We start from the raw sequence: 72089 nt of genomic DNA on the forward strand, positions 1-72089 counted from the left end.
TGTTCTACCCCAGCCTCTGGGACCCCGCGATCGCCCGGGCTCTGAGGGAGCTGGTTGTTGGGGGACCTCGCAGGGTTCTCTCACAGCCCAGTTCCGGTGCCCTTCCCCACTCTCCTCGCGCTGCTCGGGAGCGTCCGGGAGGAGGCCGGCCCGGCAAGCCCAGCCTAGCCGCCGCGGGGCGTTTCTCGGCCGCGCCAGGCTGCAGCCTGGCCGCTGGGCTCCGGGCTGGCTCGGCGGAGGCCTGGCCCGCGTCGTGGCCGCGCTCGGGCCGGGCGCGCCGCGGGGAGGCTCGAGGAGTGGCTCCTGCGCGGGAGGCCGGGCCGCAGAGCCCCAGCGGAAGGAGGGAGGCCTTGCTTCGTTCAGCTCCGCCGGCTCCCAGGCCCGAGCTCCGCCGGAGGGCAGAGTGGGGAGCCGGCCCCGAGGCCACGGGGCGAGGCCGGGTGCGCGGCGAGGCGCTTCCGCACTGCGCTGGCGCGCCCTCCCATCCTGGGCCCCGCGCGCTCACCGCCCTGCTGCCCGCGCGTCCTCGTCCCCGTGGCCTCAGGGTTGTCTCACCGATGTTGCCCCCAGTCCCCACGCTGCCGGTCTCTTCTGGACCTGAGGTCCGGAAGATGCTCCTGGAAGCTGGAGAAACTTCGGGCTAAACTTTCGGGATAAAGGAGGCCGGGGCCTTGCCCTCGGCCCAGCGCGGCACGCCGTGGCCTGTCGGGGGCAGGCCCCTCGTTTCGGGGACCCAAGCACACCAGGGGGAAGGAATGATCCTCCAGCGGACCCCCTTCTCGGGTCTGGACCACTGCCTAACTTGAGGGACTAGCACCTGAGCCGTGCGTGTGCTCCTGTGCTCCGTCCTTGACGCCGGGGGTCGTCTCCAGCGAAGCACCTTCCAGCATTGTCTCTTGTGCTTTGTACAGTAATTAATAATAATAATAATAATAGGAATTTTTAAGCACGGGAGCGCAAACCCCCACATGATTTCTAAGAAAAGCTCAACAATATAATTTGTGAGACTTAGGGGTTCTGGAGATGGTGGTGGATAATCTTAAATGCAAAGTGCTCAGAGTTATCTTTGTAGTCATGCTGGCTTTGGAGCAACTTTTAATTAAGAAGGCTTGTGTAAGTAAGATGCATACATGCACATACGACGCAGCAATAATTTGTGTTTGCTCTGCATGTTACAGCATGAAACATATTACACTGTTTGACTCCTACTTTTAAAACCTGGATTTTTAGTAATCACCGCTATTTTGGGGTAGGGTGGGGGAAATGAAGTCATTGCCCTGATCATAGCTTTTTTGGGGGAGTCTGCATCCCCTGAGACACTTCCAAAGAAGCCATGTCTAGGTGTATCTAGGTCTGTGGGATAGTCACTGTCATCTTGACACTGCTGGCCTGAAAAGCCACAGAGCCTTAGGACATAGGAGGCCGACTGTAAAAGAAGTGAGAAGCAGAAGGCAAACACAAGTAAGACACAACCACCACACTTACATAGAAATGTCAGTCTTCCGATTCATGGGGAGGTATCCCTGGCTCTTTTGCTCTGCTGGCAAATTTGCTGGTACAACTGGGCTGTTAGCTCAGACCCCAATGCAGGATCCTGATGCTTATGCTTCAAACAAGGGTTGTACCTTAACTGTAGTCTGTTTGCTTTCTTCATGATAAATAACATCTGAGCCCACCGATTTGGCGCTGGAAAATACAGCACTTCTATCTTAAAGTGTGGAAATATAAAGCTACTTCAGTGATTTTTAAACTGGATGTTGGCAAAAAGGATTGTTGAAATCTCACAAGTTGACAAATGACATCCAATTACTAATTGAATACCTTTGAAAACTATTAACATATTTGAATTGAAAAGATTTTATATCTATATAGACCAGATAATATTCTGCTATCAAGTTTAATAACCTGTTAACAAGAAGTTTTTCCTTATCTAAATGTTCCAGATAGTTTGCCATTCCCTCAAACCCTCTCATCTTTGCTCTCAAAACACAGTATTTGGAGTGACTTTACACCTGAAATCAGTGATAGGCATACACTGTTGGATTGATAGAGATTGCATTATATGAAGAATGAATTAATTTCTCTTACTAGACTTTATGCCCTGACAGACAGGCACATTCTCTTAAGAGCAGAGTGCCTAACACACATAGTGATATTGTATGTGTTAGGCTTAAGAGAGGAACAGCTGGACACTCCAGGGACCTCAACAGGTTTCTAAAAAGGTGGAAGTTAGTGTATGATTAGTATAGAGAGGACTTTACCTTTTCAAATTCAGCTAGGAACTGGAAAGCAGCCGTGTTAAAATTAACAAAGTTGTATGCTTGAGTAGCATACAGTCCCACAACAGTGAGTTTTGTAGATTCTCAGAGGAGATTTGTAAAGAGAAACGGAACAAGGTTTTAAAACTGGTTTTAAGTCTCATTTTTATAAATAACTAAATAATGATTTTGAAATTGTATAATTAGCTTTTTCCAAAAGGAGGCAAAAGCTTCCAAACTTCATTGAAACAGTTTTCAAGTTACTATTTCATTCCCAGTCAAACGCATAGTTTTATTTGACAAGAACATGATATACCTGTAAATGCAGCTGGTGCTTTAATAATAAGAACCTTAGTTTGTAACATTTTGAGTAGTTCTTCACTTTACCAATAGTCTAAAGGGTTATATGTGATCATGGGACATTCCTTTAACTATGTAAATCAGAGAAGCATTTTGTTTTAAAGTTAATAACTTAAAAATGGGTCAGAAAAATATAGAGTGGCTTTCTTTTTAATTGCAGTAATCTCTTCATTATATTTGATATTTAAATTACCAACAATTTCACTTGTGGGTATATTAGATCATTATGTTACATTACTTCACTGAACTTTAATGACATTAGGGAAAAATACTAGATAAAAAAGATGAAACTTCATCAATACATCTAACTTCAGATATGAAATAGGCATCCTATACTGTGTTTCATTAGGACAATAAATTCTATTCATGGGCATTGTTCATGATATACACAAGCCTCCTAGTTTAAAGCACCCTTTCTGCTTAACTTTTCAAACTGTGTAGCATCCCATGAGTAGGTTACTGAGCTCTTAACCATGTTAAGGTAGAAATACATAGCAAAGCACCTACTAAAAGTGGAAGGCGAGGCAATTTAGGAGTTTGAATTGTTTAAAGACTGAAGCCTTTTAGTTTTAAGGGATTTTTTTTATTCTTCAAAATGCAACAGGGAACTGAAAAAATGAAACTAGGACATTTCACTAGCAATTTGAATTATTCACTCAGGGTTTCCTCTATATCTCCACGTGGGAACAGACACTTCTACTTTAAAGGCCCTTTGGGAAGAATGTAGACCACTGCGAGACTTAGGCTTTAGAGTTAAGGGGAAGGACGGTGTGGCTGCCTTCTGAACTGGAAGAAGCAAAGGCTTGTACCTGCCCTGGACTGTGAAGCTGAAGACTCCACACACTTCTTTCTTTCGCAGGTAGGTAGTCCATTTCCCAGCCCGCTGGGAATTCCACAGGAGACTCCTTCAGAGGAGATTTTAAAAGTGACTGTGGAAGATTCTAAATGCGAAAGCCAGAGATGTGTGTGCTTCCTCCTGGTGAGGAGGAGACATCAAGGATTTCCGGCCTGCTACCTTTTGGCAGCAGCTGTGGCTCGCTGCTGCCCACTTGACACCTGGTGAAATGGTAGTTTCGGAGAGAGAGAAATATTTAAAGTGACACCTGTCATTGAAACATTTGGGGCAGAATTCTCAAGGAGTAGCTAGAACTAATGATGGTAAAAATAAAGGCCAAGGAACTCAGTTATGTAAGGTAGTCTTTCCAGGTAAAGATTCTTTTGGAAATGTCACTCAGCTGCGAAATGACGCCATAATTGAAAAGAAATTCTTTTTAAAAATTATACTGAAATAAGGAGACAGCAAACTTGGTAGTAATTAGAAAACCTGCAGGATAGGTTATTTATCATTTCCCCCTTCTCTGTTTTCCATAAACTCTCTAGGTGTCCTTATTGCTGTTAATATATTGTAATTTAGTGTATGCACACAGTTGCTGTGACCCTCCAGGAATTCGGGAATCAGAAGAGTCAGGTAGGTAAGAAAGCCAGGAGGAGGGACCAGAGTAACTTGAGGTTGTGCAGCCACTGTTGGATTGATCCCATGACTCGTATCTATCGGAACCGACATCGGGCCTGGAGAGGTCATTCCCCAGGTCCCGGAGCGGGGTGCAGTAGGGGACCCTGCGGCTCTCGGTGCGTCGGTGCCGACGGCGTCCTCTAGGCGGACGCCTGCGCCCCGTACCCAGTCAGCAGGGAAGTGACACCAGATAGAACGCGAGTGAGTCCCCGGGTACCAGGGCTTCCCTCTGCCTTCCTTCTATCACGGTTGTGACGTCACGCCCAGGCCCTACCGTTGCCAAGGGACGTCTGCGTTCCGGTTCCGGTCGGTTACCCCGGAGCTTGGGTACACAGAAGCAGTCCGCCGGAGGCCAAAGGGTCGCGGAGTGTGAACCCCACGCGGGGCGCCATGAGCCAGCGTCAGGTGCTGCAAGGTAGGGAGCTGTGGGCGGGTGCCCCGACGGGATGGCGCCGGGGGGCCGGTTGCTCCACCTTGCCTCTCTCCCCAGTGTTCGAGCAGTACCAGAATGCCCGGACCCGGTTCGTACAGATGGTGGCAGAGCAGGCGACCAGACCTCAGAACGTCGAGACACTGCAGAATGCGGGTGAGCCTGAACCACGCCGGGCACCCTGGCCCCACACCTCATCCTGCATCCATCCTCGTCCTCCCACCACCCAGTGCCAGCCTCACCTGGTCCACGGTCGCCTTCTCGCTCCGCTGTCAGCCTCACTTCCTCGTCCCCTTACCAGCTCAACTTTTGGGAGGCTTGGGAATGGGCTTATGTGAGGCGACGTTCCTCCGGACCCTCTCCTCTCTGAGGGAACTTGTGGGTGAAGCAGAGGATGGAGGAGGCCTGGGATCATTTCCATCTTTGTTACAATCGGCCAGCCATGTGAACTGCCTGGAATTCATTTTCCCGGATAGGAATCTACCCTAACCAGACCCATTTATCCCGACGCCCTTTCTTGTCACTCTTTGATCACATTCCCTTCCTAGAAGCGGAGAAATTTCAGGCTGCTTTTGTAGCTCTCCTCTTGACATTAGTGGAAGAGGAGCAGTGTAGTATGCTTGAATCTTTCCCAAGAGAGTCGAAGTCGGTAAGGACCTGGCTTTGTGAACTCTACGAAGCAACCCTTTTCACCTCTTAGTCTGAAGTCTGAATGAGAGGAGGGGGAGAGAGGAGAGCTCATTTTTGGCGAAACTAGTCCTCTGCTCTCGCTCTCTCTGTGTGTGTTTTTTCTGAAGAGACAGTTATTCCCCCCCCATGGGGCAACAAGGACAGACCACAGAAAGAATTCCATCCTAGATGAACTTGAAGAACCAGTGAGTTTTTACTAAGCTTTATTAAGTGCAACCAGCTCACCAGCAGCTACACCGCTGAAAATCCGATTCTTCCTCAAGCGACCTTAACTACTTAGAGGGTTTGGACTTCATAAACGCCTCCTTCTGCACTCTTTATCTTTACCCACCTTGTGTGTGTGTGTGTGTGTCTGTGTGTGTGTGTGTGTGTGTGTGTGTGAGAGAGAGAGAGAGAGAGAGAGAGAGAGAGAGAGAGGTGTTGAGAGAGTTCCTGCTGGTAACCACACAGCTGCTGAGAGTTCTAGAGGGCACCAGCCTTGCTCAGAGGACAACTTTCTACAGGACCCACTGACTGAACTGTAATCTAGATTTTGCTCACTTGGTCTCAAGAAATCCCTAGTTTATAAGATGAGATCTTTAACACTAGTTTAAATGAACACATCATTAAAAATAAATTAAGAACATGGCCACAGCATTTAGACAGTCTTTGCTCTGCGTTTCTTTGAGGAAACACCTATTTATCAGATACTTTCTCTCCTCACTGGAGTTTGCTGTTTGTGGTTGAGACAGGGAGTCATTTATAATGAAGAAACTATGTTTTTAAAAAGTCTTTGAACATCTGTGATGTAGGTGCAGTTGCAGGGAATAATGCAGTCCTCCTATCTAGCGCCCTTCTGGGACATTTTTTCAGAACTTCAGCACATGTATGCTGACACAGAAATTCCTTGATCCCAATTCACATCTTCCCAGTTTGTTTCTCTTGTTTTACTTTATAAACTTTTGCTTCAAGACCCTCTGTGATAGTCAGGATACTTTGACTATTACAAACTAGAGGAATTAGTGTGTGCAAATGCCATGGCGCCTGGTGGTAGTCAGAGGACAGCTTGGGAGGCCAGGGCTCTCCTTCCACCTCATGGCTCACCTCATGGGTCCTGGGGATTGATCCCAGGTTGTCAGACTTGTCAAGGACCTTCACCCACTGAGCCATTATGCCAGCCCTCGAATTGCTCTTACAATCGTGACCACTTCCTGCTGTCCCCAACCCCTGGGCAACCACGGAACTAATATTTGTTTCAAAAATGTTGCCATTGTAGAACTCATTTTGTTCTATAATTGTGTCATGTAGATTTATTTTCTTTATTCTGTGTACAAACATTACATTTATTAGGACGTTTTACATTTTAAAAGCAGTTTATTTTTTCTCAGTCCTACTCACTGTACTCTGTGAATGAATGCTTATACTGTTTACAAGGATTTACTGCTTGGGCAATATGTACACAAGCAAAAAAATACTTTTTAAATAAGAAAACATTTAGAAAAAAATTAATTTTGAAATATTTAAATGTATATAATAATGAAATATAGAGTGTCTTTTGGGATTTTAAAGGCAGGTTCCCTCTTCCCTAAGAATACAAGGTAGAATACATTGTGTTTTGTTTTTTTCTTTTAAGACAAGCTTTCAGCTTTGGTGTCTAGGTTGGTCTTGAACTCCCTGTCTCAAGTGATCCTCCTGCTTTCTTCTACCAAGTAACCAGGGTTATGCTCCAAATGTATGAGGAATTTAATTTAAACTAGCTAACTAAGTGATTACCAATCTACAAGAGGCACATGACTTGGACCTAACATTCTACACTTGCTTTTGGCTTGTGAAGAAATAAATACAAAAAAGATTATGGTAGTCTTTCAAAATGAAATACTTTTGATTATCATCTTAATGTCATATTAAGGGTTTTTTTTGGGGGGGAACATTTTAAACATACTTAAGTTTACTAAATCTGATAATTCTTTTTAGTAATTTAAAATCATGATTATCCCTGCATGTATATCCCTTTAGTTAAAAATAACCTACAAATTTTATTATGGAGCCTTTTATTCCTTACAAGTCAGTAAGATTAATACATATTTTCAAGAATATATGTTCTTGAAAAAAAATCAACATCGATTTAAACATGCTTTTGAGTGTGGTTGAATCTCATATTACAGGCAAGCTCTCATCAGGCAAGTGCCTTCCCTTTGATATGTGTGGTATGGATGCATTTTACTTTTGACTTTGACACATGGACTATGTATCTGGCATATGTACATTTTATTCCCCATCTCCAACATATTCTTTAATTAGACATACAATATAGATCCAGGACTAAAGGAGAAACATTTTCCATATAGGCACAATGAGAAAAGCATAATTCTCTTGTTACGAATTTTAAATCATTGTATGTGAAAGGAATATTACAGATGAAGATTATTATGAACTTTGATGTAAACTGTTTAAAGAAGTTCTCAGTTCCCATCTTTAGGTACTAGTGGCCATTACATAAGTGTGAAGCTTGTCAGCTTGTGAGATCTCCCTGGGAACCACCAGGGGAATTTGAAGGAAGCTAGCCCTGTCAAATCTTAACAGATAAATCCCTGGAGGTGTGAGGGATAGGGCTGATAGTAATTTAAGCCGGTCTCCTAGGGAGCTTTAGGCTTCTCTTGTTCTAAAAAGTCTTATCAAACTAGAGCTCTGTAAAAGTATACAGAGAAAAGTCTAGAGTCCCCTAGATACTGAGAACCAAGGTAGCAGTTCAAAGAATTGGACTGATAATCTGCCTGGATCAGGGCAGTTCCACAGAGCATTGTGATTTACTGACTGAGAAGCAGAAGGGAACAAGAGGTGTATTTGCTATCTGTTGATTGATTTTAAGTCTATGATGAACACTTTATCCTTTCATTTTGGCTTAGGTCATACTTCGTATGAAGTTCTTTTTCAGTGGAGCAAAAACTGAGATATCTGCTGAACAGTTGTGTTGGTCCTAGGAGAAACCTGTGCTATATTCTGGAAAGAATGTTGGCTTTGCCTAAGAGCCAATGGGATGGCCTGTGAAAATACAAGCTAGGATACTCTAGTTTACAAAGAGGAGTGCTGGCTTTGCCATCTGCCTTATGCTTCCTGCCGTGATGGTCATTCAATGTTAATTTTTGAAGATTTATCTAATTTTGTGTATGAGTGTTTTGCCTGCATTTATGTATGTATGTGCACCATGTGTGGAACTGGTACTCATGAGGATCATCTGGAACTGGAATCGTGGATGCATGTAAGCAACAGGAGCTCCTAACCACCGAGTCATCTCTCCAACCCTCAGTGTTAAATTCCCGGCTTGTTTGCGTTCTTTCTAGAGTATTGGTATTGTAAGTGTGAGCATCTCTAGAGAGAATAATCTCTGTCCACTCTTCTAAACGTTCTGTTTTATGCCTGTCAAGACAGTTATTGCCAAAGAATGTGTGGACTACATTGTTTTTCCATAGAAATGTTTTTATAGCAATAGGCATCTTGTTAAAGTTATTCAGGCTGGCCTTGAACTCACTATGTATCGTAGGCTGCTCTGGAACTCATAATCCTCCTGCCCCAGCTCTGAGTGCTGGGATACCATCACTCAGGCATATAACATGAAAATGTTTTTTTTTAGAATACTAAAGTCTAATTTTAAAATGAAATAGATATCTGTCAATGAAGACATTGGCCATCTTGTTGAATTTATCAAAAGATGTAGTTATTTATCCTACAATTACTTGTTATTTATTATGTCAAGTTAGCTACTCTATGTGATATTTCTGGTAAAAATTGTTCCTCTTTATTTTGTCAAATATTCTCCCTCTTCTCTTGCTGACCAAAAACTATTTAGTCCTCAACCGCAATACTAGCCTGCATTTCTGATTTCAGTTATCAATCAGCTCCCCAATACAAAGCTATTGTCATCATTTTAAACATACCATTTTATGTGAGCTATGGATTGAACCCAGGGCCTCTAACATGCTAAGTATATAGTGTACCATGTATACACATCTTTTAAAGTAAGCTTTCTCTAACATGCATACAAAGACAGTAAACTGTCTAAATAGTTTAGGGAAAGTAGGTGAAATAAAGAATTCTGTAAAGATTGTGTGTGTGTGTGTGTGTGGGTGTGTGTTTGAACTGCCTCTCAAATATCTTCTCTGCAGATATTACCCAAGAATTATGTAGTAGAAGCAAGTCCTTTTGCTATAGCTCTTTTAACTTAACATTCTGCCTTCTCCCTAATATTTTAATCATCCAAAATTAAATAATCTTATATATTTCATAAGAAACAATACATTAGTAAAAGAAGACAAGATAAAAGCAATTTTCAGCTGTCCACATGACTTTCAAATTACACAGAACTGTAATCATTTGAATGATTCTTTTCAGTATGGTGTGATTTTTAAGGGGTGGAACAGTTTAAATGGCCAATAAGTGTTCCTTTAAGTTTTAAGAATATATAATTACATTATTGCTACACCTAACATTGTATGCCTAATATGAAAATAACTACCAGCAAAATATTTTTTTTAATTTTGCTTTTAACTAAAGTTTATCTGAAAGAAGAGAAAGTTGTACACTAATTTGCACAGTGGATTCTTTTGCTATTAGTGAACATTTATTGCATGTACAGGTATCAGATGGACACTGAACATGCACGCTGATCATGAAAACATTAAAAGGATCAATTTTTGCTCTTCTGTGGCTTATTTGCCAATGGATATAGATTATAATATGTGATATATATTATAGTTATATATTACTATGTATATCACATAATAGATAATAACTACATATTACTATTTTTATATATCTATATATTACTATTTATTTGAAGGACACCTAAATCAAGATTTGGGTATGAGGGGTTCTGTATTATGGGATGCATCTTGGTGTAGGTATTACCTCTGTTGAATTTTTGAAAGTTAGTCAAATGCAACTGCTTTTATGCAGAGGGAACATTATGTGTAAAGACAAGAAGGCACAGGAAAAAGTGGTGCCGAGCAGAAAAGGCCAGTGTTGAGGTATGGCTGGAGCTTGGGTGCAGGGGCCAGGGCTGGAGTCAGTTGAAGCTGGAGAGGAAGAAGGCCTACGTGCAGAGCTGGGGTTTCTCCCGAAATAAAGGCAAAGCCATCTCAAGGCTTTCGGTGGGGGAATGTTTGTCTCAGTGCTGTTCTTGGGAATGTGGTTTTAGGTTAGTGTGAAGAATAGTTCAGCAGGGGTTGATAGCACCAGGAAGAAGAGCCTGTTCATGCTGCAGCGATTGGGTTGGCTAAGAGCTCTGGAAGGGGGAAGTGCACAGGATGCATTGAGTCAGAGTGGAGGGCAGGGCAGGTGAGGACAAAGATGGGCTGAAAGATTACTCCCAGAAGTCCTCTTGCCTGAATACACCTGGCACCGGATAGAAATTGAGGGCACACAAAAGCAGAAGGGTTGTCTCCTCCTTCGCTAACTGTGGAGGACTGAGTATCTGATGTGGTGAGCTGCTTAGAGACAGAGCAGAGCTTAGGAAGGTGAGCTGAGCTGGAAAGAGGTTTAAACACATGAAACTTACACATTTATTTGAAAACTATAGGAAAGCCCATTTAATGTTTCCTCATGTAGTTATAAACATGTTCTAATCACTTTCTCTCCTGTATAATACAGTTTAATTGAAAGTAGCTTTTTGTTTGTTTTTTTGAAACAGGGTTTTGTTTGTTTGTTTGGTTTTTTTTTTTTTTTTTGTATAACAGCCCTGGCTATCCTGAAATTCCCTCTGTAGACCTGGCTGGCCTTGAACTCCAAAGATTCACCTGCCTCTTTCTCCTGAGTGCTGGGATTAAAGGCATGGCTGGAAATAATTTTTTAATGTGGTGTTAGGGATTGAGTTCAGGGCCTTGCACATGCCATCACTGAGCGACGCATTCTACCCTGAAATCACTTGTGTGTTCTCTTTTGAAATCTCATGGACAGATGGTAGTTGATCAAGAGTGAGATAGATACACTAGAAAAATTAGGGGAGCTTTCATTTGATATAGTGATCATAGACGATAATTATAGCAATGCTAATGCAGAATAATATGAATGAAACAGACTGAGCCCTTTGGTGTCCTCTGTAGACCTAACACTTGAGCCCCTTTTCATTGGCTAGTAGACTGTGACTGATGATAGGGGAAACAGAGACATAGGCCAGTGTTGTAACCGGTATCTGCCTCAAGTTTGAAATGAGGATTTAGTGGGTTGCTTGTTTCTTAGGGAGACACTTGACACATGATAAGACTGAGTTTGTTAAATAAGAAATACATTTGTAATATCTTCTGCTGAAAAAGAACGCTTAAAAGAAATCCCACACTAGCTCAGAATTGAGAATAATAGACACTGGATTATGGAATACGCACGAGTGCATGTGCGTGCGTGCACACACACACACACACACACACACATGGTTATTTATTTAGGGGTAGACTCACAAATCAGAATCCTCTGCTGAAATGGAGAACAGAAACTGAATCCCACAGCTGGAAAAGAGGCTTTACACATGCTTTACATCGGCATAAATAGTATAAGAGGCCACACCCCAGTGGGTGGGTAACTACTGGTTGTAGGATTTTTTACAGCACCTCCCCCTTTTGTTTAAATAAGAGAGCTCTAAGCCTAATGCAAAATTATATACAATAAGAACAAATATATCCGATAATTATCCTATCCTAACTAGTTTAAGTCTTGTATAATAAATAACTTGGCCAAGTCATGAGAGGAAAGTCACTACAACTATCTAGTCTTCAACCCCATTGAAGATCCGAGAAGAGCTTCCTTCTCAGAAGAGTCAGTAGATGTTCAGTGAGTATCTGTGACTCTGTCCCACCTTCCCAAGTCTCTCACTTCGGCAGTGACACCAGGTGTGCCAGTCCTCCACTCAGTGCTGATTCACGATGAAGCACCAAGATCTCAGAATGTCTTACAGCCAGTGAGAATAAATATAACAGGTAAAAATGGTCAAGTTTGCTCCTGACAGTTTCGTGAACCATTCACCATCACAAATACTCCATGTGCTAACTGTGCGTTTTGGAACTTGTTCTGACTTAAATGACAAGACATCCTGTGTTGTAGGGGCCATAACAGCTTAAATCACAATAAGCTTTGTAACTAGAACAGCACAACTAGTACTAAATTATGTATATACTAAAACTATGGCAAATTTACTAAAGTTTATGAATAATCAAATGCACTTTTAGTGGTCGGAGGTAATAATCATAAAGGTCAGAAGAAATTGAATGAGGTCCTGAAGGTCACAATTTTTAAAATGCAAGACAGACTTAAAAACAAACTGTGTGTGGCCTTTGCTGCTACCGGAGACCATGTTGGTGTCCATGGCCCTTGTTACCCCGGAAGGCCATGTAGATGTCCATGGTCCATGCTGGCCTGTGCTACAGCCAAGGGCTGTGCTGACGTCCTGCTCTGTCCTGCTTATTGAAGTCTGTGGTCCATGCTGCATCCAGAGGCAATGTGATGGCCATGGTCTGCTCCTGCAGGAGGCCGTGTGGATGTCTGTGGTCCATGCTCTCACCAGAAGCCAAGTGGAAGTCCATGATCCATGTTGCCGCTGCCTGTAAAGGGGAAGGCAGCAGCTTCTTTTGCAGTGGTACTGATGGCTGCAGACCCATAGCTGAGAATGAGAGACGTGAGGCTTGTGTTGTGGGATATTTGTACATATTGTGAAGCTTGGGAATGTGGGTGTGTGTTATCTAGACTGCTTCTGTAGGGAACCCTGAGAAAACTGGGAAATGGTCATGTCCTGGAAGAATTAGCTGTATTATTTTTGTTCAGTCTCTGTGTAATGGGAGAACATGAGGGCTTATCAGAAGTCCTGGCTAGAGTGTGTGATCCTGGACTATCTCAGCCTTGAAGTTGTTTTGGACGTAGAATTTTGAGGAAACGGCAGCAGACGCATCCTGAGAAGCTGGATCACCTGGGCTACTTGGCCTCATTGGTGTTTTTTCCTTTCTTCTTTCTGAACGCACACAGACTTATATGTATCAGCATTAACACAAGTATGGAATGTGTGGTGTGCACCTATGAGTACGTGAAAGGCATCTGTCAACTTTATAAGTCTGTATGGACTGTATCACCAAGCTGTAATATAGATCTCCATCTATGTTACATGAAAGGATGGCATACAAGTCATGCGAACTTTGTACCCAACAAGATTGATTTCAGAGCTGTTCCTGTGTTGAGGGATCAGAATATGTGTCACCTGCCCTGTAGCCTTTCTTGGCTTTCCCCCTCATGTCTGCAGTCAAGATCCTCAGGAGGTCTCTCCAATCAAAGCTGATCTTTATTAATTTACAAGAGAACTATAACTTTTTGTTTTCTGTGGAAACAAATGCATAAGCTCTCTCACAATATACTTTCTGACTTCCATTTTGCAGTTAAGATGTTCTTAAAGTATATAGGTTTAGCTGGTGCACGCCTTTAATCCCAGCACTCAGGAGGCAGAGGCAGGTGGATCTCTGTGAGTTCAAGGCCAGCCTGGTCAAAGAGTGAGTTTCAGGATAGGCTGCAAAGCTACACAGAGAAACCCTGTCTTGAAAATCCAAGTATATATATGTGCGTGTTCCATAATCCAATGTCTCTCAGCAGCTATTGTTTTTGTGTACATTAGAATTAAAAAATTCAGAGTCAACAAAGCATCATACAGGATGTTATACACCCTGTTATTTTCCATCTTTATGTGGCTTATTTTTATACTAATTTGCTATCTCTTTAAAGACTTTATTATTTTTAAACTATTTATTTATTTTTGTTTTTTTAAACAGGGTTTCTCTGTAGTTTTGAAGCCTATCCTGGGACTTGCTCTGTAGACCAGGCTGGCCTCAGACTCACAGAAATCCACCTGTCTGCCTCCTGAGTGCTGGGATTAAAGGTCTGTGCCATCACTGCCTGGCAACTATTTATTTTTCCTATGACTGTCTATACCCATTTTTTTCTTTCTTCAGCATCTAAGCATATCTTTAAACATATTTTACCTTTTTTGAGGTTTTCTGTGTTTGTAGCTGGCTTCTCTAAGTGCCTGTGGCATTCTCTGACTGTGTGAGACAAATCTTAAGCTGCATGTCAGCTGCCACGAGGCTCAACCTAGCACATGGACCTGGTGCATGGTGAAGTCAATGGCTGGAACCGCAGCTCTGTATCTGCTGAGCACTGGCTCGCCTGAGAGACTGCAGGACTAGGAATCCACATCTGGCTCCTCGTCCAGAACTTTTCTTAGCTCTCTCAGGCCCTATGTTTGGATAGCTGAGCCTCCATATTAGATGCCATATATAGTCAGATTTTTCTTTGGGCAGTCAGCTCACAAATAATGACATGAGACTTCTTATTAATTATGAAAGCTCTCCCTATAACTTATGTTTGTTCCTAACTAGCTCCTCTAACTTAAATCAACCCTTTCTAGTAATCTATGTTCTACCATGTGGCATTACCTCTCTTCCATCTTGTACCTCCTGTTTCCTCTCTGTGCCTTCTGGCTTCTCTTGCATGCTTAGATTCCTTCTCTTACTTTCTCCCTCCTGCCTGTACCTCCTGCCTGGCTATTGGTCATTCAGCTTTTTATTACACAATATTATCACAGAAATACACCATCAACGGTGTACAAACATCTCACAACATTTCCCCCTTTTTGTCTAAATAGAAAGGAACGGCTTTAACTCTCACATATTAAAACTATATACAATAAGAACAATTATCAGAGAATTATAGGTACAATGTTTAGTCCATCTACATTTGGCAAATTAGGAGAAAGTACTGCATTATCTGTCCTATCTTAGTCCAAACTACTTAAGTTACTTTCTATCATAACTTGTATTACTTTCCTAAAAAAATATCTTTTAAACCTTAAAACTTCTTAACCAACTTAAGCTTTTATGCTTTTCAGCCTTAAAACTTGACAGCTATTATGTAAGTTTCTTTCCTGAATTTGGTAACAAGGAAAACTGTGACTATAACTATCCAGTCTTCAGTTCTACCAAGGACCTGAAAAGGACATAGTATTACCTGAACAAACAGGGCGTGTATAGCAAACAACTTCCAACACTACAGAAATGACAGAAATAGCTGGCTGCCTGGGCAGTCACCCAAAGTTCCTCTGCAACATTGGGGCATCCAGCCTGCAGGCCTAGAGTATCTGACAGATTTCTCTGTGAAGCAGGAATTTTGGAGGCCTGTCCTACCTTGTCTTGTCAAAGTTTAGTAGTTGCTTTCTTTTGTGTCCTGCTTGTCCAGTTTGGACAGCATACTGTCAAGGCCAGGGCATGTTTTATTTTATTTTATTTTATTTTTATTTTTCAGCTCACTTTTGCCACAAAGAAAGCAAACTCCATATGGAGTTCTTTAATGCCCATCTTCTCTGAAGTAGACTGGTGCTGCCAGGAGTAGAGCAGACATGTCACTCTATCTTGAAAAGCCCCTTTTTTACTTAAACATTTTAAATACCATATTATGTAGGTCTTTAAATGTTTAAAGACCATCTATCTATTTAAAATATATCTCTGTTCAACCTTGAAAACATACCTAACATGACTATAAGTTTGATTGTTATAGATGATTAACTACCAATCTGTCTTTAATTATCCTAAATAGCTTTCAAGGACTAAAACTTTACATTACATTTTTAAATGAGCTGCATAGCTACAATACCTTAAACAAGAGTAGTAATATATATACAGTATAACAAAAATAACCTTAAATATGTATCGATATACAAAAATCCATACCAATGTAAAATATTTTAGATCAATAGTTGTTCAAAAGTAGATTTGACAATCCACCCTTTTATTCCATCATTTTTATACTATATCTCCCCCTTTTTTTCCACTCAGAAAGAGATCCCTGGATCTAATCTCCTTTGTCTAACATGACCAATAACAACTTGTAATCAGCCTTCCAAAATGATGACAAACAATTATAACCCATCAAATAACCAAAAATCATCCTCTAGGCTATAGGCCAAGCTTTCATAATTAATAAGTCTCCGTGTCATTATTGGGAGCTATCTTATGGAACAGAAAAAGACTAATCATAATTCTGTGGCAACCTTTCCCCTGCCTCACAAAAGAAAAGAAAAGAAACAGTTTAGACAGGAAGGTATTGAAAGAAAAATCTTAAAAATTGTGATAAGGATGCTGAAGTATAGTTCTTCATAGTTGATGGCTCCTGGTGGGGTGGAAGTGGGGAAGGACTCAGTTTTCTTTAAGGACCTGGCCAAAGGGAGTTTGACCAAGCTCTAGTAAATACATGGGTAACATAAATTGGGTTCTGCTTTTATTGGGGGAGTCATCACATTGGTGACAGTGGGTGGATCTGGGAGGACTGGAAAGTGAGTGTGATTGGTTACATTATGTGAAATTCCCAAATAATCGATAAAATATGTAAACATGTAATGTACAAAGAAAAAAAACAAGTAAGCATTAAAAGGGCAAATTGTTATAAGAAAATAAAAACAGTGAAGGAAATGAGAGCCTGTTATATATTAATCACTGTTGTGAAATAGTTTCAGTAAAATATAGCCACTTAAATATAATAGCTTATAGGAATCAAAATTACAAACCTATTAGAGGAGCTAGAGAGATGGCTCAGCAGGTCTTGGGTTAGGTTCTCAGGACCTGCATGGTGGCTCAAAACCATCTGTACCTCCAGTTCCAGGGAATCTGAAGATCCCTTCTAGCCTCCTTGGGCTCGTACATGAACATGGTACACATACATATACCTAGGCACACAAATGCACATAAAGTAAAATTTGAAAATTTAGAATAAAAATTAATAACCAGTTGTATTATACTAGAATATGCTAACAACAGGAAAAAGTGGATGGGTGGCTTTTGGACCAGAGTCAAGGGTCTGAGTAAGCTGCATATTCAGAACTCTGCTGGGTAACTTGAACAGACCATGCCTACTCACATAAACAAGAGGACATAGAACATGTATGTCAGGGTGGCCGCTGTGCTTTTTTACATATCCAAGTCCCTTTCAGGGGTGCCATTTGCAGCATGATCCAAGGAAGTGGTGCCCCCAGGGCTTAAGCTTGAATAGCCATCCCCAATGGGTCGGGCATTGGTACAAATCTTCAGTGTGCTTATTTCTTTACCTCCGTAGCAGTAAGCGCTGCAAACAGAGAAATGGCTTCCCACCGCACTGCCAGTAACATTAAGGGGACATGGATTTGGCCTGCAGTGAGACTTGATCTTGCTCCAACCAGTCTTTCTAGATTTATCTCTTGCCTCATGAACCTTTTCCAGTCTTGTAATTCAGGGTAATAGGAATTTAGCAGGACTCATAAACCAGGCTTCCATCCATCTTCCTAGCCAGAAACAGCAGTGTTGCTTACCCCTGCCGCCCGCTCTGTCGTCTCCTTAGGTCTTCCAGTTTCCCCACGCTGTTTGCCTTCAATAGCTTCCTCCTTGTTTTTCCCTACTTGCCATCCTTTCTCCCCATTGTAGTCAGAGAGATTTAACATTTGATTCTGTTGCTACTTTACTGCCAGAATAAAGTTCCAAGTATTCAAAACAGTCAGTAGGAAACTTCCAGACTTCATTTCTGTTTTATCTCAGCCCCTTTCCTCCTGTCGCCTTCCTGTGCTGTCACCTTGCATTTGTGGCTGTCCTTTGACCTCTACAAGTACATGCTGTGGCATACATGTGTCCACACATGGACTACACTCAGACAGACAGATAGACAGACAGACAGACACACACACACCTGTAATAAAAAATGAACAACTAAAATTTATTTTATATTTTCCTCAGTCAAAATAAGTAAATTTAAGATAGTTAAATAAAGCTCGTAACAGATACCTGAGCAACAATGGAAGCCCCCTTTGCTTTTCTTTCTCTTCTTTTTTTAAAGGTATTGAGAGAGAGAGACAGAGAAAGAGACAGAGAGAGACAGAGAGAATGAGAGAGAGACAGAGAGAATGAGAGGGGGGGACAGAGAGAGACAGAGAGAATGAGAGAGACAGAGACAGAGAGAATGAGAGAGACAGAGAGAAAGAGAGAGAGAGAGAGAGACAGAGAGAGAGAGAGAGAGAGAGAGAGAGAGAGAGAGAGAGAGAGAGAGAGAGAGTAGTGCAGCACACACGTGAGACCAGAGGACAACTTTCAGGAGTAAGTTTTCTCTTTCCACCATGTGGGTCCTGTAGATTTAGTTAAGTCCTCAAGTAGGTACTTTTACTTGTTTAACCATCTTGCTAGCCTTTTTATTTTTATTTTTTCTTTCTTCTAGAGACAGGGTCTTGCTAAGCAGTCCAAGTTAGCTTCATCACAACTGGGGAGCAAGTTTTCAAACATTTGAGCCTGCATGGATATTACAGACCCCAGTACTTCTGCTCAGAGGCAGAAGCAGTGCTCCTAGTGTGAGCATGAGCCGCATGCTATGCCTTTATTTATTTAAAAAGACGTAACCTCCCTGTGCTGCCCAAGCTGGCTCCAAGTTCTATGCTCAAAGGAGACAATTCTTAGCCCTTGAATAGCTGGTTCTATTTGTGGGCCCCACCTTGCCTGGCTAAAAGACTTACTGTGACTGAAGTAGACCAAAGCCCTATTAGCAGACCTTTTAAGAATAACATTAACTTTTTATTATGACATAGCTTCACATGTGGCAATACTTAAACAAGAAATAAGTTGGGTGTTGAGAATACATCTTTCATTCCTGCATTCAGGAAGCCCCTGAGTTTCTCTCTGTGAGTTCAAGGCCAGCCTGGTTTACAAATCAAGTTCTAGGACAGCTAGGCTACCTAAAGAGACTCTATCTCAAAAAAGAAATAGTGGACCAGGCTGCCCCTGAACTCACAGAAATTTGCTTGCCTCTGAGATTAAAGGTGTGTGCCACCACCACCTCACTAAAAACTACAATATGTCTATTTGGCTTACACTTGTACATTGCTGTCCCTCACTGGAAGAAGCCAGGACTGGCTCTCAGGGCAGGAACCTGGACCCAGGAGCTGATGCAGAGATCATGGAGGTGTGCTGCCTATTGACTTGCTCCCTGCGGGCTGCCCAGCTTGCCCTCTTACAGAACCCAGGACCACCAGCCCAGGAAGAGCATACCCATAACTGGCTGGCCCTTCCCATCAATCACTGATTAGGAAAATGCCCTACAGCCAGATCTTATGGAGGCATTTCTTTCTATTTGGATTCCCTCCTTTCAGATAACCCTAGCTCATGTCAAGCTGACATAAAACTAGCCAGCACACTGAGTGTCCTACCATTGAGGTACATGTTCAACCCCAAACTTATAATTAGAATAGTGAAGTCTCCAAGCCTGTGTGAGATAAGAACTCCTCTTGGTAAAGAGACGTGCCTGGAGATGGTGCAGATAAAGCAGAAGCTGTGCTTTAGGAGGCAGACACTGGGGCACCATTTGAAAATTTATTTTCTTCTCTAATAAAGTTACCTTTCTCAAGGTGGTTTATTGAATACAGTTATTCAAACCAAAGTATTTCACACTGACTTTTCTATTTTCTGTAATTTTGGAGGTTTTAAAACTTGGTATTGATGCAACTGTCTAAAGTAAAGTAAAGTAATGTAGGAATATTATGATATGGCAGAAATACTGACATAGAAGGTTAACTCTGACTTGGGGCAAAGGAACAGAAGAAAAGGAATTATCAGTCATTCATTGGCTTTGCATTTTTAAAAAGATTTATTTGTGTGTGTGTATGTGTAGGTATGTATATGTGTGTATATGTGTGTGTGTGTGTGTGTTGGTATGTACACTTAAGTTCAGGTGCCTGAGGAAGCCCCAGAAAGCAGTCCCCTGGAGTTGGAGTTATGAGTGTTGTGAGCTGCCTGATATCACTGAGGACTGAATTCAGGTCCTATGGAAGAGTAGCAAATGCTCTTAACCTTTGAGCTACCTTTCCAACCCTGGCTTAATAGTTTATGAACCAGATGTATTTAAAAAATGAGAAAAACATAAAAGTAAGAAAATTTTTTGACTCTGTGGACAGGTGAAATAAAAACTAAAAATTTCCAAAATCGGGAGATTTGTAGTTGGTTAGTCATAACCCACAAGCCATTACTAATAAAGACTTAAAATTAAATTAAATATTATAACTCCAGATAATTCATTTTAAGATTTTTTTTTATTAGTTTTAAAGACAGGGTCTCACTATGTTGCCCTGACTGGATTGCAATTTGCTATGGAAACTAAGCTGGTTTAAAACTCAGAGAGATTCTCCTTCCTCTGCCTCCCTAGTGCTGAGATTAAAGACGTGCACCACCATGTCTGGCTATTTTTCACATCACTAACAATTCAGAGTTCTTGTAGTTTAATTTAAAATACAATCCAATATGAATAACAAACTATTAACTGTTTTCTCAATTACATATTTCGAAATATGTATGCCTTCACGCACATATCAAAAAGAGAAAAGAAAAAAAGAAATACCAGATCCATCTGGAAAAAGAATAACTTGAAACCACATTGTGGTTCTTAAAAACACTATTTTTTAGCAACTTTATGGTTGTGGTCTCAAGAATGCATTCAGTGTGCTTCTTCACTATTTATGTTGTTGACGTCGTTTAATAAAGTGTCACATATTATAAGTATGTCAAGTAATATTTGACAAGTCAGCCCAGTGAAGAGATGGGCCAAACACTTAAGTAAACATATTTGCAGTAAAGACAGAATGACCAATAAACACATGAGAAGGTGCTCAGTGTTCCTGGCCGGGGAAATGCACATCGGCCACAGTGAGCAGCCGAAGCCCGCGCTCTACAGTGATGGGGATGCTGTAGGTTCTGAGCCCCTTGTGGTGTAGCTGCTTTGGAGACAGTGGGTCTTAGCTGGTGATGGTCAATAGCACTGTAAGCACACAGCATCTTCATCATATACTTAAAAACGATGAAAATGGTGTCTGTCCATTCTGTTTTATCACAGCAAAACAAAACAATGAAGAAAAGAAAACAATTAAAAAAAGAAACCTTTTTTTAATATCCAGAAACTTTCCAGAAATAACCCATGTCAGCATTTGGTAATTATTTCAGTTCTTTACTCTGTGCTTTAAACTGTCTGTTGTGAGACTTCTGTCGCTGTCTCTTTAGAAAGTCTAGATAAAAGTACCAACAGCATTCATGAACATGGGGCTTGGTTAACACAGGCCCTGAACCACATGCAAGCAGGCAGCCTCTCCTGTGCAGGCAGCTGTGGTCTTAGAGAGCATGGTCCAATCTGGCCAATTTAAACAGAAATAATAACCAAACGAAACTGGAAAGCTAAGAAGACGCAGGCTGCATAATTAGATACATCTTGACAAGCATAGCTGTTTCTAGCTTGCGCAATTTGGCAGTGCTATTTTTGGCCTGATTTCATATTACTGTAGATGCTATTTTTTCCCTTTCAAATGTTTCTAAATATAAAATGAGACAAGAATATTTGCCAATATTCAAGTTTGTCTATCACCAGAATATTCTTTATTAAATTTTTTTTCTTTTTGTTTTTTTGAGACAGAGTTTCCCTGTGTAATAGCCCTAGCTGTTCTGGAACTACCTCTTGTAGACCAGGCTGGCCTCAAACTCACAGAGATCCGCCTGCCTCTGCCTCCCGAGTGCTGGGATTAAAGGCGTGTGCCACCACCGCACAGCCCATTATGTTTTTATTTGCTTGTTTGGTGTGATGTATGTGTGTGTGTATGTGTGTGTGTGTCTGTGCGCTACAGGGTACATGTGGAGGTCAAAGGGCAGCTGGGTTCTCTGCATGTGGGTCCTGGGGATGGAACTTGTATTTAGGCTTGGGGAGACATCTTTACCTGCTAAGCTGCTGAACCCCAGCAGGATTTATTTTTAAAGAATAGATGTAATGGGCTGGAGAGATGGCTCAGTGGTTAAGAGCATTGCCTGCTCTTCCAAAGGTCCTGAGTTCAATTCCCAGCAACCACATGGTGGCTCACAACCATCTGGAATGAGGTCTGGTGCCCTCTTCTGGCCTGCAGACATACACACAGACAGAATATTGTATACATAATAAATAAATAATTATTTTTTAAAAAAAGAATAGATGTAATGATATTGAGTTTAATAAATGTATATGTTAAATAACATTTAAAAAATCAAGGGGCACTTTGCCCCAGTCTGAATGCTGTCATTATTTCTTGTGACTTTAGACTTAGCAGTGTCACTGAGGAGGAAGTAGCACATGGCACTAAGAGGAAGTTGGTATAAAGGGTTGGAATGTCCTGTGAAATAGCCAGGATTTGTTTAAAGATCCAGTTGTGCCTTTGTGAGTGCGAGTGCTGGCCCCAGAACAATGGCTCTCCCGGCTCTCGAGTCTGAGACAGCCTGAAAGAATTTTCAGTCTGAAGAAAAGACCAAACGGGACAAAGGACCTGGAACGATCCTTGAGAGATAGGGTTTGCGAAGGTGGGGGGGTTGGGGGCTGGGCTTTGCCGCAGACATGCTACCTCTCTCTCATTCCTCTCTATGGCATCATAGGTGTTTACCTGTTGTGAAGAGATGTGAATTCCCATCCAGCTCCAAAGCCACAATTTCCTCTGTGTTAGTAATTTTGGCAGCTAGGATGATTTTGTGTCTTAGCCAGTTAGATGCCTCCATAAGAATCCAGTTAGTTTTCAGTGAACATTCTGTGTGTGTGTGTGTGTGTGTGTGTGTGTGTGAGAGAGAGAGAGAGAGAGAGAGAGAGAGAGAGAGAGAGAGCGAGAGAGAGAGCGAGCTTTGACCTCATGGTGCCTCTGCCTCAGCCTCAAAGCAGGGCATTACAGATATGTATTGCTATGCAGCTCTCTTCTGTTTGTTTTTTCCTGATTTGTTTTATTTTTAAACCTTCATTTTCTCACTGAATAGATGCTGAATCACATGTTTTGCTTTGCAAATTAAAATTTTGCTGAGTTCCGGTTTTCATGCTTTACCTCAGGTATAATGTCCTTGCTGAGGCCTCTTCTTCTGGACGTGGTTCCAACGATTCAACAGACTGCCGCCCTGGCCCTGGGGAGGCTGGCCAACTATAACGATGATTTAGCAGAAGCCGTCGTCAAGGGCGACATTCTTCCACAGCTTGTCTACTCATTGGCAGAGCAGAATGTAAGACTTTTGCAAAAACTTTTGTTTTTGTTTTCCTTAGATTTAAAAAATTGAGAGCTTTGGCACAGTTGTAAACTTGAAGGCATTAGTATCACTACGATGTTAATCCAACCATAGATTCCTATATGTGGGTGAGAATACCGCTAGGGAATTTTGCCTTGGAGCTGGCAGGAGGTTCTACGAAGAGGACTATGGAAAGGTTCAGGTGACTAGACCTAGGCAATGCAATGTTTCTCTAGACTTCCCAGCACGAGGATCTGCCTCAGGGCAGAGGCCAGCGCCCTGGTAAGACTGTGACTGCTTTCGGCAGCCCTACCTGCAGGTGAATGGCGAGCGAGACCCGGCCCTGAGGGAGAGATGGTGTTAAATGGGAAGTTTGATAAAGCATTTTCCCAAGAAAACAGGCAGTCTAACTCTTTAAAACACTGGAGGCTGGAGAGACAGCTCAGCCATAAACTGCTTGCCCCACTAACATCAGTACCTGTGTTCAGTCTCCAGACTCCACGTAAAAATGGCAGGCACCGTGGCACATGCTTCTAATCCCAGTCCTGGGGATGAAAGGCAGAAGCTTAAGGACCCCTGGGGTTTACTGGCCAGCCAGTCCAGCATAACTGATGACCTAGGCCGAAGAGGGACACTGACTCAAAGGAACAGAAGACTCCTAAGGATGACCCCCAAAGCTGACCTCTGGTCTACACACACACACACACACACACACACACACACACACACACACGCACACACATGAGTATTTTGGTGTTATTTGATTTTTCTCTGCCTGTTTGGTATCCGTAAGTAGAATTTCGACTACTCATTCCACTCTTAACTTATCATAATGCAGCATGCCCCTTCTTTTGATGTCCTTAAGACTAGATTCCTACTTATAGAACAAAACATAAATAAGACCTGGAGAATGGGCAAAGGGATAGATACTTCCCCCAAAGAACATCTCCAAATGGTGGGCAAACGCAAGAGAAACTTGGCAGCGTTGGTAAGAGACACAGCTAAAGGCATGCTGTGGTACCGCTGCACACTTACCAGGAGGAGCAGAACGAATATTTCCTAGAAACATTCAAAGTGTGGTGATGATGTGGAGAAGTAGGAGCCTGCAGCGGTCGCTGGGAGGAGTGTAGAACGGCGTGACTACTGTGAAGAGTAATTCAGCAGGCATGCAGTGAGTTCAGGGTTTCAGGATACGAATGAGCAGTTCTTCCAGATATGGACCTGGGAGAACTAAAAGCAAAGCTCACAACTCATATACAAGTGTTTGGAGCAGCGTGACTCGACTCAGCAGTCTGCAGGGGAAAGCAGGGCAAGTCATCAACAGATAAATGAGTAAAGAAATACCATCTGTCCCATACAATGACTGTTATTCTGTCATAACCAGGAATTGAGTACTGATAAATGTCACAACATGGGTGATTCTTAGATCAGTATTCCAGGTGAAAGATGCCAGACACAGAAGACTGCATAGTATAATTTACATGAATATACAGAATATGCAAATCCATGCAGACAGAAGCAGACTCATGGGTGCCAAGGGCTGGGGGAAGAAGGGAGAGAGGGAGTAACTGCTTTATTTTAAGGGATGCTTTTATTGGGGTGGGGGGAGCGTTGAGACAGGGATTCTCTGTGTAGCCCTGGCTGTCCTGTAGACCAGGCTGGCCTCGAACTCAGAGATCTGCCTGCCTCTGCTTCCTCTGTCTCTGCTGAGATTAAAAGTGTGCACCACCACTGCCCGGGCCTTTAAAGGATCCTTGGGTGGTAAAAATGTTCTCAGCAGCGACACGCTCACGGTACTAGGACTGCATCACAGTTACGATGGGATTTTATGACATATTTATCTTAACTGTGCAGAAATTTGTTTGATTTTATAGGTTTATTTTTTAATGCCTTTTAAAGGAATTCTAGAAATTTCACTTTTCTGTGGGTGTTCCTGCTCCATATGTGCGGTGAGAGCAGGCACTTTGGCTTTTGCCTCCCATGCATAAAGTCTTGATAGTTTTCTAAATATGACTTACTGTGTACTAGTTGTTAACAGACATCTAACATGAGACAGAGGAGTGGGGAGGTGGCTTGGCTAGAGCCAAGGGTGTGAGGCAGTGCTGTGTGGCTGTCACCTTCACGGTGGCTGCAGACCACGCCCTCTCCGACAGCCCTGTGAGCTTACATTCTGTTTTCAGTTCTTGGTACAGGAGTAAGGCTGTGAAATGTGAAACACTGGTCCGGTGCAGGAGAAGGGATCAGAAAGTGCCAGTTATAGGCACTGTACTTAGCAGGTAGCTATTGGTACGTTTACATTATAAATGTGGTAATTCTACAGGATAAAGAGTCAAATTGGTTTAAGATAAGGACAAGAAATGTGCCAACACTATTTTTCATGATTATAATAAAGTATTATTTAGAAAGCTATCCTGAAAGTCTACCTTAATTTTTGAATAATTTACTAGAGAATAGGTTTTTGACATAATTTAAGAAGCAAAAGGAAATATGTCACATTAAAACATGGGTATTAGCACAGTTCATTTTTATATTAACATATGTCACTGTTTTAGATACAACACGTTCAAATACACGTAGTGTGTTTTCTCTTATTTTTATTATTTATATTTTTAGCCTAAATGATAGAAGTCTTTCAGAGAAGGCAGTTGGCTGATCCTTCTTTAGTAGCATGGTGGTTTGAATGACAATGACCATCTTAGGCTCATATATGTCAACACTTGATTCCCCAGTTGGCAGAACTGTTTGGGAAAGATTAGGAGGTGTGGCCTTGTTGGAGGAGGTGTTTCACTGGGGCTTTGAGGATTCAGAAGCCAATGCTAGCCATTTCCAGTTAGTTTTCTCTCTGCTTCCTGGTTGTGTATCAGATGTAAGGTCTCAGCTGCTACTCCAGAGCCATGCTGGCCTGCCTCCTGCAGGATAGATCATGGACTATATAACCTTTGAGAAGCGTGAACCCTCCAATGAAATTCTTTCTTTCATAAGTTACCTTGGTCATGGCGTCTTCACAGCAATAGAAAAGTAACTAAGACAGTAACTAATATAAAGAAATCAAAGCTGATAATGTCAAGGAGATGACAGGTTTATTAATAGGGATGGAGAGCCCAGCTGAGCATGGTGATGCGCACATTTAGTCTTGGCACTCAGGATGTAGAGGCAGGTGGATGTCTGTGAACTCAAGACCAGCGTGGCCTATGTGGTAATTCAGGGTCAGCCCAGTGCACACAGTGAGACCTTACCTTAAAAAAAAATAAGCAACAAAACCAACAGAGAATTCATGAGATCATCTCTATATTATTTTAATCACATAACAACCGTGTTGTAGTCAAATATTTCCTGCACATACTTTTAGCAAATGAATAGAAACATGTTACTCCTATGTTTTGATTTCAGTTTTTATCCCCTAACCAAGTAAAATTTATATATAGGACATACTGTCCATATGAAGCAGCATTCACAATTCACACAATAGCTTACTTGTCTTTATTTTTTTTAAAAAAGCCTTTCTAGACAGAAAAACAACATGTCCTGTGATAACCAGGAGAAGCGTTAGAAATGTTGTTACCTCTCTCTGCGATTGCCATGTATCTTGGAGCATAGCTGCTGTTCAGGATGACCTGCTGAGGTCAGGCAAGCTTGCCATGCTTAGAGGCCGAGAGAAAGTGAAGGAAAAGAGGTGGTCGGTTGACAGAGGCAGTCAGCGAGCTGCTGTTCTAGAGTTCCCAGAGTCAAACAGAACCTTTCAGTATCAAGCAGATACAGAAAATCATATTATTTTATGAATCTGCAGAAAGTGCCATGTTTATATTTGATTTGATACAATTTCCAAATGCACGCTTCAAAGTAAAATATGTGTAGCGTGATTTAAAACTCACCTCTTTCCAGGTTAATTATTGAACAGAAGCAAAGGCGGCTAAGTACCAGCGTTTGTGGGCTGTTTCAGTGTTTGCATTCGGCGGCCATTGCACTTTATGTTAATGCCATTTTTGTGTTGCTTTTGAGCTATTTTAGATTCTGGGTCTGTTCTCTTTACCCTGTAGTGTGTCTACAAGAAAGCAGCTGCCTTCGTGCTGCGAGCAGTTGGTAAGCACTCTCCGCAGCTGGCACAGGCCACGGTTGACTGTGGCGCCCTGGACTCGCTGGTGATGTGCCTGGAAGATTTTGACCCTGGAGTCAAGGAGGCTGCAGCCTGGGCACTTGCATATATTGCAAGGCATAATGCAGGTACTGTGGGATGTTTGAAAAGAGGGTGACTCAAGTTTAGGTTTATTAGATAAAAACAGTTTTGTTTGGTAAATCGATGGAGTTTTAAAGTGTTGCTGGACATCATGAGAGAGCAGTCAGTCTCAAAGGAGAGCCATACTGTATGGCTCACGTATTTACAAAACACTTCTACGTTTGAGTCCAACAGAAGGGAAATTTGAAGGAGATGGCTGATATGGCCGAGTGGGATTGGTAATGGCACGTTGCCTGTAATCCCAGCGCTCAAGCAAGTTCTACCAACCTGGGTTACACAGCAAGACACTGTCTCAAGAACCAAACCAAACCAAGCCAGAGAAAACAAAACAGTTCAGCCAAACATCCAGATAATTATTTTCTTGGCAGCTGGTCAGATAATGCCGCTTTTGTGGTTTGTCATCCTCTGAGCTCACGCTCATTCACGACAGGGCATTCCAAGTCAATCAAGGAGCCAATCGCACGAATGAATGATGTGACAAGCTGGGATAAAGCTGTAGGAAATGGTTTATTCCCCTAAGCCGGCAGGAAGGAGCAGGAAGAAAATAAGGGCAACATTCTTTAAACTGAATCGTGATGAAGTCAACACGATGGGCTGGTAGCCCTGGAGAGGGCTGTGCAGACACATGATTGGGAGATGGTGTGCTGGGGAGGGACTCACCCTGTCTCTCTGTAGAACATGCTGAAGAACGAACGACAATGGCATGTGAAAACGATCAGCTTAGCTAGGAATCAACAAACGCAATATTGGAACACGATAGCCATCTGCTGATGGGGAGGAGGAACAGGGCAGGGCGGCCACATGTCTGGGTCTGAATTCCAGCCTAGTACACTTAGCTGCTGTGTGACCTTCTGAACTTCAGCACCCTTGTCTGAACATAGGGCGGCCAACCGTCATTTCTGAGGTTTGTAACGAGGGTGTTGAATCCAATCAGTGCTTGGTACCTGGTGAATACGAGATGTCTATGTTAGTGTTAAATATGGGAAAGGACATTGTGACACGGATGGCTTTGAGCCAGGGGTGCTGGCATGTGCCCGTAGACCTGACTAGTTGGCGGAGGAAGGGGTGGAAGTCTGAGGCCCACCCCACATAATATAGTAAAGCTTCAATCTTAAAAAACATAGCAAAGTTAAACAAGATGACATTGGAGGAGGAAGCATAAATTGTACAAACCAATGGAAAGCAGTGTGTCAAATCAGTGAGTCGTGGGAGAGTCCGGGCTTACCTCAGACACCTGCTTTGGAAACTGGTCCTGAAGGAAGACTATCACAGAATGAAAAAACTGTATGTGTGGAAATGCTATTATAACATTCTTCATAGTATCAAATGCTTCAAATATTTGATAGAACTTAAGTGGTTAAATAATAGTAATCCATTTAATGAGATCTCATGCAACAAAGTAAAAGGTAATTGGGTCCTTACTTGGTAACGAGGAAAAGTATTTATAAGACTAAAGAGGAGAAAGTTGTGTACTGTGGTTCCATACCGTACAATGAGCTTCCCTGTGGCTGTAGATTAGAAAAGGCATGTTGCATCACAAGCTGGTGGAGTTAAGGACTGTCCGGTATGTACAGGACAGCTGCCGTGTGGGGTCATCCTTGTGAGGCTGGCTCTGGGCCGTGCACTTCTGACCATTTTCCCACTGTGCTGCAGCTGCCCTGAGGTGCTTCTCTCCCCAGCTGATGAGAAGAGTGTGACTTAAGAGGCCTGGAATGATGCGAATGGTGGCGTCAGATCTGGGGTCTAAATTTTCCTACTCCCAAGTCCGTGTTAGCTGCTGCACATACTGGGCTGACCACTTCCTGGCCATGCTGGAGGAAACCCACAGAAGCAGGCAGAGGCTCTCACATTATATTTGCTTCATAAAATGGGGACACCACTAGCAACAGACTAGAAATAGAACAGCAGGAAACTAAGGTGAACAAGAAAACTCTTGTCATGTTTAGAAAGATTCATATTAATTTTCTTTCCATAGTAATCAGAAGCCAAAAGCTTCACAGTCGGCTTTGGTAGGTTCTGAGAAGTCAGAGGACGGGTCCACACTGTGCTGAGACTCTGAGGAGTGCCCAGAAGCTCTGCAGGACAGTCACACACTAGTGGGCATGTGCAGGGATGTCCTGCCCATCTTCCTTCGTTGCCCAGTCTGGAGATATTATTGTAGTCATAAGTAGGATCCGACTTGGGGATCTCATTGCACTTTCTTTCAGGATCCCACATGGAACCCCCAGTCTAAGTTACCATGTCATGTAGTTAGGACCTAGGGCCCAACACTCCTCAAAGATATTACTGTGTCGGTTTCTCAGAACCACAGAAGCCACCAGTCACAGCCAAATCGAAGACAATGGAATATTTACCTCCAAATTTATTTCCCAATGTCTCCTAGAAGTGGAGCTTGTTGCAATCACTTGGCCACACCCACTCCCTGCCCTCTGCTCCCTATCCGCGCTAAGGTGCTCGATGCTTTAAAGTGGTTTAGACCTTAAGTGAAATGCCAATCTTCTCCTCTCTTGCCCTTAAGTAAGGGAAGCTTGGAGATCTGAGGTCAGCCCTTTACTCAGAGTGGTCTCTGTTTCCTTCCTTCTTTGGTGTCTTTCCTGCTTTACTAGCACGTCTGTCTCCATTTTTAGGGCCTAGCCTCGCTTTTGGAGACAGAAGCGTCTGACCAGAAGCATGAGGGATGAGGTAGCAAGGGCCGTAGGATTGTAGCCCCTGGGCAGTGGGCACAGAGATGCACAGGAGCCCTAAGCCCGGCCTCCCAAGCTGAACCCCTCAGTGCCTAATTAAAAATACAAACCGAAGGAAAGGCAAAAAGTGGCTTGGTGTTTGGAGGGAAACTTCTCTACATCTGGGCTCAAAAATAAGTTTTAGGTGTTGAGAGCTTTAATTAAAAAATCAGGCTGTCTTTTGGCAGTAAGCTCTGGTTGAACTTAAGTCTAGCGAAGAGGCATACATTTGATTAGATGTTCTACAGCTTAGGCACGGCTCTGTGCCGGGGTCCAGATGAAGAAGCTGCAGAGGCGGGTTAGAGGAAGGCTATCACCAGCAGCTTCTGATGGGACACTTGGACAACCAACAGCTTCTCAGCCCCTCCCCTGTGTGAGGAAACGGGGTCCCCAGGATACCGTCCTCTTTAGTTCAAGCTCCTCATGACGTCAGACACCTCTGCTTCTAATTGCCAGGGGCTGTCTTCCACACGTGTGCCCTTCCTCCTCAGCTCAGACTGTGAGATGGAACTTCTGCAGCCTGGCTCTCAGGCCTGGCCCCTGTGGACACCCACGGATATATTGCTACATCACGGCCCACTTTTTAAATGAGTAGCATGTGGAAGGAATCTTAACTATCCTATGCAGAATAATGAAACAAGAAAGGATAAGGCTTTAAAATTTAGAATTTTTATAAATACTCATCTCCTCCAATGTGCCAATATCAGAGACATAAAGAGGGTAGAATGGCCTAGGAGGCAATAATCAATTTTCAAACCACACATTTATTTATGATGAAACTACCCCAATCTACTTAACAATTTTCAAAGGAATTAACTTTTAAAATTGCAAATTTTAATCATCAGTATTGAAGAGAAGTGATGTTATAGCGATAGTGTAAGATCAGATGAGCAGCAGGGGCAAGAGGCCACTATGCCGCGCCTGGTGAAGTCCCCACAGAGCCACTTCTGTCCCAGGTGCAGGGGAGGAGAGGTGGGAGCATCCTGGGAGTTTGAGAGCAGCCCAAGCAACAGACTGAATGCTCCCCTCTCAACAGCTGAAGCAAAGCCCCGTGGACTGGCGACAGCAACGACTATGCTGATTTCTGTAACATTTTTCATTTTATATATATGCTTGTTGTACACACAGAGGACAGTGAATCTTAGAGGATCATAATATTTTATATCATATCTATTTGATCCTGACATTTATTTTCCCACATTCCTTTCCAGTGATCCGGGTGTTAGAAAAAGGGGGAAGTGGAAAACAAGTATCTCCTGTTTGTTTTAGGGGGTAGACCCCAAATATGTTAAAATATCATTCTAGTTAGAGCCATGTTCCACCGGGCAGTGCAGGTGCGGGCGAGAGGTACACTCTGATTTTCCTGTATTTTTAAATTTTTGTGATTTTTTTGTCTTTCTTTCTTTCTTTCTTTCTTTCTTTCTTTCTTTCTTTCTTTCTTTCTTTCCTTCCTTCCTTCCTCCCTCCCTCCCTCCCTTCCTTCCCTCCTTCCTTTTGTTGTTGTTGTTGATATAAAGAACTCAGGCCTGGCAGTGGTGATGCATGCCTTTAATACTATCACTTGGGAGACAGACAGATCTCTGAGTTCGAGGCCAGCCTGATCTACCGAGTGAGTTCCAGGACAGCCAGGGCTGCACAGAGAAACTCTGTCTCGAATCCACCCCTGCCCCATTTTCTTTTACACTTTTGGTTTCAAATACATCAATACATCTTCTGCGCTATCTATCTCTTCAGACAAAATCCATGACTGAGTCAGAACTAGAGAGATGGTTTGCTTTATGTCCTCTTCATAACCCAGGTCCAGTGTCTGCATCTGTCCTTCCTCCCTACTCACAATCAGCCTGGCTTTCCCTTTTTTATGTTAGACTGTACCTACATGTATGTTTATATACAGATATTATTGCCTCTGATCCACATGTGAGATTGTGTGACCTCACTTAATATTATAAAAGTCCATTAATTTTTCTGCAGTTTTTAAAATTAATTTTCCCTTAGAGCCAAGTACTATTCCATATACATCTATCTATCTATCTATCTATCTATCTATCTATCTATCTATCTACCAAATCTTCATTACACATTAATCTGTTAATGGACAACCAGGTTGGTTTCAATTCCTTGCTATAGAGAATAAAATGGCAATTAATATAGTGGTGCAAATATCCCTATGGTGGGGTAGAAGTTCATGGGTATATGCCTAGGAATGAAATAGCCGGGTCATATGGTAGTTCCCTTTTTAATTTTTTGAGAAATTTCCAAACTGACTTCCTGAATGGCTGTATCAATTTGCACCTCCACCAACAGTAAATAGGGTTCCTTTCTCTCCCACATCCTCTCCAACATTGGTTGTCAGATTTCCTGACAATCACCGTTCTGACTGGGATACCAAGTAGTTTTAATCTGCAGTTCTCTGATGAAGAAGGATTCTGAATACTTTTAAAAATAGTTATTGACCATTGCGTTTCTTTAAAAAAATTATTAGTGCTCTTCCGGGGACGGTGCTTAGAGGCACTCAGAATGGTCCAGCATTTGACATACCGTTGTAGGCTCTCCTACAACATAGCCTCTAACAAAACTAGGCTGTCCTGAACTCTTGGCAACATGATTGTTTACCTTTACGCCGAGAAGGTTGGAAAGCACCTAAACCGCAAGCAGTGTGTGCCCAGGCCGACTTCAAGGGGTTCGCGCTGTGAGACCAAAAGTCCTCATGAGATTGTCTAAGACAAAGAAGCATGTCAGCCGGGCCTATGGTGGCTCCATGTGTGCCAAGTGTGTCCGTGACAGGATCAAGCGGGCTTTCCTTGTTGGGGAGCAGAAAATTGTTGTGAAAGTATTGAAGGCACAAGCGCAGAGTCAGAAAGCAAAATAAATGTGCGGCTTTTTAAATAAAAAATTATTAGTTTGTTTTCCCATCTATTGATTGGCAGTTTTATTTCCTTGGTATTTTATTTTGCAATTCTTTGTAAATTCTGGATATCAGCCACTTGTGTGAAGTGGGGTGGGCAAAGATTTTCTCTATTCTGTGGGTTATCTGTTTGCTATGATTGTTTCCTTTGCTTTACAGAAACTTTTAATTTTCATGTCACCGTTTCTTTCTTAATGGACAGAGGAAAAGTTGCTTCAGATCTCATCTCTGAGGTAAAAATGATACGAGTGGGCAGAAAGGCCATGCAGACAACGGGGCTAACACTGGACAGGAATGTACAGAACTACAATACTGTATTGAAAAGCACACATGAGCGCTCGGGGTTGTGGCTCAGGTGGCACAGTGCTGGCCTAGGTGTGATCCTCATCACCACATAAAATGGGTCCGCGATGTCACATGAATACAACACTGAGAAAGCGGACACAGGAGAATCAGAAGGTCATGTGTGGCCTTCTGTGTTCAAGACCAGCTTGGCCTACATGAGACCCAGCCTTAAACAAAGCAAACACATATAATATACTGAGTGATATCCATTAGAGGCACGTGAATGAGGTGCAAGGGAAGTAGTCACTAGAACCTCAGTCTGTGCCCAGCTCTTTTTTTGTTTTTTGAGACAAGGTTTCTGTGTAGCTTTGGAGCCTATCCTGGAACTAGCTCTTGTAGACCAGTCTGACCTCGAACTCATAGAGATCCGCCTGTCTCTGCCTCCCGAGTGCTGGGATTAAAGGCGTGCGCCACCACTGCCTGGCCTCATCTCATTGTCTTATGAACCACTCAGGCGATCACTGATCAGACTCTGGGAACTGAAGTACAAAGGGAATGACAGAAGACATGGGAGAAGAAAGAGAGCTCCCTGACCCCTCTCCTTGATGGCACCCCACCTTCTCTTAGTCTTGGATTCACTTCTGTGGAGAAGATTCGCTGTGTGTGGAGAGTGGAGAGAGAAGGGTATTCCAGTGCCTGAACAAAAGATACCCAGCCCTGTGTGACACGTCCCACACAGATTCTGGGCCACCCTGCTTCTGAAACTTTCTTTGTTTTCCAGTTCACATAACACCTATTAAATACGGAGGGGAAAATATTCGAATTTACACCTGAACTTCTAGGACTACATTAAGCATATAACACATTTGAAATCTGAAAGTCCTCCCTGGGAGCTTCACAGCCTTCTAGGAGAGAGGTTAGCTATTGAGTGCTGAGGACTTCGTCAATGTAGAATTGGGCTCTCCAGTAATTCCCACATATCAGCTGGTTTCCTATAGGTCTCGATGCCATAGTCTTCAGGAAAATAGCAAGTATACTGTGCTGGCTGACATAGTTTGGGGGCCTTTTGTTTTTCTATGTGGTTTTAGATGAATGGCCCTGCTTGCTTGCAAACTGCAAAGTAAGTTAATTACATCAAAGCATTTTCCTCAAACTGTTTCTGACGTTGTTAGGGTGACAGCCTGGACCCTGGCAGCCCTAACAAGCTGACCACCCATCCTCAGTAGGCCAATTAAGCAAATAAGTAATAGTGAAAGCAGAAAAAGGAGAATTATTCAGTGTGGCCATACCGGGAAGAAGAACAAAGAGGTTCTGCAACCCCTGCCCACAAGCATCTGAGAAGCCCTAGCATGAGGTTAATGCTTAAACAGGAGGAGGAGATAGGTACACAGCTACACACAGCTAAGCTGGTAACCCAGAGCAAGTTGGCCAGCCACGCTAGCTGAAATGGCCAGTTCTGCAGACACCCTGCCTCAATAAATAAAGTGTGTGTGTGGGGGGGGCAATCAAGAAAAGATTTAATGTCAACCTCTGATTTCCACACACATATATGTACCTATACATATGCAAACATGCATCCACACATACATACTCAAAATATATAAACATGTGATCATTATACAAGATATTCTATATTTTATGTATATATATAATGTATTATATATTAAAATAACAATCAAACTAAGCAAAAACAATTAAACATCTTCTATGGGGACTGACTGAGGAAATAATGTCACTATCTACCTAATGTGATTTTAGACAAACATTAAAAATGCTAGGTGAGAAGCTGGAGAGATGGCTCAGTGGTTAAGATCACATCCTGCTCCCCTAGAGGACCAAGTTCAGCTCCCAACACCAGTGTCAGGTGACTCACACCTGCTGTTCCCCCAGCCCCAGGGATGACACCTCTGACCTCCTGCAATTATGTGCACGTACCCTCACAGATCCCTGCACACACACATGATTAAAAAGTGTTGGGTTAGATCCGCCTCCAGATTAAAAGTAGACAAAGAAGCCCAGGGTACCCTCAGAGCCACTCAGGGGAGGCTCAGCAGAAACTTGTGAACAGAGACCTCTTTTCCAAGAGCCTGGTGTGACTTTGTTGTTTGTTTTAAGAGAGGGTCTCTCCATGGAGTCTTGGCTCTCATTATGTAGACTAGGCAGACCTTGAACTCACAAAGATCCCCTGCCTCTGCATCCTGCATGCTGGGATCAAAAGTGTGTGTCACTATTCTTGGCATCTGGTGTGACCTTTGTCATCTCCAGTGTCTTATTTTTGTTTGCCTTTCAGTTGGATCCCTCCTCGGCCTGTTTCCATAGAGAATTCCATCAGAACCTTGTGCTCTGGGCTCAACAGTCTTCTCCAGCCCACTGAGTTTCTATAAGGCAGGGATCCTACCTAGCACTGGGCTCAAGCCAAAGGAATAGCAATAAAATCTGAATCACAGACAGAGGCCTTTCCCATCAGAGGGATTTGGTTTTTACCTTGTAGGCTAAGGGAAGTCCCAACCATGGGTGCAAAATTCTATCAGGCAAGTGGAAAACCTGAAGACTTCTAGATACAAGAAGCCTATTTTGTGAGAATCCAATTCCACTTACTCCACTGTGCTGTTTTTACCAGGCCACTGTAGGCCAGTTCAGTAGCTTGTCTTTGCCCAGTCTCAGCTGTGGGGAGTCAAAGGCTAAGGAGGGAGTGGGGGTGGGGCTCAGAGTGCTTTCAGTCTCCTCCTACCTGTCGTCATTCAGGCCACAGCCAGGTTTCATTGTTTTCTGCTTTCTCTTGTTTGGTTTCCATTTCTTGACTTTCCCACATCATGTTTTGAGCCTCTCTTCATAGAAGCTTGCGTAAGCACTGCCTGCTCTGTCCAATCAGCTGATTGTAATTTCTAGCCAAAGCCCCATTATCTGTAGACCAGAGGCCTGTTTGATTCACTTGAGTTTTCAAAGGCACCAGAATCGTTTTGCCTTGGGAGCAAATGTATGTATATAAGTTACCCCTTAAACTATCATTCAAGACATTTGTTACAGATCGACCAACGACCATGAAAATACTGGAGAGGAATGAGAGACGGGAATGACGGACAATGACTTTTGTGTGTAGGAGGAGAAAGAACATTCACATGAAACTTTTTCATAGTACACAGGAGTTTCCTCTCTGTGCTTTTCTCATTTCTATCTGCAAATTGAGATGTCAATCAATCAGCTCAAAATTATAACCAAATGGAGGGATTGTTGGCTATGGATGTTGTGTCTTTCAGCTGTGTTGGTGAAGAACAGGTTGCCGTGGAAGCCAGCCTGGTGATTTCTGCTTCCTGCTGTGCACAGCCTGTGTGGTCCCTTCCGCCAATAGAAGTGATGCTTTGTAACGTCCAAGTGTGGCTATGACAGACTGCAGAGTTTGTGTTGGCTCATGTGTTCTGGATCACTCCTTTTCGATATACCCTCCTGGATGGCCCACGGGGAAGCCCACATACTGGACAGGGCAGGCTTCTCCCAAGTCTCCTGAGTACACTTGGAAGTGGATTTCAGATGACGGCAGCAGCCATGTAGCCCAGGCTGGCCCCTTGATTGTAGCCCTTTGACTAAACCATTCCCTTATTTCTGACCAACAGAGATCACAAGGGAGTAAATGCTTCAGGTTTTGAAGTTTGGTGTAATTTATTACACAGTAGTAGATAACCACACTGATGGTCACTAGCTGGGTAGGACCAAGACTAAATTAATTTGGCTTTGGAAAAGCTGGTATTAAAGCCATTCTGAAGCTTTGGGACCGCAGCTTGTTTTTTTTTCTTAATTGTAATTTCACCTAATTATGAAAAATTGATTGAATGGGACATCAGATTATTATTAATGTAAGATTACATCCTCAATGTATTTTCTATGTTGCTTTTTTAAAAAAAGTTTTAATCGGACTGGGGATATAGTTAGTAGAGTGCTTGCCTAGCACACGCAAAGTATGACTCTCCAGCCCTGTGTACAGTGACCTGCAATCCCAGCATTCCTGACTCCAGCCCTGTGTAGAGTGACCTGCAATCCCAGCCTTCCTGACTCCAGCCCTGTGTAGAGTGACCTGCAATCCCAGCATTCCTGAGGCCCAAGCAGGAGAATCAGAAATTTAAGGTCGTTTAACAACATGATGAGCTTAAGGCCACTAGCCTGGGGCACACAAGACTGTCTCAAAATAAATAAACAAATAAATGAAAGTTTGGAAGTGCTATAGCTATGTATTTTATTTTTATGGCTAGAGCAAAAACCAGCCAGCCGATTTTAACATAGATATAGGACACCTAAGTGCAAGGAATTGGATTACGATTTTTGGTATTTTTATAAGGAAACAGATTGAAATATAATTTTGCAGGGCTTAGAAATAAAAGTAAGTAAAATTAAAGAAATAAGGTTTCCAGAGGAGTTGCTGAATTTGTATGCTAAAACTCTCTCTCTCTCTCTCTCTCTCTCTCTCTCTCTCTCTCTCTCTCTCTCTCTGGGGAGCCTCTTCATTAGGGGTAACTTTTAATTTATGAGTTCTCAGAGTCACTTCATTTTGCTCTAGTCTTTTCTATGTACTGATTATGCGCAGAAAAGTCAGTTAACATCTGGTTTTAGATCAGCCCTGCCCCTTTGTTGCTGTTAGTTGTTCATCATTGCCTGGTTTCCTTTCATTTTCCTTCTATCACTGTGGTGGTCCTTCCTGTATGCGGCCCTGAACATGACTTTAAGAACTGAAGGTAGAAAGAACATCATGTTTCCATATCAAGAAAGCACCTGCACAGGTCGTTTAAGAAGGCTCAGAGTTAAGCCTGAGGTTGTAAAACGGTGGTTGAGTTTGAAGCCGGCTCCCAGGTGGATGTGTTTTATTTGGCCTGCATTATGTTGTCTCACACAGAGTTCTTTTAAAAAATAAAGTTGCTAACACTTAAAGGGCAAGGAGCTTCACATTTCGGAAGGGTCTGATGACAGCAAATTCTTGCACGGCCACACAGGGCTAAGGCTAGCAACTGTTGTCCCTTGTAGATAAAGGCTTTCCCCTCCTCCACTGTTTCTAGGTGTCCTGTTTTCCTTCCTTCTTTGGGCTTTATTTTCGTTTCTTTCCAACAGGCACTGAGTTTACTTACTTTGGTTTAAACAGACAACTTAATGCATAATTACGAAGTAAGATTGAGAGTTTAGGATGTAGCCTAGTGTTTCACAGATGGGGAAGTAAGACCTTGATATGCCCCCCCCCCCCCCGCAGTGACCTTCAGAATATCTTCCAGCCTTGAAAGCTGCCAGGGAAGAACAGTCTCTTTCTAAGTTAGACTCACAAGATTAGAGATTTGAAGAGAGGGTCCTGTGCTGGCTGGGTTTATATCAACTTGACAGGACTAGAGTTACCTGAAAGGAGGGCCCTCAGCTGAGAAAATGACGCCATAGGGTCCAGCTGTAGAGCCGTCTCTTAACTAGTGATGGATGGGGAGGGCCCACTCTGTGGTGGGTAGTGCCATTCCTGGGCTGGCGGTTGCAGAGCGGCGTAGTGTGGTTGGGTAGCATTTCAGGACAGTGTGCTTTATTAACGGCTCAGCATCCAGCTGATGAGCATTTGTTACTCCAACAACCATTCAATGAGAAATATATGCATATTATAAAATAGGTGTCTTGTGAAAGAATCTCAAGTTTTTGTTGTTAATGGCTTATTTATTTAGCTGGGGAAGGTTTAATATTCCCTTTAAAGAGTTGAGGTTCATTGTGTGCTTTATCCTAGGAACTGTAGAAGAGGGAAAACACAGAAGCGAGTTAATCTTTCCACTTTCTTTAGATAAATGTTTGGCCCATTGTCTTAGCTTCTTTCCTGCTGCTGTGAAAAACAGTGTGAGGAGAAAGGGTTTATGTGGCTCCCAATTCCGGGTTTCAGCCCCTCAGAGCGGGGATATCACAGTGGGAGGAGCTTGAGAGAACTGCTTACATTACACCCACAGTCAAGAGTGGAGAGGACCAGTGAAATCACCCATGGTGATGCTCAGTCTGTGGTCTCAGTCTTACAGAGTCCATGGTCCCCCTGCTCACAGAATGATATTGTCCACAATCAAAGTAGGGCTTCCCACATGTATTAATCAAGTCCTTCTCAGATACTCTCAGAGGCTAACAGTAATCTACACAATCCCTCACAAGGCCTACTCCTGGTGTCAAGTTGACAGGATTTACCATCTTGCCCATTGTGTTCCAATAGGCACATATAAAATTGATATTACCATATAATATCTGTATAATTTGGGTTGTTTTGAATCTCACAGGAACCTGTTAATTAATGGGAAATTTCAGTATTGTATTTAGAAACAACACACCCTGTAATATATATATGTATTCTCTTCTATTTCCCTTGAGTAGGTGGGTGTGGGAGAGAAACAGGGATTGCCTCCTGAGCCTGCTGTCCTGTTCATCTTCTGGTGGATCGATCAGCAGATATTTTTGAGAAAACTGTTACTTTGCTGTGTGATACCCAAGTCTTTCTGATATTATGTTTGTTAAAAAAAAAAGATTCCTCTTCCTTCCCCTGGTTTTTGAGATGGTGTATAAACTTCACATATATATCATATTACATACAGATTTTTTTAAAATCAAAACATTTATTAATGAATGTAGTGTTAATTTGTAGAAGCGAGTCACAACCTCCAGAATTCAGATGATAACCTCCCATTAATACTTGTTTAATGAAAGAATGAATAAAATGTTTATACATTATTGTGACTTCTAAGATAATTATGGTAGTTTAAGGAAAACAAATTATACACACTACCTGTATTTGATAACATTAATTTCTTTTGGAAAATGTAGTATTATCAATCTTTTGAAAAATTAAATATTTTCTTCAAATTAAAGACTAAAGTGACATGGTAAATAGCTACTTTGGCTTGATAATTGAGACATTTATGGAAAAGGCTCTAGAAATATGGGGACATGCGAACGTTGTTTGGCAGGAGAGATGTGAGAAATGGTGGGTGTGACTCCTTGAGGCCACAAATGCGTCAGGAGCAGAATGAGTTCCTGGGCAGTTTCCTGCTTCTGAAATGGCATTTGTCACATGTGCCCTGTAAGCGTCTGCCCCAACATCTCTCATTCTCTGAAATGTAAAATTATTATTTTATAGCTGTTATTCTTGGGCATGTGAGTAAATCAACACATACATTCAAAAAGTCATTTGTTTGCTCCTTGTATAACATAATAAATATCACTTTATTCCCTTACCTAGATATTAATAATTTTATGTGAAAGTATGTTGATAAGTTTTAAACCTCATTTTTGAAGGTATTTTAGCATACAATGAAAAGAAAGTCTTTTATTTTGTATAAAATATTTTTAAAAATCTTCTTGAAGTATTAGAAGATGAAAGGAATTTAAAAATCGACATTATTGGTCCATGATTCATGCTAATGTTTACTCATGTAAATAGAACAAAATACTACCTAATTAGTGTGGTTGGTAAATTTTTGGTACTTTAATTTTCTCTGTTATTGTAAACCATGCATAAAATGCTGGCCTATTGAGAAGTGCAGAATTGCTGGAGCTTAAACAGCTGACATCTGCTTACTCTCTTAAAAAAAAAAGGATAACAAGCCATTTCAGCCTAATCTACCTCAAATGTGTTCATGTAAATGGAGGCCCATCTATTGACCTGTGTTCTTTTCAGCTCGGGATTGGTCCACATGGTTTATGAAACCAGAAAGGCTGATTTGAAAGGCAGATGTCGAGAGAGTGAAGTACACCCTCCCCTTTTTTCTTTGCTGTATCTGTCAGGGTGAAAGATGGCTTGCACAAGGGTCAGTCACCCATACTCACTGAATTCCTTTTCTTGGACCCACAGAACTGTCACAAGCTGTGGTGGATGCGGGAGCCGTTCCTCTTTTAGTGTTCTGTATCCAGGAGCCAGAAATTGCTTTGAAAAGGATTGCTGCCTCGGCCCTCAGCGATATTTCAAAGCATTCTCCAGAGTTAGCACAGACGGTGGTGGACGCAGGAGCTATTGCTCACTTAGCCCAGATGATCCTCAACCCTGATGAAAAATTGAAGGTATTTAAAACTGAGGTCAAGAGACAACAGACAAGCCAGCGCTCTTACAATCCAAGAAAATGAAGCTGTGTACAGACTAATGTTACAGAGAAGAACAATTAGCAAATACTGCTGAAAGCAGATACAAACATATTGTGTATTGGGTCCTTTAGCACATGGAAATAACGCTTTGGGTGTCACATTTAAGGTGTTATTTGGAAATTTGTGTGCAATACTGAAGATTCCAAGTAGCATTAATGCTAACATTAATAATTAAAATAAGGCATTGGCTTGGCCAAAATAGCTCAGTTAGGAGCGTCTTAGACTAAAAACAAGACCATAAAGATTTTCTAGCCCATTAATAGAATATTTGAATTTCCTATGAAATTTTCATGTTTATTAGTCCTCTGTTAGCTTTTTAAATCCACCAATTATACAAATATATATACATATATACAAATATATATACAATATATGTACAAATATATATATTAATTGTTAACATTAGCTAAGTGATGAGTTCTTTGAGGCTGTACTAACATCATATGATAAAGACATTAATTCTGCATGTTATTGTAATACATACCACACATACCATAAATTAGCAACCTATGTATATGGTGTAATGAAGAAGTGATTTTTTTTAATACCTGAAGGTCCTACATTTTAATCACTGGTAAAAGGTTTTAAAGTACTCCATAAAGAATTAATGGGGAAATCTAAAAATTCAAGTTTGTGACTAATATGTGAAAGTCCCAGTGCTCAGAAATAGTAGGTATTGCGCTAAATATCTATGTAGCTCTTTTTTCCTCATAAAGAAATATGGATATTATCAGGCTGTTTAAGTTACACCTGAGCTCCGAGGTGGACTCTATACAGTGTTTTGATTTACTTATGTTTCTGAACACCAGCACCAGGTCCTTTCAGCTCTCAGCCACATTGCAAAGCACTCGGTGGACCTAGCAGAGATGGTTGTTGAAGCGGAGATTTTCCCGGTTGTTCTCACCTGTCTGAAGGACAAAGATGAATACGTGAAGAAAAATGCTTGTACTTTAATTAGAGAGATCGCTAAGCACACACCCGAGGTAAAGCAAGCAAAACAGAAAAGCAGTCTCCACGGAACAGTTATACTTGGTGTCAATTTTTTAGATAAAACCCCAATTTGTTTTGTTTGTTCTGAGGCTTGCTCTGCGCCATCTGACTGGGTCATTGCCCCTCGTCCTCTGCATGCAGACGTCTGTACTTGGTAGGGCGGATGCTCACCAGCGTTCCTGGGCTCTGCCCACTTGATGGCATCACTGTTGTCCCCACCCCCCAGCAGTCGCAATGAAAACTGACTCCACACATTGTCAGACATTCTCTAGGGTGCAAAATCACCTCCATTTGAGAACCACTGAATTGTATTAATGACATTTGAGTCTGAAAGTCAGTTTCTAATCACTGATAGCTTTCCATTTCTGGGTTGTGGGGACTGTAACCTCTGTCATCCTTATCATTTTATGACAGCTGGAAGCATTGAGAAGGATACTGCATCTGTAGGTTGGGACAGACCACAGAGGCTCTCTGGCCTACTGTGACTCTCTGCTAGCTAGCTGCTGTAATATGATTTTCTGCTCTGAGCTTTTTGATGTGAAAGAGAGGCTAAGCAAGCCTGCGTTGATTTTGAGGTTGAGGTGACTTTTTCTGTGCCTATTTTGACTAATCTATTTTCACTTTATTGCATGTTGATGCCCTCATTTTTATTTTAACCAGCACTTCTATGTAGTTGAGATTTTTCAAGAACCGAAGTGCACCCAGCTAGTAATCACTGTTGGTATGTGGGGTAAAATTAGATCAGACGTTAAGTCTGATGTCTTTGGGCATTGATTCATCTTTAAACGAAGGCATCATGATTGGGCACTTCTGTAGCTAGCCAGTTATGAATTAGCCCTCAGCCTAGTTTCTAAGTGAGGAATTTTGAAATTCATTACAACAGGAATAAAGTTATGTAATTTTTTAAACCATAGAATAAACCTTTCCACTATGAACATTTGAGCATTTGAAGTCACAGGATTATTATACTTGAACATTTGAAATCGCAGGATTATGATACTTGAACATTTCTCTAATAACCGCAGTAATCTCTTTGAACGGTATTTCGATTTTTACCAGGTATTTTTAAGTCCTACATCAAGTGTGGCCAAATCCTATTTAAATACCATCTTGTGCTGCCCGGGGCCCTTTCCTTCTCTTTCAGCTTTCCCAGCTGATCGTTAATGCAGGAGGTGTGGCTGCAGTGATCGACTGCCTGGAGTCCTGCAGAGGGAACATCCGGCTGCCCGGCATCATGATGCTCGGGTACGTGGCCGCTCATTCTGAGAACCTGGCCATGGCAGTGATCATCTCCAAGGTTGGTGCTTGCTTCATTTCTCCTAACATTGTGGTAGGACGGTCCGAGACAGCCATAGGCTGCCACCAAATAGGAAATGTAACTGGGCACAGTGAAAGAATTGCCAAAATGCATTCAGTTGTTCACTGCTAATGTCTGTGTTCATTGGTTTGTTTTCCAGGAGGATCTTTGACAAAAGGTGTGAGTTACAGGGAATGTACAGTTTTCCGTATCTAATGTCAACTTTTTGGAGCATCACTGTAATCTGTCTTTATATAATACATTATGTATAATACACATATCTTGAAGGATTAATTGTGCACACATGCAAAACCACACTATAGTAAAAACATCATGAAGTGATTTGCCCATTTATCAATTCATTGCACCTCAGGAAGGCCTGTGTATTCCTCCTGCTCCTGGCATTTGGATAAGGAGACGGCGCTGGCTATCTCTCTTTCAGGCATGGTCATTTAGACAGAGGGCACAGCAGACAGCAGCATTTTTGTTGCTTCATGTTCTCAATTACAGCTTTGTATGAATCCGCCCTGTAGTCAGCCTTGGCCCATAGTAGGTGCTCACAAACTATGTTAGTATATAGACATGGATTTCCTGAGGAGCCCTTCAAACACCATGTGCTCACACTGTGTGTGGCAGCCCTCTAGGGGGCAGGGCTCTTATCGCCGTAGAAAACCTGCTGCTGTTTGTTAAACAGAAATGGGAATCTTTCTTCACTTGCTTATCCTCAGAATACAAAGGAGCCCTATATCTAGATTTTCTGCCTATTCCACAGTGACGTTCTGTAGTACTGAGCTCTCCTCCTGCCTTTCTTTTGTTTTGTCACTCCAGACTGTAGCAATGGCTAGGGCAGTCCCGGTGCTTTGGGAGGGGTCGTTAGGGATGTCTGTGTCTGGGTTCTGATTCTCGGCTCCTTTGTCAGGAAGAAACCCCATCAGAATGATGAAGGGCAGTGGCAGTTGCCTGAGCATCCTCTGCATCCTTTAGAGTCTGGCCAGGACACTGTCCCCTTCTTTGGCGGAGCTCTGCTGCCAGTCTCTCCCAGGGTCTGAAGCAAACCACACAGCAGTGAGGCATTTTCTCCTTGTCCTCTGAAGGAACCAGTTAATAATGTCTACCATTTGTGGCACATTTATGCTCCGGGTCTCATCTGAGTTTTCACAGTTGTTGGGACAGGCTACGAGGGCCATCTGCTATTCCTCTTTCTACTCCCCATTCCCTCAAGCTTATGTTCTACATCCATGGGCTCTTTACAAGGTTACTCCATCCTTCGCAGGTCTGACTTTTTGTATTTTGGACACACCAGTTTTGTACTTTGAACAGGACAGATAAGGAAACATGATAAATTTCACCAAATTGATTCAAAAGGGGCAAAAAGAAAGAAAAAAGATAAGGAAAAGCAGATTAAAAGGCCACGGGGAAGGCAGTGTGATGGTCTTGGCCTTTGTCGCACAGCATCAACATGTGATACCAGTTCTTGCAGTACTAAATTTGAAATGATTACTATTGTCTCAAACTAGTTACAATTATGCCTCTACAAAATCTGAAATTAAAATTTGATATGTTTATTTGATTCTTCCTTAGGTCTATAAACTGATTTTTGAGGCCTTTTGATGGTCTTTTTATTGCTTAACCAAAATTAGAGTCTAAGTGAAAAATGTACATGTTTGCACCTGTGTAACCAAAGCGACCTGGTCCTGATCAGCTGGTGAAGGTAACAGAACTGCGTCATAAATGGCCAAGACTACTGGAAAAGTGTGTGTACTTCAGGAATAATATTAGTGGGGCGTTCCATGTAAAAGGCACTTAGAGTGGATTCTTGCTCATACTTGTTTGAGTCTTAGTTTGTTGTGGTTATTTTATTCTAGATTACCATAGTTGGAGTGCGTATGTTGCTGAGGGTTGAACCGAGGGCTATCCTCAGTCTTAACTTTTTAAACGAAGGAAAATAAATTTTAAGTTTGTCACCATGGAATCTGGTCTTGCCCGGTCTGAGGCATCTCTGTTGTTTGCTTGAATGTCCCTCTATTAGGGGGTAGAAGCTGGTAGAGACATTCTTATTTAAGTTGGATTGTTACAGGTAATTAAGGCAATTTAGTTCTAGTCATTTTATTGACTTAAGAAATGACCGCCCTTGTGATGTGCACATTTATTGAACCATTTAGGAGAAAAAAAGAGATCAAGGCTGAAATGATTTCTTCTAATGCCAGAAAGACATGGAGAACTCTTTAATCCCGCTCTAGATTTAGAATTCTTGCTCTTTTGATCCCCTGCAGGGTGTGCCCCAGCTGTCAGCCTGCCTGTCGGAGGAGCCTGAAGATCACATTAAAGCTGCGGCTGCCTGGGCTCTAGGGCAGGCTGGGAGACACACTCCGGAGCACGCGCGGGCCGTTGCTATCACCAATGTGTTGCCGGTGCTGCTGGCTTTGTACATGTCCGCAGAGAGCTCTGAGGACCTGCAGGTCAAAGTGAGTGTTACTCTGGACAGGCTTGGGGCGATTGCGTAGATGCCGACTAGTCTTTAAAATATGTGGTTTAAATATTTTGATTTTTCTGGTGGACTGTGTTGCTTTTCTGAGTCAGGAAATGCAAATCTGTCAGATGAATGGGTAACCTGTCTTTGAAAACCGTCTCCACAGTTAGTTGAAAAACTGTCTCCACAGTTAGGGATAAATTTTCAAGAAACTTTTGTACAGATAAAAACTTGGTTGTAAAGCGAATGTCAAGTTTTTGCACTCTTTATTGCTGTTGACATTTTCTATGAAATAGGAATGAAATAATAACAGAATTTTTGAATTTAGATTCTCTGGGGAGTACTTTATCTCTTTTGCTTTAAGAAACAAAGTCAAAAATAATTTAAGTTGCTTTTCAAAGATATAACCAGTAAGGGAACATTCTTGAAGCTATAATTTGCTCCTCCTAACTTCAAGGATGTCTGAGATTCTTCTGTGTCGTGTGTATCAGCCCTGTCTTCCTCTTTAGTGCTAGATAATAAATATTCCATTCTTTATCCATTCACCAGTTGATGGACTCTGGGGTGTTTCAGCTCCTTAGATATTTCCATATGTTTCCATGTGGATGTATTTTTTAATTAAAAAAAATTTTCTTTAGTACATGTATACGTGTATGTGTGTAGTGATATTTTGTTTATGATTTAACAATAATGCTGAGAGATCAGAGAAGCAGTGCAACCTGTCACTAGCGAGACCTTTTACCTCCACCAGTGCTGAGACCAAAGGGGTGATCCTGGTCTCAGGCTGCTTCAGACGGTACCTCAGGGTACATCCTTGAGCTGCAACAGTCTCTACCAAACCTCAGACCGCAACTGCTTCTGTCCCCTCCCGCCTTATATTCCTCTCTCTGCCCAGTCATATCCCTTCTCTCTCCACCTCCCTAGTGCTGGGATTACAGGTGTGGGGTCCCAAGTGCTGGGATTCAATCTTGTGTAGCCCAGGGTGGCCTTTAACTAACAGAGATCCCTCTGCCTCTGTCTCCCGAGTCCTGGGATTAAAGGTGTGTGCCACCACTGCCTGGCCTCTAGTAGTTTAGCTCTGTACTCTAATCTTCAGGAAAGCTTTATTTGTTAAAACACAAGCAAAACATCACTACGTTTCCCCTTTTATATCTCTCTAGTGGCTGGCTGCATTGCTTCCCTGATCTCTCAGCTGTATTTGTTAAATCATAAACAAAATATCTCTACATGGGTGTGCATATGTATGATTGTACATGATGTATACGCATGGACGTGTGTGTCGTGGCTGAATGTGGAGGTCAGAGGCCAGTTCTCTGGAGCTGGTTCTTTCTTTCCATCTGGGCTGGGTTTGAGCACCATGCACCTTTTCCTGCTGAGGCTGTCTCCAGCTGGACACATGTCTGCATTTCTTTTGCTCTAAGATTTTGAGAGCTATTGCACCATTTCTTACACAACTGCACTGCCTTACCTTCACCAGCAGCGTAGGAGGTTCCAAGTTTGCACATGCTTGTGAATGCATTTTACTCCTTCATTCTATTTTTACTAAAGCTATCCTAAAGTGTTCGTTTGATTTGCCTAATGGCCCATAGTGCTGAAAATATTTTCATATATGCTTTGGATGTTTCTGTGTATTCTTTGACCCTTTATTCATTTTATTATTAAAATATTTTTTGTAGAGGTGGGCATCAGTCTCAGGGCATTGCACATGTTAGGCAAGTCTCTGCCACTGAGCTGCATCTCCAGCCCTGCTCATTCTTAAACTGGGCCCTTTGTCTGTTGATTATTACAGCTCAGATTAGGCAAGTGAGCAAAACCTTAACTAACTAATGTTTCTTTCATGCTAGACATGAAATTATTAATAATAATACTATGTTGATGATTATCATAATATCTATTCCTACCTAAAAGAATAGTTATAAACTAAGTGTATATCTTTCAGATTGAGAATAGAAAGTTCCATGAGCTTCTGAGGTCATTAGATTGCTTTTTAGAACTCTTGACTAATGACTTGATTGTACATCATCAACTTGAATGATCAGAGTTAGGGTAGGGCTGTCAGTGAGGTGCAATTGATATAATCTGTGCTATTATAGCTACTTTAACCTTGTCAGCAATGGTAGTTAAGTTAAATTTCTTGGTCTGCTAAGGTCATCATGGTCTGAAGATGGTTTACAAAGGAACGGTATAATCAGGTGAGTTAGAAGCTGGGGGTTTAGTCCTAATCCACACTACTGTTTAACAGATGGAGCAATGGTTTTGTTCAAATGTGTCAGGAGATGAGGATGTGTAAGACTTCTTAGTCTGGATCTCTAAAGAAAACCTAAAATTCAAGAGATCATTCACTGATAGCACAGAGATTATAACAGTTCTGCCGCATACAATACCATTTTGACGGGCTGTGATATGTATGTAAGAGCTCAGCCTCTCACTGCATGGTTTCAAGTTTAACAGAAGACAACAGATAAAAGTGACAGCAAAGCCAGTCCCAGCAGTTCCTCAGCTGTCAGGAACGTGGGGAACTGCACCCTGCATATTTGACTTAAAACAGGATCCACAGGGCTGAGGAGATGGCTCAGCTGTGAAGGTCTTCAGAAAATTCTTTACAAATGAAACAACTGCAAGAAACTGATTTCATTTTTGAAATTCAGGAATATGAGACATGAATCGCCAAGCTTTGTATGCATTCTGCTTTGTATTTCACTAGAGTAAAAGGGCCATAAAGAATATCATACAGAAATGCACCTACCTCCCAGCCCTCGAGCCGTTTCTCTATGATGCACCTCCCAATATCCTGAAGTATGTGGCCGGACAGTTCAGCAAGGTAAGAAATACTATCACAGCCTGGAAACGGGGAAGAAAAGGAAATGATTTGTGAAATTGTTTTTCTGCTTCTGTAAAATTTGGCCTGGGTTTTACTATTTAGGTCTCAACTCTCCTCAATCTCAATTGACACAGGTAACATAGGTTACTAAAACTCACAGATAAATGAAATTCTGCATCCTTCTTCATGCAGTTCTCAAGCTCTGTGGTGTCTTCTTAAACAGTAAAAAAAGGCGGTATTATGCCAATGCCTTATAATATAGATGATTTCTGCTGAAACTTACCTTTTAGTAATTTCCTATGTCCCTTAGTCTCACTTTTAGTCTAGGAACATAGCAAACATCTTCAGAACGAGAAAGAGAAAGGTCTTTGAAACACTGTACGTGCTGAGATACCCTCAGTCATTTGGTGCACAGCATCTTCTGATGAACAGTGTAAACAAATGTAACTGTCATATTTCATAGATCATTGCAGATTATAGCAGTATAGAAAGGGCAAGCTGCAGAAGTGCACAGCCACCAAGGCGGATTCTGACAGCAAGGACCGAAGAGAATGACTGTGTTATGGCCATTGATGGTCAGGACGGTGCCCCTCAGCTGTTGGAAACTGGGGAAACTGAACTCAGCATATTTGGATTAAAATATAGGGTCTGCAGGGGCTGGAGAGAAGACTCAGTCGTTAAGAATACTGACTGCTCTTCCAGAGGACTTGGCTTCGTTTCCCAGCACCCACACAGCAACTCCTAAGTGTCTCTAACTCAATTATCAGAGTATCTATGGCTTCTTCTGGTCTTCACACGCACATGGTTCACAGAATTAAATACAGACCAAACACCATACACATTAAAAAATAAATGATTACCATGTAGGTTGAGGCAGAGGGAGGTTGTCTGGAATTTGAGGTCAGCCTGATCTGTACAGAGATTTCCCGACCAGCCAGGGGTAAAAAGTAAGACCCACCTCAAAAATAAGCAGCAAGCAAACAAAACAAACAAACAAGAAAGAAAGAAAATGTCATTTGCATAAGTCATGCGCCAGAGTGTTTATGTGTTTAGGCTCAGTTCTGTCTCTTTATCTCTTTTGGTTTGTGTTTGGAGCTGGGCTCGGCACCGAAGGACACACACAGCAGCTGGCTCTGCCACTGAATCACGTCCCCGGTTACAGCTCTACCCCCCTAGGAGAGCTCTGACCTCTCTAAACTGGAGATTATTACACATAAGACAGGAGCAAGAGTGCTTACTCAAGATACTGTTGTAGAGCTTATGAGATAGCATATGGTTAGAGCTTAATTCAAGCTAAGGTACTTAAAAATACCAAAAAAAAAAAATGAAAACAAAACCAAGCAAAATTCTGTTTTTAAGAAACAGGACATTTGGGCCCAGTGTCATTGCTCAGCAGGCAAAGGTGCTTCCGCCAGACCTGACGATCTGAGTGTAATTCGGAGCCCACCTGGTGAACGGAAAGAGTCATTTTCTGACTCCCACGAGTGTGCTATGGCATGAGCACCCCACAGCACAAATTGATAGACGTTAAAACAGCACCCCACATTGGGGCTGGTGAGCAAGTATCCACATTTGCCAGCCAGGCTTGACCTGAGTTCAATCCCTGGAGCCTGTGTGAAGGCGGAAAGAGAGAAGCAATTCTACGGGGTTGTTCTCTGAGGTGCACAGGCATGTTGTGGCACACGTGCCCACCCACAATAATAAACAAACTAACAAGAAAGCAAGCATTCACATGTTTAAAGCCAGCTAAATTTTCCCCAGTTAATGGAAGAAGACAAACTCAGTTGGATAGTCAGTTTTAGTGTTATTGTAAACCAGGCCGCCACCTCCTTCCTCTCCCTTCCTTTTATCTCTCATCTCTGTCTCTGGTGCTGAGGACCAAACCCAGGGACTTGTGCATGATTGCCAAATATTCTTATCATTGAACTACCTTAGTTTTTCAAAGACAGGTTTCATTGTATAGCCTAGGTTGATCTCCAGTTCATAATCTGCACAGTCCATGATCCTCTGGACTTTGCCTGCTGAGACAGGTGTATGCTACCATACCCAACCTGCATTTCCTTAAAGGAAGTAAAATGAGAGAGAGTTAAGCAGCAAGGGGACGTTTCCCCATTGGGAAATACAGCTGGTGACATAGCGTGCACACTCTGATTTTCTGGAGATGCATTTAAGAGATGATGGCAGAGGACCCGACCCCCCCCCCCCCCGCCTTGCTAAGGAGCTTGGCTTCACTGTTTTCGATAGCGGAGACCTCAGATTCACGCTTTCGGTGGGAGTGGATGGGCCAGCTTTGCTCATTTCACTGCTCTAGTCTGTCCAATAACATGAAGGTTAAAGTAATTCGAAAAGAATGCATTTCACTTCCAGCCCTTTATTTTATGGGTGATATACTAAACATAAATTCTCTTCTGCATTACTTCTGATATAATATTGCTTTTAAAGATAAACAACCTAACTTGGAAAAGTAAAGATGATGTTTTTATCTGTTTCTCTGTCTAAGGTGCTGCCTCATGACAGCAAAGCCCGCCGGCTTTTTGTGACGAGCGGTGGACTTAAGAAGATCCAAGAGATAAAGGCGGAACCTGGTTCCCTCCTCCAAGAATACATCAACAATATTAACAACTGCTACCCAGAGGAGATAGTAAGGTGAGGGAAATGGACTTTAAGCAGTTCAATATTACATAACTTTTGTTCTTTGTTTTCAAATATAGTTTTTATATCAATGCCAAAATGTAGATTTTGGGCTGTCTCTCCAGTCCAAGTTATGCACTCTTGAGAGGCTGATGGGAGCTTGAAACAATTCCAATAAGCCTGTTTTGAAACTATTAATATATTAGTATATGATATCAAAGTAGTAGTATGCCATAGCATATATAAAATACACAAATAATAAAAAGCTATATAGCAAAATACTTGTAAAACCACAAAATGAGCCAGGCGGTGTTGGCATGCACCTTTAATCTCAACACTTGGGAGGCATAAACAGGTGGATTTCAGTGAGTTCGAGGCCAGCCTGGTCTACAAAATGAGTTCCAGGATAACTAGAACTGTTACACAGAGAAACCCTGTCTTGAAAAACCAAACCAAACCAAACCAAACCAAGGCAAGGCAAGACAAGACAAGACAAGACAAAACAAAACAAAACAACAACAACCCCCCCCCCCCAAATAAAGCAATTCTGAAAATAGTTTTCAATTCAGTGTTTTAAGAAACAAAATAAAGCCGGGCAGTGGTGGCGCATGCCTTTAATCCCAGCACTCGGGAGGCAGAGGCAGGCGGATCTCTGGGAGTTCGAGGCCAGCCTGGTCTACAAGAGCTAGTTCAGGGATGGGCACCAAAGCTACAGAGAAACCCTGTCTCAAAAAACCAAAAAAAAAAAAAAAAAGAGAAACAAAATAAAATAAAGATAGAGAAAACAAAAGGGAAGCTAAAGATTTCCTGAACAGAATGATCTGTTGCTTTTTTTTTTTGAAAAAAATTTATTCTTTTTCCCTTTCTAGGTACAGTTTAACTAAGAAATAGTGGAAATTAAAAAAACTGTCATAGAATTTAATTTGGTGCTTTGTCAAAATACTTAAAAATTTAAATCCTTAAATTCTATGCTTTGATGTTCCAATTATTATTATTATTGTTATTATTATTTTGGTTTTTGAGACAGGATTCCTCTGAGTAGCCCTGGCTTTCCTGGAACTGGCTCTGTAGATCAAACTGGCCTTAAGCTCCCAGAGATCCACCTGCCTCTGCTGCAGTAATGGAATTAAAGGCGTGTACTACCATGCCCAGCTGAAATTTCATTTTAAAAACCATCTAATTTTCATGAGGATTTTGGCTAGCTAAACTTTTCAGTTTTCTGGTTTTTAAAAAAGCATTAGGTGCTCTAAAATCATATTAATGAACATCTTTAAAGCACTGTGAAAATAGACAAATATAATTTCAAAATGGTTTCATTTTTACAGGTACCTATTTTTCAAAACTCAGTTGGTGACAACTGTTTTAGGACTAATTATTTTTATGACAACATCAGCCTGATAGTCATTTCATAGTTCCTTCCAATTTTAATTTTAATTTCTAGCACAAGTGGGTGTTCTAGGAGGAAAGCAATCTGGACAGGCTCTCGAAGGACCTGTGCTCCAGGTCTGTTCCACTCCCTGGCCACAGGGCATGCTCTGAACTCGCGTTCTGGATCTCTGCCCACTCTCAGGACAGGAGCCTTGGGGCACATGTGTTGTGGGGACAGTTCCAGCAATTTACCAGTAAGGCACCAGATCCAAGCCCCAAGGCCAAGACTAGAGTCATCCAAATTCCTTGTGGCCTGCAGAAAGGTTGATTTGCTTACCCTGGGATTAAAGGCTACCTGAGCTAGGTTAGAGTCGCAGTGACTGATAGCTAGAAGGAATGGAGGAATTTCTCACTGGTTTTTTTCTATGGATCTTTGATGATAGCTCAGGTCATGTATCTGGATAGACCGAGGTGCCTATCTCAGTTCTAATTATTTACTGTGTGACCTTAAAGACAATTATTTAAATTCTTTAAACTAGAATTTCTGTATTTGTAAATATTATTACCTATATTTCATAACATTAGAATTAAATGACATGATCGTCAAAGGGCTTGTATTAGTAAGACCAGTCAGTATTTCTCATTGTCCCTTTTGGAGTATCTCTATTCTCATTTTTTTTCCTCTTGAGATTAAGTAGATTTATTAGGCAAATAAAATTTAATTTTATAATCATATTACAGATACTATATAGTAGTGTTTTGTTCCTTATTTTTGCTATTTTTTGATGATAAACATCTAGCAAGCAAATATAAAATAAAGTTATTCTGTTATATTTAAAATGCCTTTCATGGCTGAGCCGGAATTATATAGTTTTTCCTAATAGGAAGCTGCTTTTGAATCCTTAGCACCATAGTAGCTGGGATGAGGCTTTCTCACAGGAAATACATAACTTGATCTGCTTATTTCTGGGTCTATATTTTGAGACACTTGCGAGGTCAGTATGTAGTCATGAGAAGGGGGCAATGCTGCCCCCGCTCTGCTGGTGAAGGAGTGTGGGTATGTTTGAGCACATTTTCTTGACGGGGAGTCCTAGGGACAGTGAAGTCTCAGAGGTCTTTGGGGAAGGAAAAATGGCAATGACAGTAAGCTTGGAAGTGAATCTAGCAAAGCCTCAAGAGTGATCTGCACATCCTAACTGATCTACTGAGACTCTTAAAATAACAGTGGCCGGTAATAATATAGTAAGAGCCACATCTATAATTTCTAGTTTTCTGGTAGTCACATTTAAGAAAGTAAAATGAAATGGTAAATAAATTTTGATGATTTTTTAAAAAAAACAACCCAAATATCTAAACCATATAATTTCAACTAGTAATCAATATAAAATTAGTGAGTTATTTTACAGTTGTGTATTTTGTTACTTCTAGCATATCTTAATTCAGGTAGTAAATTTCATTGGAAATATTTAGGTTAAATTCAGATCATATAAAACTTACATTGGAAAAAGAAGACTCACAAATGATTCCAAACTCATTTTTTGTGTTTTCCTATAGTTGATTTGTCAGTTCTGAAGTTAAATTTTAAAAATTTAGTTTCTTAAACATAGTAGCCATATTTCTAGTGTTCTTCAGACTAGTGCCTATCATTTTAAGCAGCACATTTTAAAGATTTTAAAGTCCTGCTTCCTAACATTTCTATAAAAGCTACCTGTCTGGTGCTGACACATTTATGAGATGCCAGTGAAAGCAGGACCAGTCTTAACATCTGCACCAACTCAGACTCAGGGAGGGAGACAATGGACGGTTCTGCAATGCCAGAACTGCAAACCCAGTTTCAAATGGATTTTTCTAGATTAGGTGGCCTTTTTCATCTTTTGATGATAATTTTTTTTTTAGACAGAATCAAGGTCTTAACATGTGTAGTCTTGGCTGGTCTGGAACTTTCTATGTGGACTAGACTGGTCTCAAATTCACAGAGATCCACGTGTCATTACTTCCTGGTAGGAGTAAAGGTGTGTGCTACCACGCCCAGCTAAAATTTTGTCTTATTTTAGTTTTTAATTGTGTGTATACGTATGTGAGTGCAGGAGGAAGAACATCCATTAAAAGAGCTTCTTAGGTAGTGTGTGTTCTGTTTGACTTTAATTATGAACAAAGACACTATTAAAATATACCTCTGTTTTGTCCACCTTAACCTGATACATTGTGGAAGCATGTACAATTTTTAAATCCATTTCTACATTAGAATACCTACTAGGTTTTATTTAGCTTTTTTATGTAAATGAAAATTCTTTCCATAATATATCACTGTTTATATACACTATTCATATATTTAAGACTTTATACTAAGTATTTTATGATACTCAATTGAGAAGTCTAGAAATGTAAATGCATTATATATGTCCCAGAATCAATGAAGATGATTAAATTTCTATTTTATATAAAATGGGTATTTATAAATCATTTTTCAACTGTTTTCAACATGAATTATGTCTGTTTCTGATCAGGCTGTATTTTAAGACATAATTTCTAAGTAATTGGAATTCAGAAACTGATTAGCAATCATAGGCTGTATGGTCTAATGTACAGAAGACACTTATTAGCTATTATCCTGAAGTACCCTCACTCACTTGGTATGGTAAGAAGGAAGTCTCTGAAATATTACCGCTGGATTGAAGGAATGTGCTTGGACAATATCTCCTTACAATATGATGCATTATGCGGAGGATTCTCTTTCTTCTCATGCTCTAACATTATGTATAAGCATCACAGGAACATATGTGAAGTTTCACCCATGATTATCTATTTCAAAACATTTTCCATGTGTTTGTGTGTGCACACATATGTGCACAATACATGCATGTGAAGGTCAGACCTGGAGGGTTGGTTCTCTCCTCCTACTGTGTGGGGTCCAGGGATGGACTCAACAAGTGCCCTTATTGGTTGAGCCACCTCACCAGCCCCAGAAGTTATTTCAGTAAGTTTTTGTGTAGACCATTTTGTGCCTACCGTATGAAAAATTTCCATATGTCTGATAGCAGATTTTCTTTTTCAGGTACTATTCTCCTGGATACTCAGATACACTTCTGCAGAGGGTGGACAGCTATCAGCCGCTCCCTAACTGAACAAAGTATATCTGTAAACTCAGATTCACAGGAGAGTCTGCACAACTGTTAAAGATCTTTCTGAAATGTTTGAACTAGTGCAGCTTAATTTTGTTCAATGTGAAATACCTTTAATATTTTCTCTATTTTGTAATATTTTATAAATTATTAGCCACAATGTGTGGAAAACTAATTATAATCATTTGCATGTGTAGAGATATGCATAAAGGAAGATATGCATAAAAGGCAATGAAGGGTTTTAAGGTATTTACTTTTCTACAAAACACATAAACACAGTACAACACACACACACATCCTTCCGACTAGACAGAAATGAGATGTGTTGTTTGGAAACCCTTAGTTATTTCCCCATGGGGGTGGCTAAGGAAAACGGGCCTGGGCAGTTACACAGAAAATAAGGAGGGAAACATGGGAAGACAGAAGTCGTGACAGAAATGCAGGGCTCGTACGAAGCATGGTTGCTTACGTGCTCTGAATTAATGCAACAGCTCTGCAGCTAGCCACCCGCCCGGTTTCCTAAGCATTCAAGAAAACTTCTTATTATTGTGAAACACTTTTCTCCTCACCCTACACGAAGTGTTCCTTCCCTTTCGTGCACTCTGACGGCAAGCTCTCCATTGTCTCTGAGAGTCTTATCGTGATTCCCGTACAAGGGAGATGGGTCTTCAGGATTCCCTTGTCCCAGGTTCCCATTTTCAGAATTCACAGAAATCACCTCAAATTCATGGATTTAAGGTCTAATTTGAGCAGAACAACAGCAGGCTCAGGCTTAATGCATTTCATTTAAGAAGCTGTAATGGGGCCCCAGCAGATTTAAAAAAAAAACAACAAAACATTAAAAATAGCATTGCTTTTTTTTTTTTTTTTAATTTTCCCTACTTGGCCTTAGGAACTTGTGCTTGGATTTAGGAGTCTTGGTTGTTATGCCTATGTTTTTGAGCCTAGTGGGACATTTCTCTTTTTAATTAATCTTATTATATGTGTGAGTGTTTGTTTGTGTATGTCCGTGGATCCTGTGCATAGCTGGAGCTGATGGAGCCCAGAAGAGCATTTTCTCGGAGGCCCAAAGAACAGAGAGGGACAGGATATCCCAGAAAATCCCAAAACTACAGTGGGTCCAGTCCTAAAAACCTGGTTTCATGATTTCTTCTCAAACTCCTGTGTTGTTTAGTCTCCTCAGGATGAAAGTACCCATTTACACAGGATAGATTTCTGGGTTTACCTCCATATTCCTTATTTTCTACCACCAAACAGATTTAAAAACTTCTTCATAACCAGCAACCACTTTCCCATCTCTTCTTCACTGCTGTCACGCTGGAACATCTAGTGGCTTCCTGTTTGTGGTTGGATGCTGGGATTGAACTTGTGGTCCTGTATGGACAATGACACCCCCACTCCTGATTTCATTTCCTAATATTTTCATAGCCCATTTTATTCTTTGTGGCAATTTCCTAGACTCATTGCATAGTAAAACATTTTTATTCCCAATCTTTTAGCTTCCCTTTCTTTTTCTTGTCTCTCCACCAGTTTTTCCTATAAAAACCATTTAACGATTGGAGGACATTAAAGCTTTCATCTTTCTCTTTCTTTTCCTTCCTTCCTCCCTCCCTCCTTCCCTCCCTCCTTCCCTCCCCCCTCCCTCCCTCCCTTCCTCCCTCTCTCCCTTCTTTCTTTCTTTCTTTCTTTCTTTCTTTCTTTCTTTCTTTCTTTCTTTCTTTCTTTCTTTCTTTGTTTTTCAGGACAGAGTTTCTCTGTGTAGCCCTTTCTGTCCTGGAACTCACTCTGTAGACCAGGCTGGCCTTGAACTCACAGAAATCTGCTTGTCTCTACATTCCAAGTGCTAGAATTAAAGGTGTGTGTCACCCCTGACTGGCTTCATCATTCTTAATTAGACTTTTCATGTGTTGAAAAAGTCTCAGCACTGGGGAAGCTATGGTGTCAGGATTTCAAGTTTGTGACTAGTCTGTGTGACAGAGCAAGAGCCTGTCTGAAACAAAAACAAAGCAACAAAACCATGACAACAGTTTTTCAGATGACCAAGGATAAAACCCTTTCCACAGTAGAGTGGCGATCCCCTCGCTTCTTCCTATCACCATTCTACTTTGTGGCTGATGTCTTCCCTTATGTCATCTTATCTTTATCAGACCACTACACTAAGAATAAAATAATACTGTTCTGCCAGGTGCCTCTAATTTGATCAGATGTGATTAGGAAATTTTAAGTTGTGTTTCTTCTTTTGTTTGTTTTGTTTGAGGCAGGTTCTGTCTATTATGTATCGTTGGCTGTCCTGGAACTCACAATGTAGACCAGGCTGGGCTCCAGCTCTGAGAGGTCTTTCACCTCTGCCTTTGATGTACTGATTTTAAGGGGTATGCCACCACACCCAGCTGTATGAAATGTTTCTTTACAAGGCACTTTAACCAACATCAAACTTTTTAAATATAGCATTAAAAATCCTTTTATTTGTGTTAAAGCAAAAATAATGTCTGTTATTGATGATATTCTCTGGTATTTTCACTCCTGATTTGAGTTTTGTTGGTACTAATTGTGCAGACTAACCCCTCTCTTGCTGTCCCTGCAGTTTATTCAAATTTTAACTTTTTTTTTTTTTCGGATTCCTCACATATGAGGGATATCCGCTGTTAGGGCTTCGGGAATAGAGTTGGCCAGCTTGTTTTTGTAGCTGAAGCTATGCCACCTGTGTGGGAAGAGATGAAATGAGTAGGACCTTTCTGAAAGGGATAGTGAAGCCAGGGTTCCAGGCACTGGTCTGTCAGGGAGGAAGGGTGATAAGCCTTCGTCTTTCTCTTAGGATACTTATGAAAACAACCTATCATGAAGCAGGTAGCCGGGTTGTAACTCTTTCATTCTATATCATTGCTATGCTTCATGGGAGATCTGAGGGACAAAGTTATGTAGTGTCTCCCAGTCCTCATGCTTAGGCAAGTGGTGTTTAAGTCCAATGATTTGTGATAAAGCAAAACTCCATTTCCTGCCCTCATGGAGTTTTCTAACACACACACACACACACACACACACACACACACACACACACACACACACACACTTTCCCAGGTGGAGCAAAACAGCCACAAGACACTGAACACAAAGCAGCCATACTTACTTCAGTATGTGAAAACGACTGACAACTTCATATTCATAGGACATGGGTCTGATTTTCTAACCCTTTCTTCTCAATGAAAACCTTCTCTTAAAGAATGAAAGGTTTGCTTGTTGCTAGAAATGAAGCCCTGCTTAACGTTAACCCTGTCTTCAAACCCCAAAGGCCATCCCTAAGAAGTCAAGTTTAGAAATTGACCTTGAAAGGGTGAAGACTTTTCTGTAACCATCCCTTTAAGACAGGTGCTAGCAAATGTTGGGGCTTATTTGGCCATTAAATTTGTCGTTTAGAAAACCTAATTTGCAGTTACTTTTTCAGAGATTGACAAGACCAAGTGACATGTCTATAACTCTTGTATTTGCCAATTGCTTCAGAGTCTTTTGAGTTTTAAAATTGGATGTTGGTAAAAAACATGAACACATCGTCTTGTGTTTGATTAGTCCTGGGGCTACACAGTTGGTCTAACAAGAGGAGCTGCTTTAAAGAGCATAGAGCTTTGTAAATGCCCGTGATGGCGTGACAAGGGGAGGGAGAGAAGGGAAGCAAAACCTCTCCAATCCCAGAACCCGGGAAAGAATCCATTAAGCAGTTAGTCGAACTTCAAATGGCTTCCTTAGCCTTGTACAGTTAGAAAAAAATTGGGGAAAATGGATCCATGTTATTCAAGGATTTTAAATACGATTCCCAGAGACACAGTAGTTTCTTTGTTTTAGAGATCACAGAGTTTTCACTATTTATCTATATAAATGGGTTTAGGGGAAAATATTTCTCAGTAATTAATTTAGGGGTCAGTATAAAAATAAGCATTTCTGAGTTCCTTTTAGTATATACTATTTCTATAGTAATTTTAACTGAATGCTGGATCAAGAATATTATTAATATAGCACCATCATAAGATGCTCTAGTACAAATACCTACACATTAAACAAAGCCTGTTAGTTTCTCCATGCATAGAATTTATTGGTAACACATTCCTAGCAAAAATTTTCTAAAATATAAAATAATATACATTACTGATGGTAAATGTTCAAAGTATACTGGATATAAAGATGTTCAGCTGCTTGGGAATGATTCTGACCTATAATGAGTTCCCATTTTACATATTTCTGTGGCGTGCACAGTGGAAACCAACCATACAAGTGTTGCGGCTCTGTTCTCTTCAGTTCTCAATATCTCCAGCACTGCAGCAAGCCTGCAGCCTCAGGGACAGAGGCTGGGCTGAGAGTCAGGGCTTCTGGTCTCTGACTGCGTTAGGCCGAGACAATTTTCTCGCTACGGTCTTTCAAGTCTCTTCATGTTCTGAGGCTTTAGTCTTCTGAAGTACTGTAGTGTAGAAGGGACCACAACGGTTTCAAGGAGACCAAGATCCACATGAAAGCCCCAAACTTCTATGCTCTAAGCGAGGCCATGGACAAGTCAGCAATAGCATTCCCTTCATACAATTCCGAGGGTGAAATGCAGCTGAGAAAGCACATGGCCCAGCGGGATAGTAAGCAAGGCCACCATTAGTCCATTCTTTGTGTGAGTTGAAGAGGGTGACCAGTCCTCAGTACATGTTATTTCCATTGGCATAAATTGTTGTAACAATCTTATTTTGTTAAAATAAGACACTTGACTGCCATCTGCTGGAAAATTCTCTTTGTAAACATGCAAATCTATGACATCCAATGCATAAACCATGACACCAAGAAGTACTGGTACCTTTGTATAGAAATGACCCGCACCACTGTGTGTGCAAGCACTCACTAAAAGTCTACTTGGTATTCTTCTAACTTTTGTTTAGAAAAGCACTCCAGGCAGCACTGTTGTGTAAGTAAATTAATTTGAAAAATTCAAAGTTAATTTCTGGAGTCAAAGTTCAGAGCACTAAACATTACACCATGGAGTCAGCGGCAAAGTTAATCTCAGTAAAAGGAATCAACATCTGTCTTTTACAAGCCTAGAAACATTTGTGCACACCTTTTCCCTCATTTCCCACTTCTTTACCAAAAAGAACATCCTACAGTAAAACCCGTAGTGAAGGCTGGAGAAATGCTAACGAGGCAGCAGTTAAAGAGTGCTTGTTACGTTTGCAGAGGACCAGAGTCGGGTTCCTAGCCCCCACCTCTGGGGCTCAAAACCGTCTGTAATTCCAGATCCAGGAGCTCTGACACCATCTTCTGGCCTCCATAGGAACCCATGTGCCCGCTCTTGCATGCACACGTGCATACACATGCACAAAATAGTAATAATAATAATCTTAAAAATTAATTGTCATTAATCTTAAACATAAACTTTGCATATAAGATCAAAGTAGGGAAATTTTAATGTATTTAAAGCAAAGCATGTTCATTTTTATTTTAAAATACATTTTTATTTTAAAAATTGAACCCCAAACAATTTGCTGATGGTATACCATTATTACAAGGCAGATATCTCCCGGGAAAGCAGCTCTCCTGTGTCCCATTTAGCCAAGAACCTTGGCTGGGATATAACAGGCAGAGAATCCTTATTGTGGTGATGATTTCCTTTTGCACACAAAAGGATGATTTGGGCTCATTTTCATACCTAGCATTGCAATCACAGAGAATGCTGTCTAGCACTACATATGGGAGAGTTTGGTAGTGGGAACACTCTAGGGCTAGGATGGCTCCTAGGAACTTGGAGGAAACAGCAGCCTAGTGTACAAGAGAGTAAAAGTAGGGTGACAAAAGGTACCAGCGACTCCAAGTGTCATACTACCTAAGGACAGAAAGTGACCAGCCAGAGCCCACAGGACAGAGCATGTGATAAAGTACATCTAAAAGGTAACGATTACTAAGGACTTCAGTGGTGGCTTCTTGTGTATGTAGGGCTGACTGAAGACACAGTTAAAGAATGGGGCTCTTTCACAGAAATAAGGATAGGATCCCAGAATAATAATAACAGAAGCCAGATAATGCCAGGAGCAAAATGTGCAATTATTGCAACAGAAGGACAAGGTTAATGTTTCATTCAATGGTCCTATTCATATAGCTATGAAGACAGTTAGTAGAACTTAATGTTCTAGAGACAGGATGGGGTGGTTTACAAGGTAACAACTTAGAACAATGATAAACCAAGAATGGACAGGTCTCCTCAAGGTCTCCTCAATGACAGACTGTAACCTGTAAGGCAAACAAAGCATTTCCTCCCGAGTCGCTTCTTCTCACAGAAAGGGAAAGCAAACCAGGACACTCCTGCAGTCACTAGCTCAGCTTCCAGAACTGCACACGTCTCAAACCTCAGTCCCACTGTCTAAGGAGACAGCGCTCCCCTCGAAAATGTACTTAGTGCCGTTTCTCATCACCAGAATGCTGTTCTAGCCCTTTAACCAAGGAAGAACTTTACAGCAGGAAGCCCTGACACACCTCGCAGAATACCCTATGGTGTTAGCGGAATTTGTTGGGACGAGGAGGCCAGGAAGTTACCAGGAATTATAAAAGAAGAATCACAGCACAGACTTCTAGGAACCAGGAGCTAGATTCACACCACCCATAGAAACAACATTCCACTACTATGACCTAACTTGGATGACTCATCTGACCATGAGGCATCATCAGCTTTGCAGCCAGAGGTCTGGCTGTACACACACAAGTCATAAACGGGTGGGCCTAGAAGTGATCTGTCATTAAAAGGAAGAAGCAGACATGGGGTTGGGCATGAATACAGAGGGAAGGCACCAGTTTAGGGACAAGACCCAAATGTCATCCACTGCTATTGTGCTGGTATTCACAGCTATGGCTGCATGGGATTGCCCTTTGAGCAAACTTATGGGTGAGGGGAACAGGAACCCATTTTTTCACAGATGGTTTAGCCAAGAGTGCAAACTCACGGTGGATGCTGCTTCCTATGCAATCTTGGGGTGACCTTGGAAGGGGTGGTGAGGGGAATTCCTTAAAATGGGGAAAGTTTCTGATGCCCACTAAACATCCACTTTGCGTGGAGAGAAGTGTGGATGAAGGGAAGACACACGGGGTAGTGGCTTGATCAGGAACACAAGAGAATCCCTCGTATGAATAGGAAGTTAGCTGTTCCCTAAGTGACACTGAAGAGCATTCACCACAAGCTGCATGTGTAACTGAATAACCGTAGTGCTGGCACAAGGGCCCAGGGATGGATCAAGTGTGGCAGGGACAATGGTCTGGTAGGTAGAGTTTCAATTGTGTGGCCGTTCATTCACCAAAACCGATCCGGCTACTGCTACTGTCTGATGTCCATATAGCAGAGCCCACAAGTTCTATCCAGTTTGGAGACTCCAGCCTAGAGACGACACCCTAAATCAATGAACAGTTTATGGGGGCTATGTCCAAAACACAATACATGGAAACATAGGCCTCAGGGAAATAGGCGTGACCCTGCGTCACGTCATTCTCAGTGGCATATTTGGGCAATTGTACTTCCTGTTACTCAAACCTCCTATTCTGTGGGTCAAGAAACCTTGTTTCCTGGAGGGGTGATGTGTCATTAAAGGACCCGATTGTACTTTAAAATGCAGCTGCCACTCAATCCAATACTCTAATCTCTGTACGCCACGGGAGCGGGACCGTAATCACTTCTGTACCAACAGTGATTATTTGAGTCTGGTCTCCCGGAGGAGGCGGGGTTGCCTTACAGCCTGCAGGAAGGAAAGAGCATTTGACCCACGTGATGCAACAGGGGTAGGGTAGCTCCTGCTGCCTTAGTTTCAACAGAAAACTGACAAGAACAAAATGATGCCTGGGGTAGGTATGGCAACCAGGGCCTGTGAGGACGTGGGTTTTGCATGCGCCAGGCTGTGTGCCTAGAACAGCATGGGATGGGCTGGAGTTCTGGAGAAGGCAGAAGTAGCACTTCAGACTGAGATCCAGTGCAGCGTCAGCAACTGTGGTTTCCCCAGGAATACCCCCGGCTTCCTCAGGAGAAAAGGTCAACAAGTATCCTGGGCTCCCTGGGTCTCAAGTGCAGTCACACTTTGTTTAAAATCTTTTCTTTTCCCTTTTTCTTTTTTCCTGAGATAAGGTTTTGCTTGCAGCCTAAGCTGGCTTTGAACTTGAGATCCTCTTGCCTCAACCTCCATAGTGCTGTGATCACAGATGTGTACCACTCCATATGGTTAGACATTTTTTATATCCTAACTCCAGAAATGAACTGAATTAAATCTACTTACAACCAGAATGAGTCTTAATAATTTGTCAAACTTTAAAATTAATACCTTCATTTGAATAAAAGTAATTTAAGAACATTGAGGTAACTGGGTCACATCAGAATTCAGCCAGATAAAAATAATCCAAGTTCTTCAGATTTCCTGAGAATTTTAGAATTTACATGTTGAAGAGGTCGTCACTGTGTCTCTGGGGTAGGTTTCACATGTTAATGACAGAAAGTGTCTTTTATATTAAATAGTGTGTGTCATGGGCATGTGTGGGCGTCCATGCCACAGCAGGCATGTAAAGGCCAGAAGACAGCTTCGTGGAACCAAGTCTCTCCACAACTTTACCTGGGGTCTAGGATCAAACCTGTGGGTCTTACACACCACAAACACTTTTACCTGCTGATCTTCCTCACTGGCCCACCATCGACTTCTCAAAAAGCAACTCCACAATCAAATCATATTCTGTGAATTATAGCATAAAAAGAACACCAGGCTATGCTTCCTCGTGGAATCAACTCAGTTCTCATTCCATGGCGCAATGAAGGCCCTGAGCAGCATGAAATCTTGCCTTCAGTAGCAATGACTGCCTTACACCAGGCAAAATCCTTAGGTCTCCATACAATGGAAGAGGTTTTAGGTCCCAATGTTCACAGGAGCTTATTCTGGGGAAGCCTTAGATGGTGGCTTATTCTAGATACACATCTAAGTTTTTTCACAAGGGCAAGAAGGGAGCCATACTTGGCCATTTTGTGTTCAGCCCAGTGCTAGGAAGGGATCAAGAGTGATTGCAGAAAGAACGAACCTGCAGGGTTCCATGAGCCACCCTGAAAGGAACTCTGCTCTGGCTGAGTTGATGTTGATACTGTTGGTGTTGTTGATGAAGCCCAGAGTCTAGACCATGCTAGTCAAGTGTTCTGTCACTCAACGACATCCCTAGCCCAGGTGAAGATGCTCTGAAAAGACAGCTTGCCCAAGCAGGAACAGGCTCTGTTCAAGTTCTCTAGGACGAGACTACTGCTCTGGCAGCCACGCGGCCACATGGACTCAGCTGAGGTTAGCAGTGCCTGAGCAATTTTTAGGATTTTAAGATAGGGGAAAGGAAGAAGGAGAAGAAAAAGAGGAGGAGGAGGGGGAGGAAGAGGAGGAGGAGAAGGAGAAGAAGGAGGAGAAGGAGAAGGAGGAGAAGGAGAAGGAAGGGGAAGGGGAAGAGGGAGAAGGAGAAGGAGAAGGAGAAGGAGAAGGAGAAGGAGAAGGAGAAGGAGAAGAAGAAGAAGAAGAAGAAGAAGAAGAAGAAGAAGAAGAAGAAGAAGAAGAAGAAGAAGAAGAAGAAGACTAGTTTAGAAGAAAAGACCCAATGCTGTAGGGAGACTTTCAAAACATATCTCACGACTTCAGTTTGAATATTTATTATGTGAACTCACTAAAAAGAGTCTCCTGGGAATGTTAGAATTTACTCATGAAACTGATAATTGCGTCTTTTAGAGTGATTCGTGGCAGCCAATCAGTGGGCTCTGGCTTTAAGGCACTAGGAATGAACCACACAGAGCTTGGTTGTTCCATGAGATGCTCTAAGCATGTTTGTAAATGTGTACGGTCACTTAGGTTCTCCCAAGCTCGCTTCTGCTCTCTGCAGACAGAGGACCAGCATCTGGAGGAAACCAGATAGATCCAGGTTTTGGGCCATGGAAGAATTTTGGTGTCGCCCAGGGAAGTAGTTGAGGAGGGGGAAGGAGACCCGAGTCCAGAGTTAGTCCTGAGATGATGCCTGACAAAAGAGGGCTCTAAGTGGCTCTACCAGGTGAGACTGGGTTCAGCACATCCATTTCGAAAGCAACTATATACTCTCTTCTTGGTCTCTTCCATGCGTAGGGACGCTTCCTACAGTTCCTACTCTGACAACTTAACTTTTTTTTTAAGTTTTGTGTCTTTTGCCTTATCCATCCAAGGTGCCAAGTGAGGACCAGTAAGAGTGTCAGAGAAGTTTTGTTTATTTCAAGATATTCCTGTGAATTCATTAGCTTTTGTACTGAGCCCAAGGAAGGAACTCAAATGGCGACTCAATCCTTGCATCTTTTCTTTTCCTTCCACATTTTAAATTACCCCATTTGCAATGATTTTTGTACTAAATCCTGCTTCTCTGGCTTAACCATCTATACCAATGAGGCCTTTGGAAAGAAAAGACTAAGTTAGGAAAGGGAAGAAAAATTATTGCAGATCTATGTAGGAGGAGGAGGAAAGAGGGGGAATTTGGATCATTTATATGCTGCATGTCTTACTGAGAGTTAAATACAGTGTTTTGTTCTGTTTTCTGCCACTCGAGGGTTATTTAATTAAATTCATGACCGAGGATGCTAACCAGCCCCACATCTAAAATAATTGCTTCTCTGTTGGTGAGATGTAAAGCCAGGATTGATTTTCCCCGGCTGATGGCTCTCCTTTCTGACTCATGAATGTCATCTCCACTCCCCTCCCCACGTAATTTGATCTCTGCATTTGATCCCTATTTAGTAGTACACTTCGCTAAACAGATGTCCGAGTAATTAAAATCCCACATGGGCACACTAGTCAGTGAGTTACATCTATTTAATAGTCAGCTTAGAAACTTTTCCCCCTTGGTTTTCCCCCGTCCTAGTGGTGTGTATTCCTGGCCTTTGTCAGGCTTTAGCTAGCAGAGCTAAAGCTGGCTATGTTTGTTTTCCTGCACGCGCTGAGTCTCCTTTTCTTTTCCTGACACGAGTTCCAGGCCTTTCTGTTAACTCACCTGGGTTTCCATCAGCATCCAAATCCTCAGTGAATGAATTATCTAGTGTTTATGCATGCCAGCTCTAGCAATTAAAAAATCAGAAAGAGGTTGTTATAACCATGGATTTAAAAAAGTGTCTTTTATTTTTCTCTCCTGAGACATAGCCAAAATATTTAAGTAAAAAAAATCTTAAAAATAACAAAACTATTAGATCAAATATTAGAAACCTGTTTGGTTGCTATAAATCACCGAAGGACTTTGACGACAGAGAACTAGAGAGGAAAGAATGTCTTCTTTGGAGAGGTGCAGGGGAGGCTGGGAGGGGTTTATTACACGGAATTTGCTACTTTGGGAGAGGATTTAGAACTCCCATTTATTTATGGAAGTTACTAATGATAAATCTGATAGGGATATACCTTTATACAAAACTTTTGGATAATGTTGAAACATAAAGGAGGTAAACAAATTGCCCTTGTACTGACAATTTTAAAATAAAAAATTTTATGTCAATTTTAAAATTGACATAAAAGCACCAATTTTTTTTAAATTTATTTATTTATTAAGGATTTCTGCCTCCTCCCCGCCACCGCTTCCCATTTCCCTCCCCCTCCCCCGATCAAGTCCCCCTCCCTCATCTGCTCGAAGAGCAATCAGGGTTCCCTGACCTGTGGGAAGCCCAAGGACCGCCCACCTCTATCCAGGTCTCCAAAGGTGAGCATCCAAACTGCCTAGGCTCCCCCAAAGCCAGTACGTGCAATAGGATCAGAAACCCATTGCGATTGTTCTTGAGATCTCAGTATTCCTCATTGTCCGCTATGTTCAGCTAGTCCGGGTTTATCCCATTAAAAGCACCAATTTTAAACTCCAAAAAACTAAACACTTTTAACAACTCATCAGTTTCAGTGCCTATCAAATTAGCCAGACAAAAGTCAGATTTCCATCATATGCATGTTTCTTGTGAGGCTACTTCTGGAATATTTCAGAATTATAAAGAAGTGAGATTAAAAAAATAAAGCAGCAAGTTTGGAGGCTAACAGATGCCGTTCTAGCTCTGAAACGCTAAAAGTGGTTACCTAAACTTCACTGCCATGCTTTTATTTAGAAAGGAAGTAAAAATCCTTCTGCTCAGTCGAAACTTCATTGTGGTGGCTTTACATCCAACTTACACTCTTGTTCTCTAAACTAACAAAAGCTATGTAAATAAGCAGAGCTGTAAATTAACAAGTGCTTAGATAAACAGTTACACACAATGAATAAGAGTCTTACATAAACAGGGAGACCAAACAGGAGCTAGTATTTCAGGAAGGTAGATTCCAAACCAGTGGGAAACTGTGCGCGTGTGTTCTTTTACTGTCTCCTATCTAGACTGTGATGGCTCTTAATAGTTCTAAGGCCGTGGGCACGGCTCCATTCTCACAGAGTGGATACCCCACTACCACGATCACCACTCGCCTGTTCTCTCGCCCCATCCGCTTTAATGAGCTCATGTTTTATCTGAAAATGTTTAGGGCACTTTTTTTTTTTTTTGCCTGACCCAGGCTTTTTAAGTCTTGCTTTCCCTCCAGTCATTCTTTATCACATGTCTATCCGTGCTCAGCTCTTTCTTTCTGAACAAAAATGTATGAATTCCAGTACCCGTTTCTGCTTCCCACTGTCTTAGTATAAACTAAGAAGGATATTTCTTGACCCCCCTCACAAAGCTGTGAAGATCATAAGAGTTCCTACAAAGAGCTCAAATCACTTTCCATTTGAGTGGATGACAGCAAGATACTTTACTTCTCTGTACTTAAGTTCTATAACATAGAAAATAAAGAAACAAAATTACCTATGTTCTAGGGTTGTTTGGTAATGGTTACATGAGGTGATTCCTGCAGATCACAAGGTCAGAACATGCTTACAACCGCCTGTGTTCACTGTAAATGCCAGCACAAATGCAGGTTATCAGGCAGGGTTTTCCACTGAAGTCAGGGTACTTTCTCTTAGACTCTCATAGCCTCCGGGATGTTCTCTTATTTGGGTACTGCTACGGTTAAGCCGTCCTCCCTTAGTGTGGCCTGTAGCAGTTAGGGATGGGAGGGTGCTAGTTGAGACAATCCTCTGAGGATTAGAAGGCACCTTTCTGCCTCTCACTAAACCCAGCTCACGCCAATGGCTTCATTAATAAATTTACTTCAAATGGTTTTGTTTATGCTGTTTTTCACTTTGATATCTATTTGTGCTTAAAAGAAGTGTGTGTGTGTGTGTGTGTGCGTGCGCGTGTGCATGCGTGCAGACACAGAGAAATCATCCATTCTCATCTGGGAAGTGGGGACTGTAAGGAGATAAACTGGGCCTGTCAAGCTTTGTAGGCCAAAGTGTTGTGTAAACAGAAGAGCATCTTTTTAACTGCTATGCAATGGGCTCCCTATGATTTACATTATTGCCATATGGTAGATCTCAGCAAAATTTTAAATCCTTCTCCTCCAGAGAATATAAGAAAGTGCCATGTTTCAGGGACACTTTTGAAAAAGAAACTGGACAAATAAGCATTTACAACCTAAATGTAACCCCATAGAAGAGAACTGAGGTGAGAACAAGCAAAATATAAAAATGACAAAAATCTGAGCATTTAAAAAAAAATAGGATGAGTGAGTCTCTCTTCTGAGGGTTTTGTGCACGGACATACATGTATATTGATGCTATTGTACAAATTCCCAGAACTCCATGGAGGGCTGCTGCTACGATGCAAATGCTAACTCTCCTATGTGACAGCAATCACAAATAAGCCCTGCTCTGACTTATCACACGTTCGGTGTCATGCCGTAACCTCTTCACGCCTCCCTCTTTGACCTGAGATGTGTGCCGCCAGATCCCCTAGTGAGTGGCCAGGATTCCCGGTCTGTGTGCTGATAACCCATGTCCTCCCCATTAGTGCTGCTTCATTTACTGACACACTGGATTCAGAGCTACCTGTTCTAAAATATTAATCTATCAGTCAATCTTTTTCAGTAATTCGATATCACCGTGATTACTAAGACTTTATGATATGGATTAACATCTAGTGGAGGGACCATCTCTGCTCTTCAGATCTGTTTTAGTTACTATGTTTTTTTCCCCCAGGTAAATTGTTTCAAATAAAATCTGTCCCATCAGAGTTTTTTAGTTAAAGTTGCAAATATTTATCTAGGAGCATATATATATCTTGATTTATTCAAGTCTTTGCCCCCCACTTTTCCTTTGGAATGTAGATCTCATTCAGTTATTGCCAACATTACTTATGTGCGAATAGGATCATTTAGTTATTTTGAATTTGGTCTTTTAAACAGTTATATTAGCCAACAGGTAACTGGTAGGTCACTGCAAAACCTTTTGTATATATAACATAAACATATGTGTATGTACGTATGTATGTGTACAGTGTGTTTACATTATATGTGGGTGTGATCTGTATAAATGCACCACTTGTGTATATCCCTACAGAGGCCAGAGTAGGACATCTGGGGTCCCATCTATCACTCTCTACCTTATCTCCTTCCATGGAGTCTTCACTGAACTGAAGCTTGCCATTTTAACTATGTTGGCTGACCAAAATGCTCTCTGCATCTTCCTATCTCTGCCTCCAGTGCCAGGATAACATGTGTACACACACACACACACACACACACACACACACACACACACACACACTAGGTCTTTCGAACACAGGGTTTCTCTGTGTAGTTTGCCTTGTCTGTCCTGGAACTCACTATGTTATCCAGACCAGCCTCGAACTCAGAGATCCGCCGGCCTCTCCCTCCTGAGTGCTGGGATTAAAGGTGTGAACTACATGGACTTTAATCCCATATTCACCCAGCAAACACTTTCCTCACTGAACCATCACCCATGCCCCCATTTTCAATATTTCCCAGTAGCTTTTCAATTAGGTCTCTAAAGTTTTGTAGGCAAAAATACTACCTGCTAATAAAAGCATTTCCCCACTTCTTTGCAATGGTCTCCCTATTATTTACATTTTGCCTTTTTGGGTATTTCAACAATTTTAGATAACAACAGTGGCAACAGGCATCTTTAGATTTGATGGTTCTTTGGTTATATGATTAAGTATAGAAATTTAAAAATACAAACAAAAGCTATCACCTGTCTTCAACAACCTTCAACACCTTTGCATGTACTTTCTGAGGGTATGAATTATGCCCTTCTGGATACAGGCTTAGAAATACCTGTTCATGTCTACAGCCTTACCACCCTGAATGCTCCCCATCTCCTCTGATCTCGGAAGCTAAGCAGGGATGCGCCTGTTCAGTACTTGGGTGGGAGTGATAACCTATTCCTGTATTGATCTTCATGTCCATTACTAGGTATGAGTCCTAACTAATAGCCAAAGGCATCCAGTGACGGTTTCCCCTAGTAGGCAAAGGCATTCCACTGCTATTTTACTGAGAAACCTGGATAGCGATCTAAGTGGTTACCAATTAGTGAGTGAAAAATTGTGATTCATTCATGTAATTATTCCTAACAATTATAAAACATGCTGACACGAAAGACAGTCAAGTTTCTTTATGAAATTAAAAAGCAAGCACAGGATAATATATAGGTGTGATTTTACTTTTTTTTTAAAATTTCACTTGCTGGGAGATGATCCATTGGTAAAGAGCCATCAATGTAAGAAAGAGAACCCGGCTTAGTTTCCAGCTCACATGAGAACAGGAGATGAGCATGTGTGCCTCCAGGACTGGGGAGGGTGGGAATGGGGCGGGGGAGGGTGGGAATGGGGCCGGGGATGACCATGTGTAACTCCAGCAATGGGGAGGGTGGGAATGGGGTTGGGAAGGGTGGGAATGGGGCCAGGG

The 72089-nt window shown here is 41.8% G+C and overlaps 1 protein-coding gene and 1 pseudogene across 2 annotated transcripts; both read left to right on the forward strand.

Moving 5' to 3' along the window:
- Window positions 1–4383: 4383 nt before the first annotated feature.
- Window positions 4384–59794, forward strand: Spag6 (sperm associated antigen 6). 2 transcript variants are annotated; one of them, XM_075970592.1, is made up of 11 exons: window positions 4384–4546; window positions 4622–4717; window positions 23129–23295; window positions 27336–27519; window positions 41280–41485; window positions 42376–42549; window positions 43701–43853; window positions 46127–46318; window positions 49028–49144; window positions 51645–51790; window positions 56199–59794. In XM_075970592.1, exons 1-11 carry the CDS (start codon window positions 4522–4524, stop codon window positions 56266–56268), a joined length of 1530 nt encoding a protein of 509 aa, XP_075826707.1. In that variant the 5' UTR covers window positions 4384–4521; the 3' UTR covers window positions 56269–59794. The 2 variants fall into 2 exon arrangements, with proteins under 2 accessions (XP_075826707.1, XP_075826708.1); XM_075970593.1 differs by lacking the exons at window positions 4384–4546; window positions 4622–4717 and adding an exon at window positions 5352–5436.
- On the forward strand, window positions 32773–33124 carry LOC142848944 (large ribosomal subunit protein eL34-like; annotated as a pseudogene).
- Window positions 59795–72089: the final 12295 nt, after the last annotated feature.

This window comes from Microtus pennsylvanicus, chromosome 4, assembly GCF_037038515.1.
Source record: "Microtus pennsylvanicus isolate mMicPen1 chromosome 4, mMicPen1.hap1, whole genome shotgun sequence".
NCBI lineage: Eukaryota > Metazoa > Chordata > Mammalia > Rodentia > Cricetidae > Microtus > Microtus pennsylvanicus.

Coding starts and splice junctions, on each gene's coding strand:
- Spag6 (XM_075970592.1), top strand. CDS start 4,522: ATGAGCCAGCGTCAGGTGCTGCAAG. Junction 4,547..4,621: donor CCAGCGTCAGGTGCTGCAAG/GTAGGGAGCTGT, acceptor CTCTCTCCCCAG/TGTTCGAGCAGTACCAGAAT. Junction 42,550..43,700: donor TCGCTAAGCACACACCCGAG/GTAAAGCAAGCA, acceptor CTTCTCTTTCAG/CTTTCCCAGCTGATCGTTAA.